Genomic DNA, 72,089 nt, shown 5'->3' with positions numbered 1-72,089 from the left:
AGGCTATGGTCTTTCCAATAGTCATGTATGGATGTGAGAGTTGGACTATAAAGAAAACTGAGCGCCGAAGAATTGATGCTTTTGAACTGTGGTGTTGGAGAAGACTCTTGAGAGTCTCTTGGACTGCAAGGAGATCCAACCAATCCATCATAAAGGAGATCAGTCCTGGGTATTCATTGGAAGGACTGATGTTGAAGCTGAAACTCCAATACTTTGGCCACCTAATGCAAAGAGCTGACCCATTTGAAAAGACCCTGATGCTGGGAAAGATTGAGGGCAGGAGGAGAAAGGGACGACAGAGGATGAGATGGTTGGATGGCATCACCAACTCAATGGACATGAGTTTGAGTAGACTCTGGGAGTTGGTGCTAGACAGGGAGGCCTGGCGTGCTGCGGTCCATGGGGTTGCAAAGAGTTGGACATGACTGAGTGACTGAACTGAACTGAACTGAATATAAAATTATTGTATGACTCCACAATTCCACTTCTGGATAAATATCCAAAAATTTGAAAGCAGGGTCTCATACAAATATTTGTACATCAATGTTCACAGAAACATTATTCATAATAGCTGAAGGAGCAAGTACCAAAATGTCAATGATGAATTATTGGATAAACAAAATATGATATACACATAACATGTAATATTATTCATTCCTAAAGAGTAATACATTCTGACACATGTTATAGCATTGGTAAATCTCGAGGATATTGCATTAAGTGGAATAAGCCAGACACAAATATACAAATTATATAATTCTAATTATATAAAGTACCTGGGGATAGTCAAATTCATAGAAATGGGGACTGATAGCATCAAAATGATGTCATGGGACATTTCCAACTTCAGTCCTCATCACAAGAAAATCAACTAGAAACTGCCCACCAATAGGACCCTGAAGTGAAAATCCTGGGAACCCAGGCATGAGGCTGGAATACCCCACTGTAAAACAGAGGCCAAGACAAAGCGAGTTAGATAAGTTAAAGGGATAGTCTACAGTCTGACTGAGTCACCAGCCTGGATATAGTAAAGAAGCTCCCATGGGCCAACAGTTTCTCCAGTGGAAAACAGAGTACGCAGTGTGGACATTCAGCATTGTAGGATGCTTCCCAGGAGTTCCATTTAGATTTCATCTCATGACAATTACTGGGAAAACTTATCAAGCTTGACCTCTGAGGATCATATAGAAATGTAGAAAGGGGCAGTGCTTATAGTAATGAATGCACTCAGATCTTGGCTTCTGCTTTCAATGACACCCAATTAGAGATCTCATCTGGTGGCCAGTGGCTTTATCTTGATATGGAACTTATTTCAGATTTCTGCCTGATTTGGATCCTCAGCCAGTGAGATGTACTGGCATGGAGCTTATTTCATGGTCTCATCCAGGTAGGGAGGCACATTTGTACTCCCACCCAATGCCTCATCATTGCCTCCTGTTGCACTATGGCAATGCACCATAAAACATAGCTACAGAGTCTCGGCAGCTGTAGAGCACATCCTAAGGCCTGCCTAGGCAGGGGAGCATATTTGCACTCCTACCCAACTGCTGAGTCTAGCCAGCAATCCTGCCCCTCCAGGATATCTGACAGCCACAGAGTCCATCCTACTGTCCACCTGTATAGAGGCAAGTTAGCAGCCCTACCCAAGTGCCCAACTGTTAAGCATACCCCCAGATCCTACATAATCAGGAAACTTAATGAGTGACTCTGAGCAGCATCAGATCTTAGTCTTTGGTACCATCGGGCATGGAGCCCAGCTCTTCTTGATTGCTCAACACAGCCTGTGTTCTTACCTACAAAATAGTTTGGGACTTTAATACTGTACTCTCAACAATGGAAGGCTCATCCAGACAGAGAATCAATAAAGAAATAGTCGATTTGACCAAGACTATGGGCTTCCCAAGTAATGCTAGTGGTGAAGAACCAACCTGCCAATGCAGGAGATGTAAGACATGCAAATTTGCTCTATGGGTCAGAACGATCTCCTGGAGAAGGAAATGGCAACTGGCTCCAGTATTCTTGCCTAGAAAATTCAATGGGCAGAGAAGCCTTGTGGGCTACAGTATACAGGGCTGCAGAGTCAGACACGATGGAGCAGATGCATGCACACGCGCGCACACACACACACACACAGATCACATGATCCTAAAAGACATACACTGAGCATTCCATCCAGCAACAAAGACACACACATTTTCCTCAAGCACACATGAAACATTTTCTAAACGTGGTCATACATTTGGTCACAAACCAAATCTCAACAAATTCAAGAAGATATAAATATCTTTTTCTGAACACATTGTCATGAAACTAGAAATCAATAAGAAGAGGAAAGCAAAAAAATTCACAAATATGTGGAAATTAACACATTTCTGAATATCCAATGGACCCAGAACAAAAGGAAAAGAATATATTAAAATATATATCTTGAGGGAGAGGGTGGGAAGATTGGGGAGAATGGCATTGAAACATGTAAAATATCATGTATGAAATGAGTTGCCAGTCCAGGTTCGATGCACGATACTGGATGCTTGGGGCTGGTGCACTGGGACGACCCAGAGGGATGGAATGGGGAGGGAGGAGGGAGGAGGGAGGAGGGTTCAGGATGGGGAACACATATATACCTGTGGCGGATTAATTTTGATATTTGGCAAATCTAATACAGTTATGTAAAGTTTAAAAATAAAATAAAATTAAAAAAAAATAAATAAAATAAAATAAAATATATATCTTGAGACATATGAAAATGAAACACACCACAAGTTGTGGTATAAAACAAAACCAGTTATAGAGGAAAGTTTAGAGTTGATAAATGTAAACACCAAGAAAAAAGAAAAATCTCGAGTAAGCAACTTAACTGTACACCTTAAGGAACTAGAAAAAGAACAAAGTATGAGCAAAGTTCAAAGAAGGAAGAGATAATGATTAGAGAAGAAATAAAATAGATGATAGAAAAACAATAGACAAGATTAATATACTAAAATTTGATTCTTTGTGAAAATAAACAAAAATGACCAATCTTAACTAGAATAACCAAGAAAAAAGAAAGGACTCAATAGGAAAAAATTATAAATGAAAATAGAAACATTATAATAGATAACAGAAATACAAAAGACCATAAAAGATTACTATAAGCAATTAAAAGATAGCAAATTAGACCTAGAAAAAAATGGATAAATTCCTAGAAACATATAGCCTACCAAGACTGAATCATGAAGAAAGAGAAAATCTGAACAGAACAATAATCAGTTAAGAGTATTGAATCAATAATCAAAAACTTTCCAAAAGTTCAGGACTGGATGGTTTCATTGGCAAATTGTACCAAAAATTTAAAGAAGAATCAATACCACCCCTCAAACTCTTCAAAAATTGAAGAGAAGGTAACACTCCTAAACTCATTTCATAAGGACATTATTTTAATACCAAAGCTAGATAAAGACATTATGAGAAAACTACAGGCCAATACTTCCAATGAATTTACATACAAAAATTCTCAACAAAATACAAGAATACCAAATTCAACACATTAAAAGGATCATATACTATGATCTTGTGGGATTCATCCTGTGATGAATAAATTATTCAATATACCCAAATCAATAAATGTAATATGTCACATTAGTAGAATAAAAAATAAAAATCATATGATGATATCAATATATACATAAAAAATTTAACAAATCCAATATCCTTTCTTGATTAAAAAAAAAAGCTCAACAAAGTTGGTATAAAAGGAATGTACCTTGACATAATAAGGTCATATTTGACAAGCCTAAAGCTGTCATCCTCAACAGTGAATGGTTGGAAACTTTCTCTTCAAAGTCAGGAACAAGACCAAGACCAGAGTGCTCACTCTCACTTCTTCTATTAAATATAGAACTGGTATAATACCTAACTAAAGAAATTAGGCAAGAAAAATAATTTAAAGGTGCTCAAATAAAAAAGGAAAAAGTAGAATTATCTGTTTGCAGATTAACATGAACTTATATATAGAAAACCCTAACAACTACATAAAAAAACTATTAAAAGTAATAAATTCAGTAAAGTTAAAACAAAATCAACATAAAAAAATCAATTGCATTCCTGTTGCTGTTGTTGTTCAGTCTCTAAGTCACATCTAAGTCTTTGCAGCCCCGTGAACTGCAACATGACCGGCTTCCCCATCCTTCACTATCTCCTGGAACTTTCTCAAACCCATGTTTGTTGAGTTGGTGATGCCATCCAACCATCTCATCCTCTGTCACCCTCTTCTCATCCTGCCCTCAATCTTTCCAGCACCAGGGTCGTTTCCAAGGAGTCGACTCCAGTACTTTGGTCACCTCACATCTGTTGGAAGGGTAATTATCAAAGAGAAGTAACAAGTCCAGGCAAAGATGTGGAAGAAACAGAGCCCTAGTGCACTGTAGTACTGTAAGGAATGTAAATTTCTATAGTCACTGTAGAAATTAGTGTGCTCTTTTCTAAAAAAGTTAATAGAACTACTATACAATACAGCAATTCCACTTCTGGGTGTATACATGAAGGAAATTAAATCACTATCTTGAAGAAATATCTGCACCCCCCTGTACTCTGCAGTATTATTTACAATAGTCAAGACATGAAAACAAGAATTCACCAATGGATAAATGATAAAGAAATCTTTAAAAGAAAAGTTACAGAAAGACCCACTCTTTAACATAGTCTTTGGCAAAGCAAAAGTTTTGAATTTTTATTAACTTCAATTTACCAAATTTTCTTTTATGGATTAGGCTTTCGGTATTAAGTTTAGGAATTCTTTGCCTACTATCACATCTTAGAGATTTTCTCCTGTTTCTTGAAAAAGTTTTAATAGTTTTACATCTAAGTCCTTCATACATTTTGAGTACATTTTTGCATAATGTGTGGAACATAGTTTATGGTGTTTTTTTTGTGTGGGGGGGGGAGAGGTCAATGGATATTTGATTATACAACATCTTTTTTTTTAATGTTCTCTTTTTTAATTTGAGTTGTTTTTACAAGATGTACTAAAATGTCAACCAGACATATTCATGTGAGTGTTTTCTGGATTCTCTATTCTATTCTATCCCTCTACCCAATCCCATAATATGATTAGAGTAACTATAAATAAGCCTGTATCTTAACCCTGTAGTCCTTTTTATCAAAGTCATTTGAGTTATTTTTATAGTTTGTCATTTTATATAAAATTTAAAGTAATCATGTCTATGTCTAATAATAAATGTAGCTGGAATTGTGACTGAAATTTTACTATGTCTGTAGATAATTTGGGGGAGATTGACTTCTTATTTATGTTGAGTCTGTATGGACAAAAGATGCTTCTCTATTTATTTGAGGTTTTGTTTTTGTTTTCTTTCTTTCAGCATGGTATAGCTTTCAGCATATAAGTTCTGTTTTGCTAGATTTACACCTTAGAATTTAAATTCCTAGCAATTATTATTGATATTTTAATTGTGGTATCAATGTATTCATTGTTAATATAGAAATACAATTGATTGTTTTATGCTTGTCTTATATCCTGTGATGTTGCTGAATTCAACTATTAGTTCTAGATATTTTTTTCTGGTCAATTCTTGTGACATTCTATACAGGTGAAAAAAAGTTTTGTTTTATTTTTTTCCTTCCTGATCTTTATGTCTTTTGTTTTCTTTTCTGGCTTTATTGCATGAGCTAAAACTCCAGTGCTATGTTGAATAGCAGATGTGAGAGAAGACATACTTATGAGAAAACATTATCTTTAACCATTAAACCTAATGTTATCCCTAGCTATTTTGTAGGTGCTCTTTATCAACTTGAAGAGGTTTTCCTCTATTCCTGTTTTTCTGATTGTTTTTTATCATGAATGGATGTTGAATTTTATTGAATACTTTTTCTGCATTGATTGACATAATCATATTCTTTTCTTTCTTTTAATATAGTGAATTACATTGACTAATTTTTGAATATTGAATTAGTTTCACATGTCTAATAAAAGCAGAAAGTTTCCGAGGAAGCAGAAGTTTTCAAAGCTCTTTGGGAGTAAATTTGAAAAACTATTTTTCTGGTAAAATAGTTTAAAATTAAAACTCACCCTAATTGAAATATTAAAACTTCCTTATGAGTTATCAAGGGGTAAAAATAGATGAAGTTCAAAATCTACCTCATTTTTTGTAAGGGAAAAACTATACTCTTCTGTGTTTCTCCTTTATTCTCACACTAATACCATACTTTTACCACTTCGGACACCCAGTGTGAGTTTTACCCATACTAAGCAATTCTGCCACACCAGCTGGTTATCTTACCATTTAACTCAGGTCTGAAACTATTTATCTTAAGATCGTATCAGAACCTACAGTTAAAAACTCAGACTCACAAGACTGTCCCCATCCCCCTTCAGACATCAATTGCAAGTAGTAAGTCCCAGCATTACCCATAACCCCTGTCTAATATGGCTACGAATTGAAGTTCCTGTGACCACCCCCTTTCCCTGGATTTGATTATTTGCTAGAAAAGCTCACAGGGCTCAGGAAAATACTTACAGTTACCAGATCATTATATAATAAAGGATATCATAATGGGTACAGTTGAACAGTCAGATAAAGAGGCACATACAGTGAGGTCTGAAAGAGTTCTGGGCATAGGAGTTTCTGTCCCTGTGGAGCTGAGATATGCCTTACTGGTACATGGATTTGTTCACAGTTTGGAAGCTCTCTCAACTCTAAGCTTTGAGATTTTTATGGAGGCTTCATTGCATTAGCATGATCAATCAGCTCAATCCCAGTCTTCATTCCCCATCTTAAAGGATGAGGGTGGGCTGCAAGTTCCACACTTCTAAATATGGCTTGATCTTTGGTGACCAGCTCCCAACCTGAAGTTATCTAGGACCCACTTAGAGTCACCTCCTTAGAACAAAAATACCCAAGAAATTCCAAGGAATTTAAGAACTCTGTCAGGAACTACAGTCAAAGACCAAATATTGGAACAAAAGACAGTCCTGGTACACTTATCATATAGTAAATTCTAACCATTTAGGGACCTCTGTGACAGGAACTGGAGACAGAGACCAATATATATATTTTTCTATCATTTCACACTCTTTGAGGGTGAAAGTCTCAGATATCTTCACAGGTAAATTTTTTCAAACTTCTAAGAAATAGTTAATGCTAACATTTAAATTTTTATGCTGAAAAATAAAACAGAGCATACAAATTTTATACAAATATGACTCACTTTCTAATATGATGCAGATAGAATAAAAAATAATATGGGAAAATTACAGACAAATTTCACTTATGCATGTCTATGTAAAAATATCAAGCAAAATATTCAAAATCAAAGATAATTGAATGAATACAATCACATTAACAGATCAAAGTTGTAAAATAATATGATGATTTTATTATATGCTCAAAAGGCACTGAACAAAATCCCACAGTATTTTGGAATAATAAACACACAAATAAACATTACTAGAAGAGTTCCCATAAGGCAAGAATGCAAATCCTCAGCATTATTTTACATTTTTCTGAACTAGTTTACTCTGGTAGATGAGAAATGGATGCAAGGGATAAAACTATTAAAAATGGAGGCAAAACAATCACTAATGGTAAATAATATGATTGTTTATCCAGAAACCCATAGGGGTCAACTAAAAAACAAAAAAATAGAATGCAGTAAATTGGTTGGATTCAATATAAAAATACCATTAACTTTCTTATATACAAATCAGAAGAAAATTAGGAATTGCAGTGGAATAAAATAGTTACTATACAATATCATTTACAAAAAGAATGAAGATTTTTTAAATCTCGTATGACTGAATTTATAGGTATTTGCAGGAAACAGTTGGCTCAAACTGCACCACTTTACTGGGAGCAGGGAGAGGGAGGAAGGAAGGAAGGAAGGACAGCCTCAGGTAAAAAGATGCATTTAAAAGAATTATTAACCTAATATAAAAACATTTATTTTCTCTAAGTTAATATAAAATTTGACAATTCTAACTTAATATACTTTTTAATTTAATACAATTATAAAAAATTCTCATAGGAAATTGCTCTTTCCCTGGATTCACAAACCATTTTAATATAGAATCTGCCAGCTGTTTACTCCACTATGTATTCTCCCCACTTTCCTTAGTAATAAAACCTATTTTATTCTGGGCAACAATGCACATTGGCAGATTAGGACATTTGCTAGCCCCTTTTGCAGCTTGGAATCCACAAGCGACACGTTCTGGAAAATGGCATCTCTCAAGTATTTTTTTTTAATTTTATTTTATTTTTTAACTTTACAATATTGTATTGATTTTGCCATATATCGAAACGAATCCGCCACAGGTATACATGTGTTCCCCATCCTGAACCCTCCTCCCTCCTCCCTCCCCTCTGGGTTGTCCCATTGCACCAGCTCCAAGCATCCAGTATCGTGCATCGAACCTGAACTGGTGACTCGTTTCATATATGATATTATTCATATTTCAATGCCATTCTCCCAAATCATCCCACCCTCTCCCTCTCCCAGAGTCCAAAAGACTGTTCTATACATCAGTGTCTCTTTTGCTGTCTCGTATACAGGGTTATTGTTACCATCTTTCTAAATTCCATATATATGCATTACTATACTGTATTGGTGTTTTTCTTTCTGGCTTACTTCACTCTGTATAATAGGCTCCAGTTTCATCCACCTCATTAGAACTGATTCAAATGTATTCTTTTTAATGGCTGAGTAATACTCCATTGTGTATATGTACCACAGCTTTCTTATCCATTCATCTGCTGATGGGCATCTAGGTTGCTTCCATGTCCTGGCTATTATAAAGAGTGCTGCGATGAACACTGGGGTACACGTGTCTCTTTCCCTTCTGGTTTCCTCAGTGTGTATGCCCAGCAGTGGGATTGCTGGATCATAAGGCAGTTCTATTTCCAGTTTTTTAAGGAATCTCCACACTGTTCTCCATAGTGGCTGTACTAGTTTGCATTCCCACCAACAGTGTAAGAGGGTTCCCTTTTCTCCACACCCTCTCCAGCATTTATTGCTTGTAGATCTCAAGTATTTTGTATGACTTTCTACCTTGGAAAACAGCCATCCCATGTACTTTCCCTTCTTTGTCCTGCATCCTGCTGACCTGAACACGTGTATACTGTTGGGAACACTAGAGGCCATGAAGATCTGGAAAACACTCTGGATGCCAGAATGCATAAGAGGAGTTCTGGGTCCCATATTATCAAAGAAAAAGCACTCAGCTTAGGATAGTCTTGCAGTTAAGGTTCATTTTATATGTGTACTTGAGAGAAACAAATTACTCTTTCTTTAAGTTACTGTATTTTGATGTTTCTGTTATACTCAGCCAAACCTAGTAATACTAACTGATACAGGATTCATGGAAATCAATAAGAAATTGGAAAGTGAAATCAAATAATTCAAATAACAAAATAGTTTATTCAATTGTGTCCTAGAAAAAGTGCAGTAAGATACATGCAAAAAGATATTCTTTGCAATATTATTTGTAAAATCAAACATAACATCTGGAAAGAATCAAAATATCCATCAACAGGAAACTGGATATACCATTGATAATTATATATGATAGAACATTGCATAGAAGCTGAAAAAAATAGATTATAAATATAGTGCTAATGTCAAGGGTTCCCTAAGATTTTTTTTTTTCAATAAAAAATCAAGCTTTCAAAGTTTTCATTGCTTTGGAGGCAAAATCACAGAACCCATCCACTTGAGCAAGTGCTAGATGATGTTAGATAAACTATTTTGAACTATCAATATTAAAATTGTATGAATGATGTAGAAGAAAAATAAAGGCGCTCTTTTGGAGTCAAGGAGCAAGAGGAAAGTGGAAATCTGTCACATAGATTTTCACTGGTGCTAGAACTAACAAGGGCTTTGCTAATTCCTGCTGACCCTGAGCTGAGGTCTTATTGGGCATTTTTACTGCATTTAGGGGATGGGGAAAACCTTGAGCTCTCACAGCCTGATTAGGAATGCTCACCAACCAAAGACTTCTTAAAAACCATTCCAGACTCAACATGAAATAAAACACCTTAAATAGAGAAATACTGTGGATATGTACTAGTCTTAGAGTAGGAGATGAAAGAACTAAAAAAAAAAAAAAGGATCTTATTTGAGAATTCTTAATGCAGTTGCACTTGTAAGTTTGGGGCTTCATACTATGCTGCTGCTGCTAAGTTGCTTCAGTCGTGTCTGACTCTGTGCGACCCCATAGACGGCAGCCCACCAGGCTCCCCTGTCCCTTGGATTCTCCAGGCAAGAACACTGAAGTGGATTGCCATTTCCTTCTCCAGTGCATGAAAGTGAAAAGTGAAAGTGAAGTCACTCAGTGGTGTCTGACTCTTCACGACCCCATGAACTGCAGCCTACCAGGCTCCTCCATCCATGGGATTTTCCAGGCAAGAGTACTGGAGTGGGGTGCCATTGCCTTCATACTATAGGCTTGCCTAATAAACCTAAAGCAAAAAATGAACTTACAGTGGTTGCCAGTTACTGGTATTCCAGGTGACTAGCAATACATTAAACCCCTCTGGCAGAAAGCAATTTTTTAAATTTAAACTTATTTATCTTAATTAGAGGCTAATTACTTTACAATACTGTATTGGTTTTGCCATACATCAACATGAATCTGCCACGGGTGTACACTTGTTCCCAGTCCTGAACCCCCCTCCCACCTCCTTCCCCATACCATCCCTCTGGGTCATCCCAATGACCCCAAGGTCTAAGGAATTTCTGTAGATGGAGTGCCACATAACACAGAATGAAATGAGAAGGGATTAAGCACACATATAAACAGGGATTCAAGAAGACGATTGAGCAGCAGCAACATTACAGAACCATATCAGCAAAGATTGCAGATATTGAAATGATTAGATATGGAATATCCCAGGAAAAATATCAACAACCTCAGATATGCAGATGATACCATCCTAAAGGAACTGAAGATCCTCTTAATGAAGGTGAAAGAGGAGAGGGAAAAAGCTGGCTTAAAACTCAGCATTCAGAAAAATGAAGGTCTTGACATCTGGTCCCATCATTTCATGGCCAATAGATGGGGAAAACATGAAAATAGTGACAGATTTAATTTTCCTGGGCTCGAAAATCACTACAGATGGTGACTGCAACAATGAAATTAAAAAACACTGGCTCCTTGGAAGAAAAGCTATGATGAACCTGGACGGCATATTAAAAAGCAGAGACATCACTTTGCTGACAAAGGTCCATATAGTTAAAGCTATGGTTTTTCCAGGAGCCATGTGTGGATGTGAGAGTTGGACCATAATTAAGACTGAGCACCAAAGAACTGATGCTTTCAAACTGGTGCTGGAGAAGACTCTTGAGAGTCCCTTGGACATCATAGAGATGAAAACAGTCAATCTTAAAGGACATCAACCCTGAATATTCATTGGAAGAACTGATGCTGAAGCAGAAACTCGAATACTTTGGCCACCTTATGTGAAAAGCTGACTCATTGGAAAAAAAAAAAAAAAACCTGATGCTTGGAAAGATTGAAGGCAGAAGGGGGCAACAGAGGATGAAATGATTGTATGGCATCACTAACTCCATGGACATGAATTTGAGCAAACTCAGGGTGATAGTAAAGAACAGGAGAGCCTGCCATGCTGCAGTTGATGGGGTCACAAAGAGTCAGACACGACTTAGCGACTGAACAACAATGACATTTTATATTTAGTGAATTAAAAGAACACATTGAAATCTTAATTTTAAAAAGACACCATCAAAATCAACCATGGGCTAAAACAACAGATTAGATGAAGCCAAATGAAGCCAGAAAAAGACTAAGTGAACTGAAGAAACCAATTTTTCAGGATGATAAGAATGCACAAAGGGGTGGAGAACAAAGAAAATAATAAACTTGAATAATCTAAACAAACACTGACTCTTTTAACAACAACTTCTAACTTATGTGGATTAAAAATTCATCATAAAAGATAATAAATAACAGTAGTTTATAAATCAAGGGGAAAGATAATGAGAGTTAAAGTTTCCAAGATTCTTACATTGTTTAGGGCGATGGTCAATATAATGGTTAACTTTAGAACTTAACAGAAAATTTCTAGGTAAATCACTGAAAAAAAATAAAAGCACTTTTATAGATTGCAAATCAGAAGAGGGAGAAAAAATAGAAAGAGAAGGAAAATGAAATCAATCTGAAAGGGGGGGAAAAAAGAAAGACTAGAAAAATAATGAGATAAATAGGCAAAATATAAATGAGTCTAAACATATAATCACAATAAATAAAAATAGAACAAACTTTTGAGAACAAATGGGAAAAGCACAGTGTGAGACTAGAGATCGCATTGTGATGAATAAGGCAAAGAACTCAGAAATAAATGAGTGAAGTTTGGAAAGGAAGAAATGTATTATTATCTGTGAATAATATGACTATTTAAATAGAAAATCTAACAGATTCTGTGGATAAATTATTCATATTGTTTTGTGAGTTTACAATGATTTCAAAACATAAAATTAATGTGCAGAAATAAATTTAATATATTTTAGCACAAACATTGGAGATGCAATGCTTGCAAAAATATCATTTACAGTAGAAAATCAATAAGTAGGAATAAATCTAGCAGAATATGAGCAGGACATTTTTAGAGAGAAGAAGAAATTGTTATCATTAAAGTATAAAGATAATTTAGCATGGCAAATGTAATAGAAAAACATCTGCTCCTGCTTTATTGAATATGCCAAAGCCTTTGACTGTGTAGATCACAACAAACTGGAAAATTCTTCAAGAGATGGGAATACCAGACCACCTGACCTTCCTCCTGAAAAATCTGTATATAGGTCAAGAATCAACAATTAGAACTGGACAAGGAACAGCAGACTGGTTCCAAAGTGGGAAAGGAGTACGTCAAGGCTGTATATCATCACCCTGCTTATTTAACTTCTATGCAGAGATATCATGTGAAAGGCCAGGCTGGATGAAGCACAAACTGTAATCAAGATTGCCGGGAGAAATATCAGTAACATCAGGTACGCAGATGACAGCACACTTGTGGCAGAAAGCGAAGAGGAAGTAAAGTGCCTCTTGATGAAAGTGAAAGAGGAGAGTAAAAAAGTTGGCTTAAAACTCAACATTCAGAAAACTAAGATCATGGCATCTGGTCCCATCACTTCATGGCAAATAAATGGGGAAACAATGGAAACAGTGAAAGAGTTTATTTTGGGGGCTCTGAAATCACTGCAGATGGTGGCTGCAACCATGAAATCAAAAGTCGCTTGCTCCTTGGAAGAAAAGCTATGATCAACCTAGACAGCATACTAAAAAGCAGAGCCATTACTTTGCCGACAAAGGTCCATCTAGTCAAAGCTATGGTTTTTCCAGTAGTCATGTATAGATGTGAGAGGTGAACTATAGAGAAAACTGAACACTGAAAAATTGATGCTTTTAAACTGTGGTGTTGGAGAAGACTCTTGAGAGTCTCTTGGACTGCAAGGAGATCCAACCAGTCTATCATAAAGGAGATCAGTCCTAAATATTCATTGGAAGGACTGATGCTGAAGCTGAAGGTTCAATACTTTGGCCACCTGATACAAAGAACTGAGTCATTAGGAAAAAACCCTGATGCTGGGAAAGACTGAGGGCCAGAGGAGAAGGAGATGACAGAAGATGAGATGCTTGAATGGCATCACAGACTCAATGGACATGAATTTAAGCAAGCTCTGGGAGTTGGTGATGGACAGGGAAGCCTGGCATGCTCCAGTCCACGCAGTCACAAACAGTCAGACATGACTGTGCAACTGAACTGAATATATGTGTTATATTTTATATTAAATTGTTATTTATATCACTAAATTATTATTATATCATGAAACATTTGTATCACTAAATTGTATAAACTAAAATACACATACGAGCGTGCTAAGTCTCTTCAGTTTGGTTCGGTTCAGTAGCTCAGTCATGTCCAACTCTTTGCGACCCCATGAATCACAGCACGCCAAGCCTCCCTGTCCATCACCAACTACCGGAGTTCACTCAGACTCACGTCCATCGAGTCAGTGATGTCATTCAAGCATCTCATCCTCTGTCGTCCCCGTCTTCTCCTGCCCCCAATCCCTCCCAGCATCAGAGTCTTTTCCAATGAGTCAACTCTTTGCATGAGGTGGCCAAAGTACTGGAGTTTCAGCTTTAGAATCATTCCTTCCAAAGAAATCCCAGGGCTGATTTCCTTCAGAATGGACTGGTTGGATCTCCCTGCAGTCCAAGGGACTCTCAAGAGTCTTCTCCAACACCACACTTCAAAAGCATCAATTCTTTGGCACTCAGCTTTCTTCACAGTCCAACTCTCGCCTCCATACATGACCACTGGAAAAACAATAGCCTTGACTAGATGGACCTTTGTTGGCAAAGTAATGGCTCTGCTTTTGAATATGCTATCTAGGTTGGTCATAACTTTCCTTCCAAGGAGTAAGCGTCTTTTAATTTCATGGCTGCAGTCACCATCTGCAGTGATTTTGGAGCCCAAAAAAATAAAGTCTGACACTGTTTCCACTGTTTCCCCATCTATTTCCCATGAAATGATGGCACTGGATGCCATGATCTTTGTTTTCTGAATGTTGAATTTTAAATCAACTTTTCACTGTCTTCTTTCACTTTCATCAAGAGGCTTTTTAGTTCTTCTTCACTTTCTGCCATAAGGGTGGTGTCATCTGCATATCTGAGGTTATTGATATTTCTCCCCACAATCTTGATTCTAGCTTGTGCTTCTTCCAGCCCAGCGTTTCTCATGATGTACTCTGCATAGATGTTACATAAGCAGGGTGACAGTATACAGCCTTGAGGTACTCCTTTTCCTATTTGGAACCAGTCTGTTGTTTCATGACCAGTTCTAACTGTTGCTTCCTGAGCTGCATATAGGTTTCTCAAGAGGCAGGTCAGGTGCTCTGGTATTCCCATCTCATTCAGAATTTTCCAGTTTATTGTGATCCACACAGTCAAAGGCTTTGGCATAGTCAAAAAAAAAAAAAAAAAATAGATGTTTTTCTGGAACTCTCTTGCTTTTTCAATGATCCAGTGGATGATGGCAATTTGATCTCTGGTTCCTCTGCCTTTTCTAAAACCAGCTTGAACATTTGGAAGTTCACAGTTCATGTATTGCTGAAGCCTGGCTTGGAGAATTTTGAGCATTACTGTACGAGTGTATGAGATGAGTGCAATTGTGAGGTAGTTTGAGCATTCTTTGGCATTGCCTTTCTTTGGGATTGGAGTGAAAACTGACCTTTTCTGGTCATTTGGCCACTGCTGAGTTTTCCAAATTTGCTGGCATATTGAGTACAATGCTTTCACAGCATCATCTTTCAAGATTTGAAATAGCTCAACTGGAATTCCATCACCTCCACTAGTTTTGTTCATAGTGATGCTTCCTAAGGCCTATTTGACTTCACATTCCAGGATGTCTGGCTGTAGGTCAATGACCACACCATCATGATTATCTGGGTCGTGAAGATATTTTTTGTACAGTTCTTCTGTGTATTCTTACCACCTCTTCTTAATATCTTCTGCTTCTGTTAGGTCCATACCATTTCTGTCCTTTATCCAGCCCATCTTTGCATGAAATGTTCCTTTGGTATCTCTGATTTTCTTGAAGAGATCTCTAGTCTTTCCCATTCTGTTGTTTTCCTCTATTTCTTTGCATTGATCACTGAGGAAGGCTTTCTTAAGTCTCTTCTGTCATGTCCAACTCTTTGCAACCCTATGGACTGTAACCCACCAGATTCCTCTGTCTATGGGAGTCTCCAGGCAAGAGTACTGGAATGGGTTGCCATGCGCTCCTTCAGGGATCTTGCCCACCAAGGGATCAAACACATGTCTCTTAAGTCTCCTGCACTGATAGGCAGGTTCTTTACCACTAGCATCACCTAGGAAGCCCAAAACAAAAATTTTTTAAAGATAGTAAAGAAAAAAAACCTATCGCTTCACTGAAAGATAGTAAAGAAAAGCTATATAATTAATCATTGTAGGAAAGGAATATTAGTTGGTGCAAATAATTGCAGTTTTTACATTGTTGAAATTTGCCATTTGATATTGGGATATATTCTTAAGTAAATGTGGTTATATTATACATCATTTTAAAGCACATTTCTCATTTTATATTTTTTTCTAATGACATTACTTGCTGCTTATTTTATTTTTATTTAAACTATGGAAATGATGTTAGATAAAAAGCAAATTCGAATGCTTTTCTTGAGTTCCAAATGGGTCATAAAGCAGCACAGACAACTCATAACATCAACAACACATTTGACTCAGGAACTGCTAATAAACATGCAATACAGTGATGGTTCAAGAAGTTTTGCAAAGTAGATGAGAGCCTTGAGGATGAAGAGAGTAGTGGCCGACATCAGAAGTTGACAATGGCCAACTGAGAGCCATCATCGAAGCTGATCCTCTTACAACTATACAAGAAATTGCAAATAACTCAATGTCGACCATTCTATAATCAGCATTTGAAGCAAACTGGAAAGGTGAAAAAGCTCAATAAGTGGGTGCCTCATGAGCTGACTGAAAATTTAAAAAAAAAATTGTCATTTTGAAGTATCATCTCTTATTCTAGACAACAACAACAAACCATTTCTTGATTGGATTGTGATGTCCAGTGAAAAGTGGATTTTATATGACAACCAGAGATGACCAGCTCAGTGGTTGGACTGAAAAGAAGTTCCAAAGCACTTCCAAAGCCAAACTTGTGCCAAGAAAAAAAGGTCATCATCACTATTTGGTGGTTGGCTGCCTGTCTGATCTACTACAACATTCTGAATCTCAGTGAAACCTTACATCTAAGAAGTAGGCTCAGCAAATTGATGAGTTGCACTGAAAACCACAAAGCCTGCAACCAGAATTGGTCAACAGAAAAGATTAATTCTTCTTCATGACAACACCCAATCTTGTGTCACACAACCAACACTTCAAAAGTTGAACCAATTGGGCTACAAAGTTTTGCCTCATCCTCCATATTTACCTGAACTCTCACCAACTACCGCTCTTCAAGCCTCTCAACAACTTTTGCAGAGAAAACGCTTCCACAACCAGCAGAATGCAGAAAAATGTTTCCTAAGAGTTCACAAAATCCTGATGCATGGATTTTTATGCTACAGGAATAAACAAACTTATTTCTCATTGGCAAAAATGTGTTGATTGTAAAGGTACTTATTTTGATTAATAAAAATGTGTGTGAGCCTAGTTATAATGATTTAAAATTTATGGTATGAAATCACAATTACATTTGCACCATGATACTTTACATGATACTTTGTTGACTTAAAACTCAACATTCAAAAAACTAAGATCATGGCAGCTGGTCCCATCACTTCATGGCAAATAGATGGGGGAACAATGGAAACAGTGGCTGACTTTTTTCTGGGCTCCAAAATCACAGTAGTTAGTGACTGCAGCCATGAAATTAAAAGACACTCCTTGGAAGAAAAGCTATGACCAACCTGCTATGCTAAGTTGCTTCAGTCGTGTCCGACTCTGTGCGACCCCATAGACAGCAGCCCACCAGGCTCCCCCGTCCCTGGGATTCTCCAGGCAAGAATACTGGAGTGGGTTGCCATTTCCTTCTCCAATGCATGAAAGAGAAAAGTGAAAGTGAAGTCACTCAGTCGTGTCCAACTCTTAGCGACTCCATGGACTGCAGCCTACCAGGCTCCTCTGTCCATGGATTTTCCAGGCAAGAGTACTGGAGTGGGGTGCCATTGCCTTCTCCGATGACCAACCTGACAGCATATTAAAAAGCAGAGACATTACTTTGCCAGCAAAGGTCCATCTAGTCAAAGCTATGGTTTTTCCATTAGTCATGTATGATGTGGGAGTTGAACTATAAAGAAAGCTGAACACCAAAGAATTGATGCTTTTGAAGACTCTTGAGAGTCCCTTGGACTTTAAGGAGATCAAACCAGTCAATTCTAAAGGAAATCAGTCCTGAATATTCATTGGAAGGACTGATGCTGAAGCTGAAGCTCCAATACTTTGGCCAACTGATGCAAAGAACTGACTCACTGGAAAAGACCCTGATGCTGTCAAAGATTGAAGGCAGGAGGAGAAGGAGATGACAGGATGAGTTTGGGAATTGGTGATGGACAGGGAAGCCTGGCATGCTGCAGTCCATGGGGTCGCAAAGAGTTGGACACAATTGAGCAAATGAACTGGACTGAATATATTTAAAACTAAAGCCAAAACTCTTCTCCTTCATACATCCATTCTTCATATCCCACACTATTCTTTAATAATTCACATTTCCCCTGACTCAGAACATCCTCCCTAGATTTTCTCAAATTAACCTTGATTCACTGTTAAAAGTATTTATCTGATTCTAGTAAGAAAGTGAAAGGATAAAAAATAAAAAGCCTATCTTCTTTATTGTCTGAGCCACCAGGGAAGCCCCACAAATCCAATGGGTTTTTACATGAAAATAAAATCATGCCCAGTTACTCAGTGTGTTACATTCACAAAGCAATTTCCATTTTTAAATTTTATTTTCTCATTTTATTAGATATAGCTGGCAGGTATATTATTCTTATTTCTATTTTATAGATAAGGGAGGAGAAGCTCTGAAAAATTAGATGACTTTCTAGGAAATCTAGGTGTAGGCAGTGGGAGAAGCAGGTCTTCAGACTGGCTGAACTTAATAACTGTTTGATCCCAGGAAAGTCATCATTTTTTAGATCTCAGTTTCCTGACTTGTTTCTATGACATTTATTGCTGCACACAGACAATAGAGTTAAGAATAGATGATCAAATCTCCTTCTATGATTCAATTGGCCTGAGTAGATGAAATAAGGTCTATTTTTGTGTCTGCTATCAACTGTGGAATAACCAAAACACCCAAATCTTCCTGGCTTAAGACAGTAGCACATGGTTTCTCATGAGTCTGTGGGTTTCCTGGCCTTTCTTCTAATGGTCCTGACTGGTCACTCATGTGGCTGCAGGTCACTGGAGCTCAGCTAGGGCTGCATTGGCTCAGAGGAGCCAGTGGGGACCTGGTTGGATGGCTAGACCTCTCTACCACATGCTCTTCATCCTTGTCTTCTTCACATGCTGCTAGGAATATTCTACGATATCTGAAGGATAATTGTGCAAGGCCATTTAAGTCCTACCTTGGGAGTCATCCATGGCCATTCCCATCAGATGCTGCTGGTTAAGGCAAGGGATAAGACTAGCTCAGAATTGAAAGTGGGAAAATAGATGCCAGTCCTCATAGGTGTGATGGCCAAGTCACCTAGGAAAGACATGTGAACACACGGAGGCAGGCATGATTCCCCCCAGAACTACCAGACAGTGATCTTCCATAGTTCTTTTCAGGCCTCAATAATTCACAGCCTATTGAGACTCCCAGAGTCTCATCTGACCCCAGCACCTGAGATCAAGCCCATGATCTGTGATCTGCATCAGGTCTGGGTGCAAATGAGATCATTCAGATGTAGTTCCCAGGGCACCGCTTTCCTTGGGCTAGAAGGCTGAGGAGTGCTGTGTAGCCTGGAGCAACCTGTTCAGACAGTAAAGCAGACACTTGCCCATTCTCAGCAACTTCAGTACCTGCAGCCTTCTCCAACATACATTGGCAATGTCTAAAGAGAGAGCAAATGACAAGGACTCTGATCTGAATCCTCTTTGGGTTAGAGCATGGCTGCAGCTGTGGTAGGCTATAGAAACTCACACAAAATAACCCAGATCAGATCAAAAGCACCTGTGTTGTACATGTTGCTCTGAGTGTCCCATGTCACAGGATCTGTGCCACCTTTCAATACACTGGAGATCTGCTTAACCATTCTTCTACACTATTGTCTGTGTATAGCAATAAAGCCCAGGTTTCCCAAATCTACTTAGGGAGATGTAGTAGTAGTAGAGTTAGTCGCTCAGTCCTGACAGACTCTTTGTGACCCCATGGACTGTAGCCTACTAGGCTCCTCTGTCCATGGGATTTCTCATGCAAAAATACTGGATTGGGTTGTCATTTTCTTCTCCAGGAGATCTTCCTGACCTGAGGATTGAACCTGGGTCAATGCAGGAGCATTGCAGGCAGATTCTTTACTGTCTGAGCCACCAGGGAAGTTCCTGCTATCTAATTTGGCAGGGGGTTTCTAAAAATAAGTTTACAGTCATGCTCAGTGTCTCAATGAGTGTGTCTTTGAAATAACACAACACCTCACCTTCAGCCCAAGCAGCAGGGCTTTCCCTGATTAATGATCAATATGATGAGTGCTCAGTCATGTCCAACTCTGAAACCCCGTGGACTGTAGCCTGCCAGGCTCTTCTGCCCATGGAAATTTCCAGGCAAGAATACTGGAGTGGGTTGCCATTCCCTTCTTCAGGGGATCTTCCCAACCCAGGGATCAAATCTGCATCTCTTGCATCTCCTACATTGACAGGGAGAATCTTTACCACTAGTGCCACCTGATCAATGGTCACCATTAAAATCTTCTCCTTGCTTTCTGACCCCAAAAGCTTAGGGCATGAATGGCATGTGAATTTTGCACAGACTAAGAATGATGAACACTTTTACAGCCATTGGCATCATTTTCAAAAAGAATTTTATCCTGTAAACAAGAAGCTGATGAGAAAATATGAATGAGCAAAGTAGTTTCCTATATTGGTGATATAAAAACACTTGTTCAGTTTCCAACCACTTTACCATGTGTAAAACTCTCAGTGCATCTGCATCAGAAAGACAATTCCTGGATTCATTCTACAAGTATACACCCTCAAATGCACACATACACATACATAATGATACACATACATGATACACATGTAATGAAGCACACATATACATATTGCTCTGGCTAAAATGCTCTGTTTCCTCCATAAGATGGCCCTAGTAACATTTAGTTGTCTTTAACTTCTTTCAAAACAATTTTGTTAGCTTGTATGGTGGCAGCTGTCATATCAGTATGCATTCAAAAATTATCAAAATTGTTGAATTTTTGTATAGCAACTTTAATATGGATGCTGAAAGAAAAAGGCAACATTGTCTGCATATTATGCTTTATTATTTCAAGAAAGGCAAAACTGTAACTGAAACCCAAAAAGTGATTTGTGCACTGTGTAGAGAATGTGCTGTGACTAAGTGAACATGTCAAAAGTGGTTTCTGAACTTTTGTACTGGAAATCTCTTGCTGGATGATGCTCCATGGTTGGGTAGGCCAGTTAAAGTTGATAAGAATCAAATCAAGATATTAATCAAGAATAATCAACATTGTACTATCTAGGAGAGAGCCAAAATACTCAAAATAGCCAATCAACTGTCAAAAATCATTTACTCCAGCTTGATTATGCTAATAGCTTTGATGTTTGGGGTCCACATCAGTTCAGTGAAAAAAACCTTTTTGACCATATTTCTGCACATAGTTCTCTACTGAAACAATGAAACGCTCCATTTTTAAAGTAAACTGTAATGGGTGATGGAAAGGGGAGTGTATACAATAATGTGAAATGGAAGAGATCATGAGGCAAGTGAAATGAACCACCAGCAACTATACCAAAGGCCAGCTTCATCCAAAGAAAGTGATGCTGTGTACAAGGTGGGATTGGAAGGGAGTCCTTTATTAGATATTCCTTCTGAAAAACCAAGGGCTTCCCTGATTGCTCAATTGGTAGAGAATCTGCCTGCAATGCAGGAGACCCTGGTTCAATCCCTGAGTTGGGAAGATCTGCTGGAGAAGGGATAGGCTACCCACTCCAATATTCTTGGGTTTCCTTTGTGTCTCAGCTGGTAAAGAATCTGCCTGCAATGCAGGAGACATGGGTTTGATCCCTGGGTTGGGAATTACATGGACTATATAGTCCATGGGGTCACAAAGAGTTGGACATGACTGAGCAACTTTCACTTTCACTTTCTAAAAAACCAAATGATTAATTCCAATAATCACTGCTCCCAATTAGACCAACCTAAAGAAGCACTCGACAAAAAGCATCTGGAATTAGTCAACAGAGAATGCATAATCTTCCACCGGGATACCACAAAACCCTATGTTTCATTGATGACCAAGCAAAAATCATTATATTTTGGGAGGGAAGTTCTAATTCACTGACTGTATTCACCAGAAATTGCATCTTTGTATTTCCATTTATTTTGGTCTTTCCAAAATTCTCTTAATGGAAATAATTTCAATTCCCTGGAAGACTGAAAAGGCACCTAGAACAGTTCTTTGCTCAAAAAGATAAAAAGTTTTTGGGAAGATGGAATTCTGAAGTTGCCTGGAAAATGGCAGAGGTAGTGGAACAAAATGCTGTATATGATGCTCAGTGAAGTGGTTGATGAAAATGAAAAGCATGTCTTTTATTTCTACTTTAAAACTGAAGAAACTTTTTGGCCAACCCAAGGCATAATAATACATACACACATATAATGATACACACATATACATATATAATAGTACATATACATACATAATGATTCACATACATACATAATGATGCACACACATATATAAATGCATAATGTTACACAATATATACATATATAATGATACACACAAACATAATGATATAAACACATATACATAATAATACACCCATATACATACATAATAGTATACATATTTAATGATTCACATACATATTCACACACATTTTGGCCTCCAGTATATTTCATTCTTACATAGTCACCATTTCTAGAGAAACCTACACATCCATATGAACATATCCTGATGACTGTACTAATTTTATTTTCAGGACCAAAGACAAACCACATTTCAGCTGGCCAGCTACACTATCTTTTCAGGAGGCTAATATCTCCTAAGTGAATGCTTGAAAAGATTGCAAGCATTTAAAAATTGCACTAGAAATAGAAACAGAGTCATCCTTGCAGTAAAACAAATATAGAGATGAATTCCATAGGCACCATGCAGACAGCAGGAAAATGTTGTTTCAGGAACAGTAACCAGCCTCCTTGGAGTTAGTTATTGCTTATCTCAGTTATCTGTTATCAGTTATTAGTTATCTCAGACTGTGGTCATCTAAGTCCTCCGTCACTGACACAGATTGTTGGCAGATCAGATCTACCATGCTAGTGGATTTCACCTGGTGGGTCAAGGCTCCTACCTCTACCTGTGGTATTGGCTCTTACCTGGTGGGACAGGGTAGGTTCTCACCTGGGGGGGTCAGAGCTCATGGGAATACTGAACCCTTCCCACTGTGCCACTTAATAGTCATCAACAGGAAAGATTTATTTTTACTAAAACTAAGCCTACACATTGCTTGACAAACTATTACACTGCAGATTTTGTGATATGTCTTATATGGTCGGTATAATGGAGAAAGCATCTTTTCTCTTGTATTTTTCAAGGGAACATCTGAAGAAAAAAATCTGTAGCCTGTGGGCCCTAGTCCATTGAATCAAAAAATATAGCTCCCTTCAAGAAATGGGTAGTAATAACCTGGAAAAAGTTACTGACTAATTTCTAGTCTTAAAGCTGATTTTCTTGAGTTTCTAGACAGATGATCATCTCAAAATCCAAGAATTGATTGGATTTTTTGTTTTGATGCTGTTAAGTATCATGAGCTGTTTGGAAATTTTGGAGGCTAATTCCTTGTTGGTCACATTATTTGCAAATTATTTTTTCCCTGCAATCCCACACCTGCGCACATATCTGGAGAAAAACATGATCCAACAGATACATGCACCCCAATCTTCATTGCAGCACTGATTACAATAGCCAAGATATGGAAGCAACCTGAATGTCCATCAACAGAGGGATGGATAAAGAAAATGTGGTACACATATACAGTGGAATATTACTCAGCTATTAAAGAGAATTAAATAATGCCATTTGCAGTAACATGGATGGACCTAGAGAGGGTCATACTGAGTGAAGTCAGACAGAGAAGGAGAAATATTGTATGATATTCCTTACATGTGAAATCTAAAAAGAAATGATACAAATAAACTTATTTACAAAATAGAAATAAACTCTCAGACTTAGAGAATAAACATACAGTTGCCGGGGGAAAGGAATAGTTAGGGAGTTTGGGATGGATATGTACACACTGCTATATTTAAAATGGATAACCAACAAGGACCTACTGTATAGCACAGGGAATTCTGCTCAATGTTATGTGGCAGCCTGGATGGGAAGGGGTTTTGTGGGAGAATGGATATACGTATTATGGCTGAGTCCTTTTGCTCTTCAACTGAAGCTATCACAATGTAGTTAATTGGCTATTTGTTGTTACTGTTGTTTAGTCACTAAGTCATGTTCAACTCTTTGCCACCCCATGGACTGTAACCCACCAGGATCCTCTGTCCTTGGAATTTCCCAGCAAGAATATTGGAGTGGGTTGCCATTTCCTTCTGCAGGGATTCTTCCTGACCCAGGGATCAAAACCACATCTCTTGCTTAGCAGGCAGATTCTTTACCACTGAGCAATCTGGGAAGACCCCTATTAAAAATAAAAAGTTTTTTTTTTTTTTAATCCAAGAATTGAGACAAAAAAGAGATTTCTAACTGTTAAAGTTATCTTTCATTTTGAAAGCATAGTTTGTAGGTCTGAGTTTAGAGCTTCTTATATGACTTTCTTCCTTGGGGAAAAAAGGACTCAGGATACAATGTAAGGGAGCCTTCATGTCGCAAGAAGTAAAATGGAAAAGCTCTGATTCAAGGAGGTAAAGAAAGGGATGTAGAGAAAGTGAGAAAGCCAAGGTGGAAAAAGCCAGATGGCTTTACAGATTTATGCAGGATCTTCGTGCAAGATGTTGAATATAGGAAAAATCCAATGCTGATGTATTTGGGCAGACAGGCTCCTCTGGGAACATTCACAATCCCCTTGACCATGTTCAGCTGCCCTGAGGGTGGTACAGCAATTGAGGAGGGGCTGCATTTGTATGACACAGGGAGTAGAGGATTTCAGGGTGGTGAGCAAGAGTAGGGCTTGGAGAGAGAGAGTTGCTTTCTCGGTGACTTTAGCAGACTCCCTCGTCTTCAGCAAATATAAATGCAAATTTAAAAAATGAAATGGGTTGTGGGAAGACAACACGGGAATCCTGAGCAATGCAGCAATCTGAGCAAGCCTCCATTATACCCACCCCAAGTGTTTAGGAAGTAGCTCAACACTAGGAGAATGCCAGCAGAGCCTGGAGGGAACCCAGGAGCCCTGAGTTCTCCTCTGTATGAAAGGGAGAGATTTGGGAAAGGCTTTATTCTCTCCTCTGTCGGGGGAGAGTTGGTGGGGGAGGGCATGATCATTTTTCTCCCCTGACCCAAGAAGGCTCTGACAGTAGGAGCCCGCCTGTCTGGCAGTGCCCTGTGGTCCTTCCTCCACCCCTGTATCCCCTTCCACAGTGCTGGCAGGAGAAGCCATGCTCCCTCCTCAGCAGAGAGGACTGCACTTTCATCCCCACTGAGTCTCCTCAGCAGAAGGTTCTGATCTGTCCACTGTTTCCAGTTTTGTCACTGCTTGAGAAAACCTAACTGCATTAAAAGCCACAGACAGGCAAAGTAAGAAATTAAGAAAAAAACATTGAGGAGAATCTAGGAGGGTTGGATAAGAACATTTATATTAACCCCAATCCTTCTCGGGGCCTATTCCTCTCTTTTTCCTCCTCCTCTCTTCCCTGAACCAATATTAAATTAACAACCTGGTAACCATCCTTTCATAATTTTCTCTTTATTATATGCTAACAAGTATATATAGATATATATGTATATATACAATATGTATATAATATTTGAAAAAAAGAAAACATGTAAAAATGAAAGAAATATATATCTCTGCAACTGTCTCTTTAGTCTAATAATACATTTTGGAAACATTCAGCTATTTATTGATTGTACCCCCAAACCTGTCTCCCTTGCAATTCATGTTTAGACTAGGAATGAAAGAGAGCATTACTTCTAACCACAAATAGCCATGCTGATCACTGTTTTAGGTGAAGTTCTGCCAATCTGAATGTCAGTGACCCATTATTGGTACTTGAATTTTGCCTGCTGGTTTTTGGTGGAGCTGAGCACCCTGCCAAGGTTAGCAGATCACCCAGCTTTTTTCTTCTGTGCCCACTGGTCCACTAGCCTGTCTCTCCATGCCGCCTTCTCTGAGCTTCAACCCCAGTGATCATTGTTTGGAGGGTTTTAAATAGAGGAGATGTGTGATCTGCTCTATATCTTTTAAAGATGTCCCCAGCTGATGTGAAAAGAAAGAACTATACGGGCAAGAGTAGAAACAAGGGCACCCATTCTGCAGGTTTGGTAGTTACACTTGCAGAAGGGAAGGTGGCTTGGACTAGTGTGAGGATTTTAATGTAAGTGTTAAACATTTCATGAAATCTAGCATTTGTCACTGGATTGTTTTCCTTGTTTTTCCTATAACTTTTACTAAAAATGATTGCCAAATTTTATCTTTCAGTGTCAACATGATCACATGGTTTTTATTTTTTAATTGGATGTCAAAAGTTGACTATTACTGAACTATCCTTGAAGTTATTTTGAGTTGCTTTTAAAAAACACTACAAGATTCTATTTTCCAACATTTTATTCATAATTGGGATTGAGATATTTATTTTTTAAATTGTATTATTGTAAAATAACTTATAACAATAGTTTCTCTGGTAAACTGAGTGACTTTACAACTTCTTTTCTCTTCTGTGGTCTAGAATACTTTAAAGATCACTGGAATAATCAAGTACTTAACGGTTAGGTAGAATTTAGTTGTGAAGTCATATGTCCATAGTGTCTTTTTAAAAAAGCAATGCGCTTCAATCATATTTTCAATTTTTATATGAAAAATATTATGTTTTCTTCTTCTAATTTACATTTTGATAGGAAATTGTAAGTTGTATTACCAAGAAGTTGTATGTAGTATTCTCTTGTAATTGGTTTGATCATCTGTATCTATGACAACACTCCCTTTTCTAACCTCGTGTGACATTTATACCTCAACCCTGTGTTTACTCATTAGGCTCATGAAAATTTTGTCTGTTTTTTCGGTCTTTTTAAAAAATTAACTTTCAATAAAAACAACCAAAAAAAAAAAAATGAAGGCATATCACCAGCATGTTGTATGGAAAGAAAAATACTAACTTTCAGAAGTATTGGTATCATTCATTGGGATATTCATTGGAAAGACTGATATTCTTTGGAAGGACTAATGCTGAAGCTGAAACTATAATACTTTGGCCACCTGATGCAAAGAACTGACTCATTGGAAAAGATCTTGATGCTGGAAAAGATTGAAGGCTAGAGGAGAAGGGGACAACAGAGGATGAGATGGTTGGATGGTATCACTGACTCGATGGTGATGGATTTGGTGACGGACAGGGAAGCCTAGCATGCTGCAGTCCATGAGGTTGGAAGGAGCTGGTCACACGACTGAGCAACTGAACTGACTTAATAAACCATAGAGGAAAATAATAGGAAAAAGAATATGTGTGTGTGTGTGTGTGTGTGTGTAATGAGTCACTATATAGCAGAAATTAAGATAACATTGAAACTCAACTATGTGTGCATGTCAAGTTGCCTCAATCATGTCCAACTCCCTGCAACTCCATGGACTACAGCCCTCTGTGCTCCTCTGTCTATGGGATTCTCCAGGCAAGAATACTAGAGTGGGTTTTTCCAGGAAATCTTCCCAAACCCAGGTATCGAACACGTATCTCTTAAGTCTCCTGCATTGGCAGACATGGTTTTTACCACTAGTGCCACTTGGAAAGCCTGAAAATCAACTATACCTCAATAAAACAAATTTTAAAAATAATAAAAATTCTGAGCCTCAAGGAGAGGCACATGCAGAGTTGATGCTCTGTCTTTGTTATGATTTTACTCTCTTACCTAACTGAAAAATTCTAACCTGACTTGATATATCAAAAAATAGGAAAAGAAATCAGTTCAGGGCTGCCCTGATGGCTCAGTGATAAAGAATCTGCCTGCCCATGCAAGAGACACGGGTTTGATCCCTGGTCTGGGAAGATTCCACATGCCGCAGAGCAACTAAGCTTGTGCATCACAACTACTGATCCTGTGCTTTACAGGCCAGGAGCTGCAACTATTGAACCCATGTGCCGCAGTTACTGAAGCCTGAGCGCCTAGAGCCTGTGCTCCACAAGAGAAGCCACTGCAATGAGAAGCTGGTGCACTCCAGCTAGAGAGTAGCCCCCACTCACCTCAACTAGAGAAAAAGCCCTTGCAGCAATGAAGACCCAGCACACTCATACATAAATAAATAAAAAGAAATTTCCAATTCACCAATCATTTTTGCTGAAATAACTAAGTTCAGGCTACCATTAACACAGTAATAACAGAACAAAAGAATGATAAATGACTGTTACTGTTGAGCTGTACTCTTTCAAAAGGACAGTCTCTACAAGTTTCTCAATGTTGCATGCAGGAAAGGTTTCTAAAGAACAAAAAAGTGCTACAGGACGCCAGCAGACATTTATTTAAATGTCACTTATGCACTGGGTAATGAGAATTGAAGGAGTTCCATTTGAGATAATAAACCAATTTTTGCAAGAGAAGATGAAATAATTAATTATTCAAGGGCAATGGCTTCTCCTTCAACTTCATTTTCACAGACCACATTTACCCTTAGCTGTTTAAATAAGAAAACAGGCTGCACTCTACATTAACAAGTACCTGCTTAAAGAAGAAACCAACCTTAGTTAATGCAGGAACCCTGTCTGTCTGTGATTTTTCCATAAACTTTGCTAGTCTCGAGCACTATATCCAGGCAAGGCAAGATCCCTTCTCTCCCATTGTTAGGATGATGGTAGCCAAATGGGCTGTAGTTCCAGAAAGGTCTGGGTAACAGATAAACAGAGTTGAACCCCTCAGATTCAGCAAAGGGAAGCTTCCCACCAGAGAGATTATAGGTTTGCTTTCAAATAGTCCCCTTAGGAAAATGTTGCTGAATGGGAGACTTCTGGGGCTTGAACTTGGTAAAAATTCATTTTGGCTCTTGCAACATCCTTCTAGGTTTTCTGGGAGCTAAGGGGAAACATTCATACACATATCTGGTGAAGCCCTATGTTATAATAAGGATACTGTCAAACTTTAAGGAGCAGATGATGTCAAGTATATTCTACTTTGCCATCTGGTCTTGCCATTTACCTCCTCTAGGTCTTAATGTTCCAAAGAGTTATACTAGGTGGTTTCTGTGTTCTCTTTCAGTTATAAATTTAGGAATTTGGGATGATGTAGAATAGATGACTTCCAGTTCAACATGACAGATTAGATGCATGTACTCTACCTGTGTGTATGTGTTTATTATAAGGAACTAGCTTATATGATTATGGAGGCTGACAAGTCTCAAGACATCCACTCAGCAAGTTGGAGACCCAGGAAAGCCAATGGTATACTTCTAGTCTGAAAGTTGGCAGGCTCGAAACCCATGAGGAATCTCTTTGTTTATTTGAGTCAAAAGGCAGGAAAAAGTCAGTGTCCAAGTTCAAAGATGCTCAGGCAGGAAAAATTCCCTCTTAGTCCGGGAATGGTTGATCTTTTTGTTTTAGGTCATCAATTGATGAAGGCCCATCTATTACTGGGTGGGACAAATCTGCTTTACTCAGTCTACCAATTTATGTGTTAATCTCATTTAAAAATATTCTCTCAGCAACATTTTTATTTGGTCAACAATGCCTGACCAAATATCTGGGCACCCTGTGGCTCAGTCAAGTTAAAAATTAAATTTAACTGTTACACCCGTCAAAGGAATCAAGAAATTGTAAGAAAGGATAGGGGTGTGAGGAGTTAGGTATGGAGGATCTAGGGCTGGTAGAATTTTGTAGGAGGAGACTGGAATAGAAGGAAGAGAAGGTTCTTTCTGTGGTGACCCCTAGGGTCAGGTGGCACGGACAATATGAATAGAGAGGAATAGCCTAAGCTAAAACAGTTAGTTTAAAAAACACTCTCTTTAGAAGGGTTGAAAGGATAGCTTCCTCCATATTGGGATGGAGTAGTGAGCTAAACCTAGAGATGAAAACAAATTAACAACCAATGCAGAAATGAAATTATTTTTATGGAAGGGAACTGGTGTCAGAGTTTGTGCTCCAGAGCAGCATCCTCCTGGACTCAGCACCTGGGGAGGAGCCCAGGTTGCTTCTGTGGTCCCTCCTGATACCCAATACAGTATAGCCTGGCAGTTAACTCTCCCTGCCCACAGCCATAGAGCTGGGGCCAGCTCCCTCATCCAAGAAGGAAGCTGAGGAAGGTGGAGGAAACCCACAGGAAATACTTTTATTGATCAACCAAAGCTTCCATTAATGAAAATGATATCTTTGTAGAAAAAAAAATCCAGTGGTCAACCTAGGGGCACTAGACACTGGAAGATGTGATACTCTGTTGTTTATGCCCTAATGAGGTATAGCACAGTCACTTAGGTGAGGCATAAACATGTCCACCTCTATCCAAGGTGGAAAGTTAACTCTCGACACTCCCATTAACTCAAGGGATAAGACCTGTAATAACACATTAGATTTGAGGGATTTCAGGCATTTGTATTAATACAAGGAGAGCTGCTCACTGAACTCTCATTATATTTTTTCCTGTAAACAACTTTATTTTTAAATTAATTTTTATTTCACTTTAATGGCACCCCACTCCAGTACTCTTGCCTGGAAAATCCCATGGACGGAGGAGCCTGGTAGGCTGCAGTCCACAGGGTCGCTAGGAGTTGGACATGACTGAGTGACTTCACTTTCATTTTTCACTTTCATGCATTGGAGAAGGAAATGGCAACCCACTCCAGTGTTCTTGCCTGGAGAATCCCAGGGACAGGGGAGCCTGGTGGGCTGCCGTCTGTGGGTTGCACAGAGTCGGACACAACTGAAGCGACTTAGCAGCAGCAATGATATTTCACTTATTTTTCTGTTTACTGTGAGAGGAGAGCAGAGAACCCTAGCACAAGGTCAGCCATCTCCTTTCCCTTTTAGTTCAGTTGAGCCACTTTTTCATCATCCCCTTTAACACAGAGGTTATTTTCATTCCTGCCATTAAGGCTTTTTACTCTAGTTTACCTTGTGATCAATCCACATCCTTCTCATTCCTCAGAGCACTTTTCCTAGGATGCCATATCTGACCATACCCATTCTGGTATACCCAACAGTCCTGGGCATCTCTGCATTGAACTATCTCAGATGTCCTTCTGTTCACCACAGAAAGTTCCCTATGCCTCCTGGACAACCAGATTCTCAAGGACAAGAGAAATGTTTCAGATTATTTTGTGTCCTTCCCAGATTGTCAACTTCAGCAGTCAATAGAAATTGATTAGAAGACAGACAAGAAATTCAGGCAAGGTTTTACTGGGGCCTCTGCTGCACCAGTGGGGAATGAGAACAAGGAACAAGGTCCCTTGCTTGCTTGTTCCCTGAGTGGGTACAAGCTGGCTTCTTATATAGAGTGAGGTTAAGTGTGGGTCCAGGGCTCAGACCAAAGGGATGGTCTAGGTGTTTTGCTCAACCTTTGGTGGTGTTGAGTACAGGGCTCATGTGCAGTATTTTGCTTTTACTCCCAGCTCTTCAGAAGTGGCAACTGAGCTTTTTTGGTCTTTTGGTGTCTTATCCAGAATTTGCCCCAACTGCACATGTACACAGTTATTTTAGGTCCTTGATAGTTCCTTTGTATTTTGTTGCTCAAGGAGACATTTTTCCAAATGCAAACCTTGAAACACTGCAGCAAAGTGTCCTAGGTTCCTGCCTATCTAGGGCTGTTCACAGTCATGGCCAGTACTTGGGAGGCCTTGATTCCACAGATAGAGTGAGAATGTGCCCTGTGCCCTTTCCTGTTCTCATATTCCTACCTGCTCAGGGATGACCACTCTCCTGAATTTGCCTAAAATTATCCTACTTCTCTCTATACTTGAACTATGTTAGTATCCCAAAATGATAGGATTCTTTCAACATTTTCAACATTCTATAATATCCTACCATTTATGTTCTTTTCAACTCCCTTTTCTCACATGCTAGTAAAGTAATGCTCAAAATTCTCCAAGCCAGGCTTCAGCAATATGTGAACCGTGAACTTCCTGATGTTCAAGCTGGATTTAGAAAAGGCAGAGGAACCAGAGATCAAATTGCCAATATCTGCTGGATCATCGAAAAAGCAAGAGAGTTCCAGAAAAACATCTATTTCTGCTTTATTGACTATGCCAAAGCCTTTGACTGTGTGCATCACAATAAACTGTGGAAAATTCTGAAAGAGATGGGAATACCAGAACACCTGAGTGCCTCTTGAGAAATTTGTATGCAGGTCAGGAAGCAACAGTTAGAATTGGACATGGAACAACAGACTGCTTCCAAATAGGAAAAGGAGTTTGTCAAGGCTGTATATTGTCACCCTGTTTATTTAACTTATATGCAGAGTACATCATGAGAAACGCTGGACTGGAAGAAACACAAGCCTGAATCAAGATTGCTGGGAGAAATATCAATAACCTCAGATATGCAGATGACACCACCCTTATGGCAGAAAGTGAAGAGGAACTAAAAAGTCTCTTGATGAAAGTGAAAGTGGACAGTGAAAAAGTTGGCTTAAAGCTCAACATTCAGAAAATTAAGATCATGGCATCCGGTCCCATCAGTTCATGGGAAATAGATGGGGAAACAGTGGAAACAGTGTCACACTTTATTTTTCGGGGCTCCAAAATCACTACAGATGATGACTGCAGCCATGAAATTAAAAGATGCTTACTCCTTGGAAGGAAAGTTATGACCAACTTAGATAGCATATTCAAAAGCAGAGACATTACTTTGCCAACAAAGGTTTGTCTAGTCAAGGCGATGGTTTTTCCTGTGGTCATGTATGGATGTGAGAGTTGGACTGTGAAGAAGGCTGAGCACCGAAGAATTGATGCTTTTGAACTGTGGTGTTGGAGAAGACTCTTGAGAGTCCCTTGGACTGCAAGGAGATCCAACCAGTCCATTCTGAAGAAGATCAGCCCTGGGATTTCTTTGGAAGGAATGATGCTGAAGCTGAAAGTCCAGTACTTTGGCCACCTCATGCGAAGAGTTGACTCATTGGAAAAGACTCTGATGCTGGGAGGGATTGGGGGCAGGAGGAGAAGGGAACGACAGAGGGTGAGATGGCTGGATGGCATCACTGACTCGATGGATGTGAGTCTGGGTGAACTCCAGGAGTTGGTGATGGACAGGGAGGCCTGGCGTGCTGCGATTCATGGCGTCGCAAGGAGTCGGACATGACTGAGTGACTGATCTGATCTGATCTGATTCTGCATTCCTTATTGGTTTGCACTTCCAATTAATATAAGGGATTGTTTCTGTCTGTGGTCTTGTTTCACCCGCTTCTCAGAAACTGGTGTAGACAGGAAAAAGTATATGCTACCTCCATCTTGGGTTTAAGACCCATTGTAGCTTTTAACATAAAGTAACATTTTCATTTTAAAATATATAAATTGTTGTGTTTTGTAGCTGATTGGTTTGTGCTGCAGAGCTAGGGAAACAGAAATAGGAAACCATGGCCTGAGCTTTTCAATGTTAGAAAAGTTTTAACTTTATTTATGGTTTATCAGAGGGCTTCCCAGGTGGATCAGTAGTAAAGAATCTGCCTGCCAATGCAAGGGGTGCAGAAGTTGGGGATTCAGTCCCTGAGTCAGAAAGATCCCCTGGAGGAGGAAATGGCAACCCACTCTAGCACTCTTGCCTGGGAAATCCCATTGACAGAGGAGCTTGGCAGGCTACAGTCCATGGGGTTACAAATAGTAAGACATGACTCAGTGAGCACTCATGCACGAGCAACCATGGTTTATCTAGGTGACTGATTCTTCTAAAGAGAAAAAATGAGACCAATAAATAAACAAAAATAGCTTATAGTTTACACAGGTGAATGTTTTACAATATGACTTTCTTTCCTTTTAAGCTCACACTTAAGAGAAGCAACTCGCCCACAACTAGGAGTAGTTTTAATAAGATAGTCATGAAATCAAAGAAATAGGTTCTATGTCCCTGTATTCCTAGAGTCTTCTAGAAACTTCTAGATCCTCTTGTTAATCTTCTCAAAACTTTACAAGGTTCTTGTTCTGCTTCTGAATCTTTTTTACCTATACCCATTTCCCAGGTCTCTTTACCTGCCTTGAAGTTCATATATGGCAAAGGATCAGAGAAATTGATGTTTTTGAATGCCAACGGTGGGGAGAGAACAAATTAGCCAAGATGTCATGGTCATGGTCAGGCTGTCTTGTCCCATGTTTGTAAATAGTGACTATGTAACAGCTGACTTCATTTATAACACTGTACATACATGTCACAAGATACTCACTTGGTCACAAGGTACTCACTTGGTCATGAGTTGCTTTGTGCAGTACACCTCCAAAAGCTTCACCACGAAAGCTCTGGCTGCTACGGCATTGGGGCTACATTGGAATGGCATCATGGTTATGTTATATGAGGTCATGTCATGGCTATGTTATTGTTATATTATGGTTACGTTGTGGGTGCTGCTATGATTGCTGTGTCAGCCAGGAGAGAGGCTGTGTTATGGCTGCCTTGCCAACCAGGAGAGAATAAACATGTCTGCAGTTCCTACAGCTCCTTGGATCTCCTTCTATCTTCTTAGCTCACGCCTTGCCTACCCTGGATTCAGTGAACAGTGTGGACAGTATAAACAGCCAGACAATTGGCACTATGAACAAGATGAAAAGTAGTACACCAACTGTACCAAAGTAAGATCAAATGGACTTTGAGGATGTTATAGTGCAATGATTAAGCTCTGTATCTTGCAAGCTGAGAAGATTTGGGCAATTACTTCATCTCACTGTCCTTGTTTTGCTCATCAGTAAAATGAGATGGCAATGGTAGCTTCCTCATATTGCCTTGGTGGAATTTAAATGAGGTAACAGATTCTTAGAACAATGTCTGGGCAGAGGATAAACTGGTAAGGATAGCTATTTCTCTTTCCATTCTTCTTGACTGCTGCCAAGAAAGAATTTCAAAAGCAGAAACAGTCAGCCTGCCTTCTGGGTGCCTCATTTTCTGACCAGGGTGCAATGTACTTATACAGAACAAAAAAGGCAGTTAGATGCCACTGAGGGGCATGGGAGGAAGGAGACCATAAGGGAGCCAGTTCCCTTCCTCCTGAACCCTTGTCATCTTTCTCAAATGAACACTTGCTGAAGGCATAAATACCATGTCCTGATTTTTGCACTCACTTATAAATAAGGCTCTCAAAACCACCTATAGAGAGGAGACATATTAGGACATCAAACACTTCAGAGCATAAAACATTAACTGCAGGGAACTGCCAAATTCTCACATTCATAGCTGAACCATATAAATTTAAAATATGAAAGAATCCAGTTTGGGGCCATCTTTCCAGGTCCTAACACTTCTCGCTGGTGTTATTAATCAACCACATTCTTCCTGTTAAAGGGATCAACCAACACACTATTACTGAGAATCATACAAATGGCTATTGAGTTTTGTAATTCATTTCCATCAATGTGGATTTTGAATGTTCTTCAGCTTTTAAAGAAATTTTTCTGTTTTTCAAAGCATTGTTGAAAAGGTTTGTCATTTTGGGCTATTAATACAACAGGGGCCCTTAACAAAACCATCAACAAAATTTTAAATGAAGAATAAAATGGTAGGGGGTGACATGGAGCAGGGCTTGTAGGGCGAGGTGGGAGATAAGGGCAGTGGTGTTGACGGTCAGCACAGACTGGCAGTGGCCGGGACTATAGGTGGGCAAAGTAAAGCCTGGCTCAAATAGTCAAAATATTTTGAGCTGGAGTGGGGGAAGTCCTGCCATACCAGCCAGATCTGTGTCCCAGCTTGCCTCCATCTTTGATTTTAAAGCAGTTGCAAAGATTACCATAATGGTTGCTTATCTACTGAGGTCAGTTTTCTTGTGACAAACAAGATGTTATTTACATTAATTTTAGCTCTTCGTTAGAAATTGCCGTGTAATTCCAAGGCAGCATTATTGGTTCAGATGACAATGTGATTGCTGTGTGCATTCTCTGTAAAGAAACATGAAGGAAAAGGGTATGTGTGTCATAGATCATTAACAATACGTGAGGCAAAAGCAATCTACTTTGCACGTTTGCACACAATCACTTACATGCCTTTGCAGCACTTTGTGTGCCTATCTGTGTATGTGTCCTCTTGAAATTGTGCTTCTCTACCAGAGATTTCCACATGTGTGTCCTTGCAAACCCTGCTCCAGCATAATGGTGTAGTGGCCTCAGGCAAAACATTTCCTCTGAGCTCAGTTTTCTCATTTGAGAAATAAGAACCAGAAGGATTCTAAAGGCCTTTCCAAATCCCAGAGTCCATGCTTTACTGGCTGCCCTGCCTGCCCACACAGCCATGTGAAAGCTGAAACTCGTGCCCCACAATCGTTAGGGAGAGCTGTCCAGTTATAAGCCTGTCTGCAATCTTAAAAGGTTTCATTCGCAAATTGTAGCTTTGGCAAACCATTCCACCCAAAATTTGACAGATGATTCTATCCCTGAGGTTTCAATAAGGAGAAAAATGAAGCAAAAGTAGCAGAGTCTAGAGCCTGAATCACAGAGCATCCAATGATTCAGATCCATAAATGGCAGTTTTTAAGGCAGGGCTTGGCACCTGCTCTTATCCTCAGTTTTGCCCCCTAGAAAAGGTGTAGGCACAGTCTTGGGACATCAGCCAGTCATCTGAATATATCTCTGCTCTGAAAGGGGACGTGACTTGGGACCACACATACTTAGTTCCTGGCAAGACATCAGTATAAGCCTTGCATCTCCTAATAAAAACCACCTATCCAATATATAACTTTTATGCCCACCAGGAGAGGCTAGTAGAATGTTGGCACGAGCCCTCCATGAGGAAATGTGAATTCAGGATAGAAAACAAAGTTTCTAATTAAGCCCTCTGTACCACAGCAGATTTCTTCAAGTCACCTCCTTGATTTCCTCCACTCTGACCTGGCAGTGGAAGCCTAGGCCCTCTGCACTGTCCTACCCCACAGAGGGAAATTCATGTCCTTATATCAGTAGTTATCTTGCCATTTTTTGTGCTGTCTCAAGTCTGACACACTGCATTTGGTGCACAAAGATGCAATGAGCTCTCCCACTTCCTCTTTACAGTCTTGCTTTGATGGCCACCTTGCCAGCTTCCTCGCTGCCCACCTGGCTTTCTTGAGCATCCCTAGTGCACAGCTGCTCTCAAGAGCGTCTCTCTTGACTCTCTTGGTTGACCATTGTGCTCTTAGCCTCCTGGGCTATAGACAGCTCACAGTTAGTTACTTTCATATTTAGTTTGAGCAATTTTTAAAGGGGAGGGGTTTATTTTTATCTTTTATCTTGATATTCTATTATATCTAGTTACATTTATTTACATGACAGATATGATTAGCCTTCTATCATTTTATAAGATTTTCATCTTAAAACTTCCATTTTCATGTCTTTGCACTTGATCTTTGCTTTATATATGAATGCTCACTTGTGTCTGACTTCTGCAAATTGGAAATTCGTATGTCTACTGTCTGTTCTTCTCTTGCTTAATTGACTGTCCTTATAAAATTGATAAAAGCCTCAGTTTATTGCATTTTAATTCACCATAGGTCTGAAATATCCTCTGACTTTATAAACAATGAGGAAATTTTCCAAGAACTCTGCTAATTTTCTCTCCCCATCACTTCTGCATGTTTACCAATTGTATGATGATTTTTCCACCCTTCTGTTTTGTAAAATTTACCCTTTATTCTGTAACCATAGCTCCCATACAGTTTAGCTTGAATTCTATCACCCTAGTCTTCTTACCACAATTTTCCAATTTATCTCTTGGTTTTCTGGAGTTCCCCATTCCTCTGCCATAAGGTCTTATGCTAGCTAATATTTTAATTTTGCTCAGTGAAAATGTTTGGCTTATGTCATTTTGTGTATGTGTGAGTTACTGACAGTATATCTAGGGGTAATAATCTATGTCTAATTTTATTGAACATTGTCCTAAAACTCTTCTATAAAGTTTCCATTTTCTACATGGAATGTGTTGTGGAGAAAGTCTACAGCAGCCAACCTAAATCCCTGCATTTCAGGGGGTTTTGCTTCTGCAGGGAGGAGCAGGACCAGATATTTATCAGATTAAATTCTTTATTTAAAAGACAATAAAAAGTTCATGTTCAGGGTTAGTTATTCTGTGTTTGCCTTTCCTAGGACATGTCATGTCTTTTAAATACATAATTAGCTTATTTGTTTTAGAGAAGTGTTTTTCATTGCATGTATGTTTGGTCATCTTTTTCTAGAAAGACCTTTTATATCTACATCAGTATTCCTTTCCTTATCTTCCATATTTATACACTTCTCTCCATATTGGGGGCATGGTTTCAGTGGCAAGAAAAGTAATACTCACAGAAAATGAGTAAATATAATAAGACACATGCCTGTGCCAAAGTATTACATTCACTGTTATGCCCTCTTTCCTCTTCTTCTGTCTTCTTTCAGGGACTGCCAAGAATGCACCTTGCTCTTTGTATCCCATTCGAGTGCAGAGTATACCTATGAATGGCAGAAGAAGGTAAATCCAGAGAGGAGATCTCAGGTGGACAGGGTCTGGTCCTGCATAGCAGACCTTCCATATCCAATTTTCCCCATATCCCCACTGTGTTCTCCAACTCATTGTAACTGAGGAGAGAGTGAAAGGGAGAACCTTCCTTTCCTCTCCCAGGGCATACCTGGGAGATTATTTCAACAATATCACAAATTCAAATGATTTAATCACTTGTGGTTTTTGAAGTACCCTTTCTGATAGGCAAGTAGCTAAAATCCCACCCTGTCTGCACGGCAGCTGTCGTTCTATCTCAGCAGGCAGGTGTATTACAGCCCCCATGAGGGACGCCCATAGAGAGCCTGACTCTGGTGACCACGGCAGGTGGGGGGGATTATGTTTCTGGGCCACATGGAACAACTCTTACACAAGACCACTCCTCAAAACTTAGAAAGGCAGCTGTTTTATCTACTACATATTGACAAACACACAGAGACAAGCAAAATGAGGAAACATAGGAATAAGTTTCAAAGCAAAGAACAAGGCAAATTCCCACCAAAAAGAACTTAATGAAATAAAGATAAGCAACCTAGCTGATGAAGAGTTAAAAGTAACAGTCATAAATATGCTTAGTGGTCTTGAAAGAATAAATGAATACAGTGAGAACTTCAATAAAGATAGAAAATACCAAATAGAGGTTATAGCTGAATTAGAAATACAGTGACAGTGAAAGTCGCTCAGTTGTGTCTGACTCTTTGTGACCCTGTGGTCTATATGGTCCATGGAATTCTCCAGGCCAGAATACTGGAGTGGATAGCCTTTCCCTTCTCCAGGGACCGAACCGGGGTCATCCTGCATTGCAGGTGGATTCTTTACCAATTGAGCTATCAGGGACACTCAGGGAAATTACAGTGGATGTGTTCAAAAGACTTTTTTTTTTTAATGAAAAGAAGTGAGGGCAACTTCAGTTATCTCTGAGACAATATTGACTAGAAGTAGATTCATATTATGGGAGTCCCAGAAGTAAACATAGAGAAGAGCCATAAAACTTACTTGAACAAATAATGGCTGAAAAATTCTCTTATCTGGGGAAGGAAACAGACAATCCAGGAGCATCAGAGAGTTCCAAATAAGATGAACCCAAAGAGAAACACACTAAGAAACATTAAACTTTAAAAGGTGAAGGTTAAAGAAAGAATCTTAAAAACAGCAAGAGAAAAATACAACACATATCCAAGTTTATTTATATACAAGGGAAATCCGATAAGTCTATCAGCAGATTTTGCAAGAGAAAGTTTACAGACCAACAGGCCAGACAGGAGTGGCATGATATTTAAAGAGTTGATAAATACCACATGATCATCTCAACTGACACAGAAAGGCATTTGACAAAATTCAACATCCATTCATGATAAAAACTCTCACCAACATAGATATAGAGGGAACTTGCTTCAACATAATAAAAGTCATTTATAACAAATGCACAGCCAACATTATACTCAATGATGAAAAGCTGAAAGCTTTTCCATTAAATCTAGGAACAGATATTCATATTTATTATTTTATTTTCCTTGCTAATTATATTATTTGTTCTGTTGTTGCCTTTAGTTACTTGAGTCAGTCAGTAGTTAACTGACAATGAAGACTTGATTCCACCTTTTAATATTATGTTGAAAATTCTGTAAAGCAATTATCCTTCAATTAAAAAAATAAATAAATTTTAAAAATATTATGTTGAAATAGATTTCCTGTTGTATTTCCTGCTATTTTTTGCTTTATTAATTCTGAAGCCATATTGTTTGGTGCATAATCATTTATAACACCAGGCATTTAAAAAGTTTGTCTTTGCTAAATACTGCTTTTGGTCTTCTTTAACAATTTTTTGACTTGAATACAAAATTGTTAAACAGAATTAACAAGATCTCAGGTCATTGTTGTTTTCTTCTCATTCATCTTCTTCCTCCTCTTTTTCCTCCTCCTCCTCCTCATTATCACAATCCTTTTATTTTTCCATGATTTTCTTTTTGTACCAATTGTCTAGAATTCTGTTTTTTACCTTCTTAATGATCAACCTCTTGGCGTGCCCCTCTTTCGGGAACAGGAGTGTACCAGAAGGTTGATCTATATATAGATAGATAGACAGACTGATCTGTATATATATAAGGGTTTCCCAGGTGGTGCAATTCATGGGGTCGCAAAGAGTCAGACACGACTGAGCAACTGAACTGAACTGAACTGACTGAGATAGACTGATCGGTATATATATAAGGGTTTCCCAGGTGGTGCTAGTGGTAAAGAATCTGCCTGCCAATGCAGGAGACATAAGAGATGCAGGTTTGATCCCTGGGTCAGGAAGATCCCTTGTAGTAGCAAGTGGCAACCCACTCCAGTATTCTTGCCTTGGAAATTCCTTGGAGAGAGGAGCCTGGCAGGCTATAGTCTATGGGACCTCAAAGAGTCAGATATAACTAAGTAACACAGCACAACACAGCACAACAAAAATATGGCTTATTTTTAAAATTGAAATATTTCTTTAATTGTGGTTTATTTAAATTATATTATTTTTATATTCTTTAATTGTAGTTTACCCCAGTAAATATTTTCTTTAGTAATGATATTTTGAGATATTTTCTTTGTTTATGATATTTTCTTTAATTGTAGATATTTTCTTTAACTGTGAATTGAGATATTTTATTTAATTGTGGTTTTAATTGTGGTTATGTTATTTTTATATCATTTTGGTTATTTTGATATGGCCTAATTCAATCAATTTATTTGATGGTATACTGAAACTCCATATTCATTTTTGATCAATAGGCTGTATATTGTCACCTTGTTTAACTTATATGCACAGTACATCATGAGAAACGCTGGGCTGGAAGAAACACAAACTGGAATCAAGATTGCCAGGAGAAATATCAATAACCTCAGATATGCAGATGACAACACACTTATGGCAGAAAGTGAAGAGGAACTCAAAAGCCTCTTGATGAAAGTGAAAGTGGACAGTGAAAAAGTTGGCTTAAAGCTCAACATTCAGAAAACGAAGATCATGGCATCCGGTCCCACCACTTCATGGGAAATAGATGGGGAAACAGTAGAAACAGTGTCAGACTTTATTTTTCTGGGCTCCAAAATCACTGCAGTTGGTGACTGCAGCCATGAAATTAAAAGACGCTTACTCCTTGGAAGGAAAGTTATGACCAACCTAGATAGCATATTCAAAAGCAGAGACATTACTTTGCCAACAAAGGTTCGTCTAGTCAAGGCTATGGTTTTTCCTGTGGTCATGTATGGATGTGAGAGTTGGACTGTGAAGAAGGCTGAGCGCCGAAGAATTGATGCTTTTGAACTGTGGTGTTGGAGAAGACTCTTGAGAGTCCCTTGGACTGCAAGGAGATCCAACCAGTCCATTCTGAAGGAGATCAGCCCTGGGATTTCTTTGGAGGGAATGATGTTAAAGCTGAAACTCCAGTACTTTGGCCACCTCATGCGAAGAGTTGACTCATTGGAAAAGACTCTGATGCTGGGAGGGATTGGGGGCAGGAGGAGAAGGGGACGACAGAGGATGAGATGGCTGTATGGCATCACTCACTCCATGGACATGAGTCTCAGTGAACTCCGGGAGTTGCTGATGGCCAGGGAGGCCTGGCATGCTGCAATTCATGGGGTCGCAAAGAGTCGGACATGAGTGAGCGACTGATCTGATCTGATCTGATCTGATGTGTGTATATGCTGATATATAAATATGTTGTACTGTGCCTTCTGTGAAGTTAGAGGTTTGTATCCTGATTTCTTTTATTTCCTACTAATTATTTTTACAATTCTAATTAGTATAAAAAATGTGTGTGTCTTTAGTAAAATTTGAGGCTGCTGACTCTCTAGGAAAGATGAAGACGCTAGCACAATTATACTTTTTTTTAATCCTGTACTTTGCTATTTTAATTTGACTATTATTATTTTTGTCTCTGGTATTTTGTCTCATGAAAGGTAACTACCTTTCATGCATTGGAGAAGGACATGGCAACCCACTCCAGTGTTCTTGCCTTGAGAATCCCAGGGACGGGGGAGCCTGGTGGGCTGCCATCTATGAGGTTGCACAGAGTCGGACACGACTGAAGCAACTTAGCAGCAGCAGCAGCAGTTACCTTTAGAATACTGAATAAGATACCTAATTTTCTTCTGCTTTCACTTTCTATTAACATGGATGAGTAAAAGGATATATTGATAATAGATGATATCATCCTTCACCACCTCGGGGCTTGTGTTTATACTGACAGTTATTTAATACTTTTAAAGCATATTCTTTGTACCTTTTTAGTTTTTTCATGTAAGTAAGTGACGTGAACTGAAGTCGCTCAGTCGTGTCTCACTCTTTGCTACCCCATGGACTATAGCCTACCAGGCTCCTCCATCCCTGGGATTCTCCAGGCAGGAATACTGGAGTGGGTTGCCATTTCCTTCTCCAAGAGATCTTCCCAACCCAGTGATCAAACCCAGGTCTCCCATATTGCAGGCAGAAGCTTTACCATCTGAACCACCTTCTCTTGATCTGCTCACATTTGTGCTTATCTGAGGAATAAGGCACTGATTGCAGGTTATCTTGAATTGTGTTTCTACGAAAACTTGTATAGCAAACAGCCTTGGAGGATAAAGACTGGCTTGGGACATTAGGACCCAAGAACCAACACAATGGTAATTTCCAAGGGTTTTTTTCTCAGCCTTTTATGTCCCAGACTAGATGCTAAAGAAACCAGCAGCCAGAAACACCAACAAACAAAAGCCTCCGAACAATCTTGCTGTCTCTCTAGTCAAATGATCAGAAACATGGGCACCAAGCAAGCCAGAAAGTTTTCAGATAATCACTGTACTCCACCCAGACACCTCAGAAAACTGTGAACTCCCACACATAAGCTCATCAGCAAAGTCTAGTAGGAAGCCTAGATGTGTACTCTCACCTGCGGTAATGAAAAGTATCTCTTCTCCCCAACAACGTTTCCTTCTGAGTGGTGTCAGAGGGGGCCAAGCACAGAGCCTAGACTTCCATCCCTACCCAGTAGGAATGAGGCATTTCTCTCCGCAATGTAAATAAAGGATACATCTGCAGCAGCAGCAAGGCAACCTAGTTCTCTCAGGAAGAGTGGTATCTTCAGAGGCCTGTGGCAGGGCCTGAACACCCACCTCCATCCAGCAGAAATGAGGCACCCCTGCACTCTTGGGGTACCAATGGAGGCCAGCAGGGAACAAATAAATGAAAATTAAATTTAAAAAATAAATGAAATAATTTTTAAAAAATGGAAAGCCTCTCCACAGAGATGAAAATATGAAGATAAGCCAAAAAGAATTTTTAATCACTCTCACTTTTAGTGCTATAATAATGGTGTTAGGAGAAAGGTCATGGTAAAGAAGGGTCATGGAAACCAAGGATAATTTTTTTCATAGAAAATAGTCAATAATATCTAAAAGATATTATCAGTAAGTACATGAACTCTAATTCCTGGATATAGAGCTAAGCCACTTGGGTAGGATAACATATTTCTTAAAGATGGATATCACAAATATATATAATTGATATGGTCCATTTCACCAGCTTGAGATACAAATGTAAGCATTTCTCACTTATTTATGCAATCCTTATCTTAATACCATATGTTTCTATTAACAAGAAATTCAGTAGCTCTCTTTGGGGCCTTTCTCTGGTGCCCATTCCACTAGTCCAACAAATCTAAGGTTAATTTGGGTTTAGACCTACTCAGTTCAAAAGGGATAGAGACCAACTTCAAATTCCAAATTTACAGGGAGAACTGAGAAGTTCAATCAACCCACTAGCACTGCAGCTTCTGTTACTGAAAAAAACTTGACTGTCAGAGACCCACAACACTTGTTTACTGCTGTGGAGTCCTCACTGGCCCATACCCCTGTGGGGTCCCCTGCTTAGACTTCAAAGTTATAACTCTTCTAATTCTTATCCATGTGGTCAGTATCCTATCAAAGCTTGCTAGAACATCAGAGTGGCTAGTGTTAAAAGCATACACATGATTGGTGGAAGCCTGCCTCTCAGAGTCTCATGCCTGCCCTCATTCCTAAAATTTCTTTCCCTCCTAGAGTTGCACCTGGGGCATAGGAAGTGTTTCAAAAGCTTTGTATCTCCTGGTGGTATAAGTTAAAGTCTTAGACTTGTTATTACGTATTGTATGTTGTCGGGAGCCGTGTTAGGCATTACTGAAAAAATGGAGGCACGGTCCCCAGCCCCCTGTCCTCATTCCGCAGGCACAGATCCCAGGATGAAGGAGTTAGGCCTTGTAATTCTGACTTGTCTTTTTCTCTCCTAGACTGAGTTGACTGAAAAGGAATATTAAGGTGCTTATTGGTCTTGAGAGGAGTATGAGAAGGCACAAAGCCTTCTGCAGCATTGCTAAGAAAATAATTCATAAAGTTAATCATTGACATTTGTTCAATGACTTTTACAAAAGAGTGTTACAGGATGAGCACATAAGCCGTAGCTTGAGGCCATGGGAGGGATTGATATCTGAAGCCTATTTGTGAGGAGAATGTTTATGGCAAAGGAGTTTACTGAATTTAGGGCTTAGAAATAATTAAAATAGTTAGAAGTTAAAGATTTAAGGAATGTTGTAAAGTTAGCATATTTTACTATAGCTTATAGAAGTTAGGAATTTTTAGAGACACTATAGCTAGAAGCCTTTTTAAGAGATAGTGAGCTCAGGATGTTAGGGGCAAACAGGATTTAGGAAGATAAGTAGTAAACTGAGGGATTGTAGCATGATTTACAATGTAATCACAAGTTAACTATAGGACACATTAGAGGAGGTAGATAATAGATGATAAGGCTGATTCCGAGAGAATCACTGAAGCAGGGACTCTGTTTGAAGAGCAACAGTGATCTATGGAGATAATAAATCTGGGCGAGGGGGAACTGAAAATGTCAAACCTCTGGCCTAATGTTTTTGTAAAAGTATAAAAAAGAATCTTAAACTTGGAATAAACAGGCAGTCCATAGAAAAATGAGAGGCTGTCTCATCGCCGACACCGTCCATCTCTTCAGGTTGAATCCCTGGTTGCTGGAGTTGGACTCCGGCAGTATGTGATAGGCAGAATAATGGCCACCCAAAGATGGCTGCCACACAGGCATCCTAGTCCCTGGAAACTGTGAATATGTTGTGCTATATAGCAAAGGATAGTTAAGTTTGCTAATCAGCCGATCTTAAAATAGAGAGATCATACTGAAATAGCTAGGTGAGCCCAATGTAATCACAAATATCCTTAAAAATAAAAAAGAGAAACAGGAAAGTTGGTGTGACTTTATGTGAAAAATATTTATCCAATCATTTCTGGAAGAAGGGGTCATGATCCAAGAAATAGAGGTAGCCCACAGAAGCTGGAGAGAGCAAGGAAATGGATTATTCCCTAGAAACTCCAGGAAGGAATGCAGTTCTGCTGACTCCTTGATTTTAGCCTCATGAGTCTCATGTCAGACTCTGATCTACAGAGCTGTAATATAATATATGTGTGCCTTTTAAGGCCACTAAGTTTGTGGTAAATTGTTGTAGCAGTAGTATAAAACTTAACACACCTTATCTTTGCACAATGAAGAAGTCACAGAGGGCCTCTTTGAAGAACAGAGTGCTCCCAAAGCGCCTCACCACCTCTGCTCATAGAGAAGCAGCTGGCAGATAATCTAGACTAACAAGGGGCCCCGTTGTCTACAACTGGAAGTAAAGTGGCCATTCTTACCCATGAGCATAGCTTCTGGTCTTCATACATGTACATATGTTGCAAGAAAGGGGAACACTTCCAGGGTCGAAACTGGGCTCTTGTCTAACACTCAGAAATGAATTGTCCGAGGAGACACATGTGCTGACAAAGCAAGAGATTTTATTGGGAAAGGGCACCTGGGTGGAGAGCAGTAGGGTAATGGAACCCAAGAGAACAGCTCTGTCACATGGCTTGCAGTCTCAGGATTTATGGTGATGGGATTAGTTTCCAGGTTGTCTTTAGCCAATCATTCTGACTCAGGGTCCTTCCTGGTGATACATGCCTTGTTCAGCCAAGATGGATGCCAGAGAGAAGGATGCTGGGAGGTGTTCAGACATGTGGTGTCTCCTTTTGACCTTTCCCGAACTGTTCCAGTTGGTGGAGGCTTATTAGTTCCGTGTTCCTTACCAGAAGCTCCTGTCATAAAACTCATGCAAATGGTTACAATGGTGTCTGGCCAGGGTGGGCAGTTTCAATCAGTGTGCTTCCCCTAACTCACACATGCTTATGTTGAGGTGGTTGTAGACGCTCTTTTTTCCCCCCAGTAAGCATTGAACAAATACTAAAAGAAAGAAAACTTTAGCATTGAAATCCCAAGTTTACAAAGTTTATCTTCCTGCCAAACTCTAAAATTGAATTTTACTTAAAAGGATCCCATGCTATTGTTGGGCCTGCTTTCTCTGTGACACCTGCTAAACCACTTAAGGAGGAGTTAACATTTTACCCTAAAAACTTCTTTGTAAGAAGGCTTCAGAATTCACCAAGACAGTCTGCTCTTACACATTGTGCAACCTTGGTTTTCAAATCATTTCAGTAGGCAGATAGGAAGTATTTACTCAGCTAAAATGGAAAAATTTGCATAGTAAAGGGATAGAAGCTATGCTATTACCATAATAATACAGAATTGTTCTGCAAATATAAGCGGGGTTGTGAATATAGGAGTCTTCTTAGTCTGAAAGGGTAAGTTTATATACCCAATTAATATAGGAATTCATCAGACTTCTAGGGGAAAAGGGGGGAAGTTGTTTCTTACAAGAAATGTATTTTACCAGAGAAATTAAGGACCTGTTTTTCAAAAGTTTTGAATACAAAGACATAATTAATATTGATGAGCCCATGCCTTTGTTAGAAGGCAAAATGTAAGAAACATCAGGAAAAACTGGTGGCTATTAAACTGTTAGGTGGCATTTTGGGGGCTCCAGGAGGCTCTGGTCCTTTATGTCTCAGGGCAGAAAGAGTTCAGTGAGAGGCAAAATGATAGTTATGCAAATAGGATGTGATTTATTCAATTTATTTATTTATTCAAACACTGATTTATTTGAATTGGATGCTTGCGAGGCTTACAAGTGAGTAGGTGAGAACTTAGATCTTAGTGGGCTACAGTTTTGTAATCAAAAGAAAAGTGAAGAGGAGAAGACCACCTTCTTTCTCATTCTTTATTCGGGTGAAGGAGTTTGCTAGTCTCTACATGGTCAAGCTAAGACAGTCATGGCACAATGAAAATGAACAAAACCTGGTAACATATGCTAAAAATGATAAGTCATCTCAAGTTTTAGTATGAAGTGAAGTGAAGTCACTCAGTCATGTCCAACTCTTTGCGACCCCATGGACTGTAGCCCACCAGGCTCCTCCATCCATGGAATTTTCCAGACAAGAGTACTGGAGTGCGTTGCCATTTCCTTCTCCAGGGGATCTTCCTGACCCAGAGATCGAAGCCGGGTCTCCCGCATTGCAGGCAGATGCTTTTACCATCTGCGCCACCAGGTTTTAGTATAATGTCCCCTTTTTCTTACATTTTTGTTTTTAGTGTACTGAGAGGAGGGTGTCCTAGGAATAATTAACTTAGTGAAGTCACTGGGCAGGATATGGGTCTCATGCCACCGTTGTTTTATTGTTTGAGGTCATGTCTCATGATTCTGCTGCATGGTTTTGTTGCTAACCAAACCTGCTTGGTTTTGTGGTTAAGCAAACCTGTATTCTTGTTATTGTTCAGTCGGTCAGTCATCTAATTCTTTGTGACCCCATGGACTGCAGCATGCCAGGTGTCCGTGTCTTTCACTGTCTCCTGGAGTTTGCTCAGACTCATGTCCATTGAATCGATGATGCTATCTAACAATTTCATCTGCCACCCCATCCTCCTTTTGCCTTCAGTCTTTCCCAGCATCAGGGTCTTATCAATGAATAAGCTTTTTGCATCAGGTAGCCAAAGTATTCTTGAGTGATCATTAACTTACAGGGGTCTCCACACTTTTTTCTCTACTTACAGTCCCCTAGTGGGATTAGCTATTTAATTACCTACTTTGTGCCTTTCTTGTTGTTGTTTAGCTGCTAAGTCATGTCTGACTCTTTTTGACCCCATGAACTGTACCCTGCCAGGCTCCTCTGTCCATGAGATTTCCAAAGCAAGAATACTGAGTGGGTTGCTATTTCCTTCTGCAGAGGATCTTCCCAATCCAGGAATCAAACCCACATCTCCTGCATTGGCAGACAGGTTCTTTACCACTGAGCTTACTTTGCCCATTTACTCTGTCCCTATCAACTATGGGCATCACTAGAAGATCTGTGTGTTTTTTTAATTTATTGGAATAATTATGAGATACTTTTAAATTAGCATGAGTTGAGTAAAGAATGACCAGACAGAAGGTCTGAAGATTTCTCAGGGCTTCTATTTAAGGCATGTCCTCACCAGTCATTTCAGTGAATGACCTAGAGGGGGAAAGTATAGAGAAGGAAGGGGGTATAGGAAGGGTATTATAGACAACAATTTTCAGAGAGATTTAATTTCAGAAAGAAAGAATAAGGAGACAGAAAGGCAATGTTGAGTCAGAGAAAAGGAGAAAGAAATTGAAAGAAAAAAATAAGACAAATGCACAAAGTGAGAAAGAAACTGGCACTCCTGGCTGGTGCTGCTCAGGGTGATGATGTCCTGTCCAAGCCTGGCCTCTTGTCCAGCATGGGTGTGAAGGACAGTCCATCAAAGCTTGTCATAATACTGCCTTGTCAGCCACATGAGGAACTGTTTGAAAAATGCTTAGAGAAGACTCAGTATGATGGGGATAGCGGCATAGGTCTCTTTCTTAATGGGAAATTCATGTCTCACCTTCCCTTACCAGTGAAATTTTCAGAGAGAAGAGACATCGCAGCCAGCACTCCTTTGGCCTCTGAGAGAGAGAGAGAGAGAGAGAGAGAGTTTTTCATACTTCATTCTTGGTTTACCTCTATGTGAGGCTGGGGTGTCCCAGACTACTCATTATTTCACCAGCACTTGTATGTTCTTATTGATGCAAATAACCAGTAAACAATCTATAGTAAAAATACATGGGCATTTTATTCCAACCAAATGTAGCCTAAGAAGCATCCTCTCAGTATCTCTGAGGGGACTGCTTTGAAAAGTAGGGGACAAGTAAATACTTATGAAATTTCTTTTGGCTGGGGAAATATATGTAGTCAAGTAAACATCCTGGTAAAACATTACTGCTAATCATGAAGAACAGATATCTCATGTTAATTAATTTAATGCCTTTCTTTTTTTAAATTAAACTTTTTATTTTGTATTGGCATACAGTCGATTAACGATGTTGTGACAGTTTCAGGTGGACAGCAAAGAGATTCAACATATACATGTATCCTTTCTTTTCCAAACCCTGCTCCCATCCAGGCTGCCACATAACATTGAGCAGAGTTCCATGTGCTATATAGTAGGTTCTTATTGGTTATCCATTTTAAATATAGCAGTGTGTACCCATCCATTCCAAACTCCCTAACTATCCCTTCCTCCTATCCTTCCCCCTGGCAACCATAAATTCATTCTCTAAGTCTGTTTCATAAAGAAGTACATTTGTATAATTTTTTTTAAGATTCTTCATATAAGGGATATCATACAATTATTTTGCTTCTCTGTCTGACTTACCTCACTCAGTGTGACAATCTCTAGGTCTCTTCGTGTTGCCGAAAATGGCATTATTTCATTCTTTTTGAGTAACCTTGCATATATGTACCACATATTATTCCTTCATTCTTTGTCTGATGGACATTTAGGTTGTGTCCATGTCTTGGCTATTGTAAACAGTGCTGCAATGAACATTGGGGTGCATGTATCATTTTGGATTATGTTTTTCTACAGACGCATACCCCTGAGTGGGAATGCAGGGTCATATGGTAGCTCTAATTTTTGTTTTTTAAGGAACCTCCATATGGTTCTCCTTAGTGACTCTACCAATTTACATGTGTAGGAAGGGACCCTTCTCTCCACACCATCACCGGCATCTACTGTTTGTGGAATTTTTTTTGATGATAGCCATTTTGACTATTGTGAAGTGATATCTCACTGTAGTTTTGATTTGCATTTCTCTAATAATTAGTGATGCTGAACATCTTTTCATGTGCCTCTTGGTCATTCGTATGTCTTCTTTGGAGAAATGTCTATTTAAGCCTTCTGCCCATTTTTTGACAGGGTTTTTTATTTTAATGATGTTGAGCTTCAAGAAATGTTTGTAAATTTTGGAGACTAATCCCCTGTCATTTGCTAATCCCTTGTCACAGTAAAAAAAAATCCCTTATTTTCTTCCAGTTTATGGGTTGTCTTCTTGTTTTGTTTACTGCTTCTTTCACTGTGCAAAAGCTTTTGAGTTTAAGTAGGTCCAATTTGTTTATTTTTGCTTTTATTTTCACTATTCTGGAAGATGGATCAAAAATATATTGCTGCAATTTATGTCAGAGAATGTTTTGCCTATGTTTTCCTCTCAGAGTTCTACATTGTTCGGCTTCACATTTTAGGTCTTTAATCCATTTTGAGCTTATTTTTGTGTATGGTGTTAAAGAATGATCTAATTTCACTTTTTTACTTGTAGTTGTCCAATTTTCCTAGCACTGTTTGTTGAAGAGACATTTGACCACAGGTGTGTGGGTTTATTTCTGGCCTGGCTATCCTGTCCCATTGAGCTACAATTCTATTTTTGTGCCAGTACCATACTATTTTGATCACTATAGCTTTGTAGTATAGTCTGCAGTCAGGGAAACTGATTCCTCCATATCCAATTTTCTTTCTCAAGGTTGTTTTCACTATTCAAGGTCTTTTGTGTCTCATACAAATTTTAAGACATTTTGTTCTAGTTCTGTGAAAAATGTCATTGGTAATTTGATAAGGATTGCATTGAATCTATAGATTGCCTTCAAGGGTAGAGTCATTTTGACAATATTTATTCTTCCAATCCAATAACTTGGTATATCTTTCCATCTGTTTATGTACTGTCATCAGTGTCTTATGGTTTTCAGAGTAAAGATCTGTTGTCTCCTTAGTTAGGTTTATCCCTAGGTATTTTATTCTTTCTTAATGTGATGGTAAATGGAATTGTTTCTTAAGTTTCTCTTTCTGTTTTTTTGTTGTTAGTGTATAGAAATGCAATAGATTTTGGTGTGTTGGTTTTGTAACCTGCAGCTTTAAAAAATTCATTGATGAGTTCTAGTGATTTTACCAGTTTTCTGGTAGTGTCTTTAGGATCTTCTACGAACAGTATCAAGTCATCTGCAAACAGTGACATTTAACTTCTGATTTTCCTATTTGAATTACTTTTATTTCTTTTTCTTCCCTGATTGCTATAGCAAGGACTCCCACAACTATGTTGAATAAAATTGGTGACCGTAGACATCATTCAGAGAAGGCAATGGCTCCCCACTCCAGTACTCTTGCCTTGAAAATCCCATGGACGGAGGAGCCTAGTAGGCTGCAGTCCATGGGGTCACACAGAGTCAGACATGACTGAGCGACTTCGCTTTCACTTTTCACTTTCATGCATTGGAGAAGGAAATGGCAACCCACTCCAGTGTTTTTGCCTGGAGAATCCCAGGGACGGGGCAGCCTGGTGGGCTGCCGTCTATGGGGTTGCACAGAGTCAGACATGACTGAAGCGACTTAGCAGCAGCAGCAGCAGCAGTAGACATCATTGTCTTGTTCCTGATTTTAGAGGAAATGCATTCAGCTGTGCACCATTGAGTGTGATATTAACTGTAAGTTTGTTGTAAATGGCTTTTATTATGTTGAGGTATGTTTTCTTTATGCCCACTTTCTGGAGAGTTTTTATCATAAATGGGTGCTGAATTTTGTCAAAACCTTTTTCTGCATCTATTGAGATGATCATATGATTTTTACTCTTCAATTTGTTGATGTGGGGTGCCACACTGATTAACTTGAGGATACTGAAAAATCCTTGCATTATTAGGATAAATCCCATTTGATTGTGATGTATGATCCTTTTAATACATTGTTGGGTTTGGATTGCTAGTATTTTGTTGAAGATTTTAATATCTATGTTCATCAATGATATTGGCCTCTAATTTTCTTTTTCTGTGGTATCTTTGTATGGCTTTAGTATTAGGGTGATGATGGCCTCATAAAATGAGTTTAGAAGTATTCCTTCCTCTGCAATATTTTGAAAGTGTTTCAGAAGGATAGATGTTAGCTCTTCTCTAAACACTTGGTAGAATTTGCCTGTAAAGCAATCAGGTCCTGGACTTTTGTTTGTTGGGAGTTTTTAAATCACAATTTCAATTTCAGTGCTTGTGACTGATCTGCTCGTATTTTCTATTTCTTCTCAATTCAGTCTTGGGAGACTATACCTTTCTAAGGATCTGTCCCTTTCTTCCAGGTTGTCCATTTTATTTGCATACAGTTGCTTGTAGTAATATCTTTTGATCCTTTGTATTTTTGTGGTGTCAGTTGTAATTTCTTTTTCACTTCTAATTTTATTGACTTGAGTCCTCTCCACCTTTTCCTTGATGTGTCTGGCTAAAGGCTTATTAATTTTGTTTATCTTTTCAAAGAAGCAGCTTTTGTGTTCTTTTTCTCTATTTCTCTTATTTCTGCTCTGATATTTATGATTTCTTTACTCCTACTCATTTTAGGTTTTATTTGTTCTTTTTTCTCATTGTTTTAAGTGTAAATTTAATTTGTTTATTTGAGATTTTGCTTGTTTCTTGCTATAAACTTCCCTCTTACAACTGCTATCACTGCATTCCATAGGTTTTGGATCATTGTGCTTTCATTTTCATTTGTCTCTAGATATTTTTTCAGTTCCCTATTTAATTTCTTCAGTGATCCATTGGTTAGCAGTATATTGTTAAGCCTCCACATGTAACCTGTTTATAGTTTTTTCTTGTAGTTTATTTCAAAACTTATAGCATTGTGTGGAAAAGATGCTTGATATTATTTCAATTTTCCTAAATTTACCAAGGCTCACCATGTGGCCCAGCATGTGTTCAATCCTGGTGAATGTTCTGTTTGCACTTAAGAATGTGTGGTCTGCGGCTTTGGAGTAAGTCCTTCTGGTCTGATGTGTCATTAAAGCCTTGTGTTTCCTTATTAATTTTCTGTTTGGATGATCTGTCCATTGGTGAAACTGGGGTGTCAAAAGTCCCCCACTATATTGTGTTACTGTTAATTTCTCCATTTATGGTTGTTAACATTTCCCATGTATTGAGGTACTCCTATATTGGGTACACGTTGTATTGTCACCCTGCTTATTTAACTTATATGCAGAGTGCATCATGAGAAACGCTGGGCTGTAAGAAGCACAAGCTGGAATCAAGATTGCCAGCAGAAATATCAATAACCTCAGATATGCAGATGATACCACCCTTATGGCAGAAAGTGAAGAGGAACTAAAAGCCTCTTGATGAAGGTGAAAGAGGAGAATGAAAAAGTTGGCTTAAAACTCAACATTCAGAAAACAAAGATCATGGCATCTGGTCCCATCACTTCATGGCAAATAGATGGGGAAACAGTGGAAACAGTGTCAGACTTTATTTTGGGGGGCTCCAAAGTCACTGCAGTTGGTGACTGCAGCCATGAATTTAAAAGACGCTTACTCCTTGCAAGGAAAGTTATGACCAACCTAGATAGCATATTCAAAAGCAGAGACATTATTTTGCCAACAAAGGTCCGTCTAGTCAAGGCTATGGTTTTTCCTGTGGTCATGTATCGATGTGAGAGTTGGACTGTGAAGAAAGCTGAGTGCCAAAGAATTGATGCTTTTGAACTGTGGTGTTGGAAAAGACTCTTGAGAGTCCCTTGGACTGCAAGGAGATCCAGCCAGTCCATTCTGAAGGAGATCAGCACTGGGATTTCTTTGGAAGAAATGATACTATCATTCCAGTACTTTGGCCACCTCATGCGAAGAGTTGACTCATTGGAAAAGACTCTGATGCTGAGCGGGATTGGGGGCAGGAGGAGAAGGGGACGACAGAGGATGAGATGGCTGGATGGCATCACTGACTCGATGGACGTGAGTCTCAGTGAACTCCGGTAGTTGGTGATGGATAGGGAGGCCTTGCGTGCTGCGATTCATGGGGTCGCAAAGAGTCGGACATGACTGAGCCACTGAACTGAACTGAACTGATATTTACAACTGTTATATATTCTTAGATTGATAGCTTGATCATTATGTAGTGTCCTTTGTCTCTTGTAACAGTCTTTGTTTTAAAATCTATTTTGTCTAATATTAATATTGTTACTCCAGCTTTCTTTTGATTTCTGTTTTTGTGGAATAACTTCTACTATCCCCTCACTTTCAATCTGTGTGTGTTCCTAGGTCAGAATTGGGTCCCTTATAGATAGCACACGTGGGAGTCTTGCTTTTGTATCCACTCAGCCAGTCTATGTCTTCTGGTTAGGTCATTTAATCTGTTTACATTTAAGGTAATTATTGATATGTATGTTCCTATTGTCATTTTCTTAAATTTTTTTTTTTTGGGGGGGTAGCCTTTTTTGTTCTCTTGTGCTTCCTGTCTAGAGAAGTTCCTTTAGCATTTGTTGTAGGCTGGTTTAGTGTGGAATTCTCTTATTATTTGCTTGTATGTAAAGCTTTTGATATCTCCATCAATCTGAATGAAAGCCTCACTGCATAGAGTATTCTTGGTTCTAGGTTCTTCCCTTTCATCACTTTAAATATATCATGCCAGATCCTTCTGGCTTGCAGAGTTTCTGTGGAGAAATCAGCTATTAACCTTATGAAAGTTCCCTTATATATTATTTTTCTTTTTTCCCTTGTTGTTTTTAGCATTTTTTCTTTGTGTTTAATTTTTGTCAATTTGATATCTATGTGTCTTAGCATGTTCCTCCTTGGATTTATGCTGCTTGAGACTCTCTGTGCTCCCTGACTTTCTTGATGGTTTCCTTTCTCACGTTAGGAAAAATTTCAAATTTCAGCTATTATCTATTTAAATATTTTCTCAGGTACTTTCTCTCTCTCTTCTCCTTCTGGGATCCCTATAATGGAAATATTGGTGCATTTAATGTTGTCCGAGAGGTGTTTTAAGCTGTCTTCATTATTTTAATTCTTTTCTCTTTATTCTATTCTGTGGTAGTGATTTCCACCATACTTTCTTTTGGGTCACTTTTCTATTCTTCTGCCTCAGTTATTCTACTATTGATTCCTTCTAATATATTTTTCATTTCAATTATTGTGCTGTTCATCTCTGTTTGTTCTGTAGTTCTTCCAAGTCTTTGTTAAACATTCCTTACATCTTCTCAATTTTTGCCTCCATTGCTTCCATTCTTTTTCTGAGATCCCAGATCATCTTCACCATCATTATTCTGAATTCTTTTTATGGTAAGCTGCCTATCTCCACTTCATTTAGTTATTTTTCTGGTGTTTTACTTGTTTCTTCATCTGGGACATAATCGTCTGCATTTTCATTTCGATTAACTTTCTGTGATTGTGTTTTTCATTCTGGAGGCTGCAGGAAGGTAGTTTTTCTTACTTCTGCTGTCTGTGTTCTATCAATAAGGCTATCTAAGAGGTCTGTGTAAGCTTCCTAATGGGAAAAACTGTTGGTGGGTAGAACTAGGTCTTATTCTGGTGCACAAGGGCACTGGCAGCGGCACTTCTAAAAAATACCCATTGGCATAAACCCTCATGGAAGTTATTACCATTAGCCTTACCATAGAACCTGTAGCTCCAGGGCTGGGTTGCCACAGGTCAAACAACTAACAGGGAAGGAGTGCAGCTCCATCCATCAGCAAACAAGTAGATTAAAGCTTTACTGACCACAGTTCAGTTCAGTCACTCAGTTGTGTCTGACTCTTTGCGACCCTATGAATTGCAGCACGCCTGGCCTCCCTGTCCATCACCAACTCCCGGAGTTCACCCAGACTCACATCCATCGAGTCAGTGATGCCATCCAGCCATCTCATCCTGTCGTCCCCTTCTCCTCCTGCCCCCAGTCCCTCCCAGCATCAGAGTCTTTTCCAATGAGTCAACTCTTCTCATGAGGTTTCTCAAGAGGCAGGTCAGGTACTCTGCATATAAGTTAAATAAACAGGGTGACAATATACAGCCTTGACGTACTCCTTTTCCTATTTGGAAACAGTCTGTTGTTCCATGTCCAGTTCTAACTGTTGCTTCCTGACCTGGATACAGGGTTCTCAAGAGGCAGGTCAGGTGGTCTGGTATTCCCATCTCTTTCAGAATTTTCCACAGTTTATTGTGATCCACACAGTCAAAGGCTTTGGCAGTCAATAAAGCAGAAATAGATGTTTTTCTGGAACTCTCTTGCTTTTTCCATGATCCAGCGGATGTTGGCAATTTGATCTCTGGTTCCTCTGCCTTTTCTAAAGCCAGCTTGAACATCTGGAAGTTCACGGTTCATGTATTGCTGAAGCCTGGCTTGGAGAATTTTGAGCATTACTTTATTAGTGTGTGAGATGAGTGCAATTGTGCGGTAGTTTGAGCATTCTTTGGCATTGCTTTTCTTTGGGATTGGAATGAAAACTGACCTTTTCCAGTCCTGTGGCCACTGCTGAGATTTCCAAATTTGCTGGCATATTGAGTGCAGCACTTTCACAGCATGATCTTTCAGGATTTGAAATAGCTCAACTGGAATTCCATCACCTCCACTAGTTTTGTTCATAGTGATGCTTCCTAAGGCCTACTTGACTTCACATTCCAGGATGTCTGGCTGTAGGTCAATGATCACACCATCGTGATTATCTGGGTCATGAAGATCTTTTTTGTACAGTTCTTCTGTGTATTCTTGCCACCTCTTCTTAATATCTTCTGCTTCTGTTAGGTCCATACCATTTCTGTCCTTTATCAAGCCCATCTTTGCATGAAATGTTCCCTTGGTATCTCTAATTTTCTTGAAGAGATCTCTAGTCTTTCCCATTCTGTTGTTTTCCTCTATTTCTTTGCATTGATCGCTGAGGAAGGCTTTCTTATCTCTCCTTGCTATTCTTTGGAACTCTGAATTCAGATGTTTATATCTTTTTTTTTTTTTTTCTCCTTTGCTTTTCACTTCTCTTCTTCTCACAGCTATTTGTAAGGCCTCCTCAGACAGCCATTTTGCTTTTTTGCATTTCTTTTCCATGGGGATGGTCTTGATTCCTGTCTCCTGTACAATGTCACAAACCTCCATCCATAGTTCATCAGGCACTCTATCAGATCTGGTCCCTTAAATCTATTTCTCACTTCCACTGTATAATCATAAGGGATTTGATTTAGATGATACCTGAATGGTCTAGTGGTTTTAGTGACCACAGCCCTGTTCAATCCCTGGGTTGGGAAGATCCTCTGAAGGAGGGCATGGCAACCCACTCCAGTATTCTTGCCTGGAGATTCCACATGGACAGAGGAGCCTGGTGGGCTATAGTCCATGGGGTTGCAAAGAGCTGGACACGACTGAGTGACTAAGCATAGCACAGTACAGCACATAGGCATAATACACAGAAGAACTGTACAAGAAAGGCATTAATGACTAAGCACAGCAGTTTTGGTCTTTACACTTCCCATCATGGAGCCAGTGGAATGTAAAGCATCAGGACTCCACCTACAGTAGGTCATATGTAAGCCCCAGGCCCGCTTTTTGCTTGTGTGCTATCTACCAAGATTCTAAAACCTTAAATTTCAGTTCTTCCTCCATGAAATAGGAGTCATGGTGGTTTACAGGATTAAATAAAAGAACATATATAAACCACTCAAGACCAAATAGTGTATAACCTATGGACAAAACACCCGGAAAACTTAGTGGTGGTGCTGTATAAGTTTCCTACTGTTGCTGTAACAAGCTTTCAACAATTTGAAACAATACAAAAATTATCATCATACGGTTCTGAAAATCAGAGGTCTGAAACAGGTCTCACTGGGCTAAAATCAAGGTGTTGACAGAGTTGTGCTCTTTCTGGAGCCTCTAAGGAAGAATCTTTTTCCTTGTCTTTCTGGCTCCTTAGTACCAATGACCCTGGCTCCCTCCTATTCTGACCTCTGTCTCCATCACATCTTCTCTAATCTGACCTTCCAGCCCCTCTCCTTCCTTTGTGAGGACACTTATGCTGACATTGAGCCTACCAGGATAATCCTCCTAATTTAAGATTTCCTTAACTTAATCCCTGGAGAAGGCAATGGCACCCCACCTCAGTACTCTTGCCTGGAAAATCCCATGGATGGAGGAGCCTTGGTAGGCTGCAGTCCATAGGGTCGCTGAGGGTTGGACACGACTGAGCGACTTCACTTTCACTTTTCACTTTCATGCATTGGAGAAGGAAATGGCAACCCACTCCAGTGTTCTTGCCTGGAGAATCCCAGGGATGGGGGAGCCTGGTGGGCTGCCGTCTATGGGGTCGCACAGAGTCGGTCACGACTGAATCGACTTAGCAGCAGCAGCATCTTAGGTATTTCCAGGTTTTGAAAAATTGGTGTGGGCGTTGTTGGGCGCCATTGTTCCAACTACCTCAAGTACTAGAACACAATGCAAGTGCTATGAGTCTCAATCAAGCTAAAGCAAAGATGTGGTTGGAGAGACCTGAGAGGGAGCAGTAAGAGTGCAATCCTCTTGTCCTATGTGGGAGGGGGTGTGTGTCCAGAGATAGATCTAAATGGACCAAATAAGAGTCTGAATGCTACTTAAATATACTAGAAAGCTAATAGATAAATTGGAATAATTCTTGTCAAAAATTAGAAGGTTGTGAGGACAAGTAAATAACAGGTTAGAAGTGAGATAAAATATATAGTCATTTTGTGAAATCTAAAGGTATAATATGAACTTAAGAAATAGGGCACGTAAAGCAATGGAAATAACCAGTGGCAGAATTTAAATTATTCTTTTTTGTGTTACAATATCCATATTCTTTCTCTCAATTCCTCTCCTCTCTCTCTCTGTCTGTCTTTAGTTTGCCTCTTTTTAGTTTTCTTTTGCTTGAGTGAAACATCTGGAGAGACAAAGCATCTTTTGAGGCCTGTGCTTATTGAAAATTCCCTTTGTTTGGCTCTCACAGAGCAAAGTTACATCTTCTGGAAATAGAAGCTCTGGTCTGCTGGCATTGCTCATCCAGTGTTCTTTGCTATAATATGCTGTCCTTTTTCTTCAAATCCTGGTAGATGGACTCTCAAGTGGGTGGAGGGTTAAGCACATGTGCTCAGCCAACTGCATTCAACCAGACATTCTGGAGCTGTATCTGGGCAGGCCTATAATGCCTTCCCGAAACCAAGGGCATGAACTTTACAAAGAGCAGCTGGGTGAATCATTGCCCTTGACACCTTCATGCCATGTACCCTGGAAACATACCACAGCACCAGCTAAAGGAGGCAATCCCTGAGTGTGTGTATAAAAAACTGCTATTTTTTTTACACTGATTTGATTTTTAAAAACTATGAGGCACAGATGTTTTGCTGGAGAAAGAACTGTGTAAAAGACATCAGTAAAGATGTTACTAGAAAGGGGTCAAGCATGAGTAAGAAAAAGAAGAACTTGGGAACCCTCTTTTATCTTTGGTTTTGGTTCTGTCATTGGAAAGTATAAAACAAAAGGTAGCAGAAAAGTAGTTACAGGTTGGGGATCTGACACAAGGAGTCTGGGTTTGTGAAGTCCTGTAGGCACCACTCACACATTGTAATTCATGTAAGCAAAGCACTGATAATCATGCCTGGCACATAGGAAACAGTCAATTAAGCTATTAGAAGGACCCTCAGTTCATAGAATCAATTGATTAACCATTAGCATAAATAGAGTGCCCTCCTTCAGGCAGAAAAGCAGTCATCAAAGAGAGTCTGCCTTTCAGCTTTAAATCCAAGCAGAAGAGATTCTTCCTCACATAGACTGTAAACTGGGCCTAGTCCCAGGAAGGTGGGCACAGATATGAGAACAGGGACAATGTGTATGGAGCAAGGCCACAGTCATTTGTGTTAGATGCGGACACTCAGACCCCTTACTGTCCTTCCCCCAGAAGCAAACCTGGAGATAGAGCCCCAGTTTATCCAGCAAGGATTAAGGGAGGAGTTTATCCAGCAAGTGTGGCAGGCAGTGCTGTGAGAAGGGGGACAGGAGAGAGGAAGGGAAAAGGACAAGAAGGTAATCATTAAGGGGCCATGATCAGGTTAGCATCATTGCAAGCCATGGAGCTCCACCCAACCAGGAAACTGTGGAACCACATCTTAGAGGGGTGAGGAAGGTGGGCATTTATACACCAACCTGTCAATCATGGTGGAGGCACTGTCAGGATTACTAATTCCCAGCACTGAGACCATTTGGACATGGGCAGAGAGGATCCTGGGGTTTAGGAGATGCTCTCAGGTCATGAAGAGATGCAGACAGGAGCGGGGGCAGAATCCACAAGCCAGACAAGTGTGTTGGTGATATATACCAACAGCTTCTGCAACATTTACATTTAAGGAGAAGGTTCTGGAACCCGCCAGAGATAGATCTAGGTAGAGATCATCCCATCCAGAAAGCAGCTTGGATATGCCAATCCTCACAAGAACTTGTTGTTCCTGATGTTGAGGGCAAGAATGGTGGGCGAGAAGAACACAGGTTTGGAAGACACACTGTCTGGAACAGAAGCTCTGCTCTGCTACCTGCTAGCTCTGGGCTCTTGAGCAAGTCACTTACTGTCTCTGTGCCTCACTTTCCCCCTCTGCCAAATGGGAATGATAATCAAAACTTCCTTGATAGAGTTGCTGCTTGATAGAGTTTTAATTGGAAGATAATTGCTTTATAATGTTGTGTTAGTTTCTACTGACAACAACGTGAACAAGCTATAAGTATACAAATATCCTTTCCCTCTTGAGCCTCCCTCCCACCCTGTCCCATACCACCCTTCTAGCTCATCACAGAGCAGTGAGCTGAGCTCCTTGTGTTATACAGCAGTTGCTGTGAGAGTTTAATGTGTTCGTATAGATAAAGCATTTAAAAAGTGTCCACAGTAAGTGCTCAAACATTTGTTATTGTATTATCCTTTGTGAATTGCTTATAAGTGCTTTGAAATAACAGGTGCTCAAAGATTTTAGCAATCATTTATCCACTATAATGCACCAAGAATTGATGGAGTAATTGCTGTGAAGAGAAGGCGTCCATTCTATATAAGCTAGTCTCCAGAGAATAAGGGAAAAGTAGGTGGCCAATGAGCTGGCTGTAGAGGTCACTTAGACAGAGTAGCTTGTTACCTAACGAGCCCTTGCGAGTTTATGATGATAGTCTGACCTTCCGTTCAGAATGCTAGTAGCTTAAATATCTAAAAGGAAGTAATCTAGAAAATAAAGTTCTAAGGTTGTGACATGTGCAAATTCTTTCCAATTCCAGTTTAGTAGTGTCCGACTCTTTGCGACCCCATGAATCGCAGCACGCCAGGCCTCCCTGTCCATCACCAATTCCTGGAGTTTACCCAAACTCATGTCCATTGAGTCGGTGATGCCATCCAGCCATCTCATCCTCTGTCGTTCCCTTCTCCTCCTGCCCCCAATCCCTCCCAGCATAAGGGTCTTTTCCAATGAATCAACTCTTCGCATGAGGTGGCCAAATTCTTTAAATAGGTAATTTTCAAAACATCTGACCATATCTAATGCTCGGCAGCAGCGGACCCTGTGCTCTGTCATTTAGTGTCACGATCCGTTCCAGCAAAAGTGAGATGGCTTCTGTTAAAGATACAATAATAAAGTTTATACATAGAGATGAAAGAAAGCACAAAACCTTTATCACTTTTCTTTCATGCAAGGAATAAAAAGAAAATTCAATTTTTTTAATGCTTATCTGGTGCCTTCCAAAGAACAATGTTCAAATTGTGCCTCCTAATGAGGTAGGATTTCATCTGAATCTGTTGCTATGCGCTCCTCAACGTCCTCTCCAGGTAGATTCAGTGCTTTCCAGCTGAGACTGGTTTCTGTTAGAAGTGGTTAGTTTTTCACAATCCCACCCAATGGAAGGCAAGGGCACTGGCCTGGGACTACAGCGCCCTCTGCTGGACGACAGAGGCCAAGTCAGACAGGGAAATTCTCAAAAGTGTCATTCTTCATTTTAAATAAATCTTATATACATTATGCAGGAGGGTCGCACTGGAAGCAAATTTGAGGCTGTTACAGTTGCAAAGCCTCCCACTCTTCAGAGGTAAACTTAGGTGGTCAGTGGTGTATTTGGAAACCAAAGGGCTGTAAGTGTTTCAAGGACAGCTGGATCTCAGCTCTGGTGGTCCCAGCTGTGCCATCTATAGCAAAATTGGTCAATCCCTCTAAGTCTGTTTTCTCATCTGTGGAATGGGATAATTGATAAGGATATCCAAAAATTAAAGAAGAAAGTATATACAAAATCATTCCTTAGCAGAATGACACATATTATTTCAATGAAAGTTGATTATCATCAACCTCCTCCTTTAAGATGGAGAAATTCGCAGGTCTTGACTGAGGTTTCCAAGGTTATGTGTCTGCTTAGGTATGGAGAAAGGGCATTTCTAGACTAGAACCTTCCACCTTCCCCCAGGTGTCCTGGACTCCAGTGAGCTCCTTTTGATTCACCCGACCTAGGTGCTGCTTCAGCGGACACTTGGACTTGACCCTTGCCTGACCAATCACATCACCCCACAGAAGGAATAAAATGTTGAAATGTTGCTTTCTCCCCCAGCAGAGAAGGTCACTGGTAGGCACTACAGGCTCTGCTCTGCAGAGAGCAATGTGAAGTGAGCACAATTCCCAAAGTGGAGGGAAAGTTCCCAATGACATGAGCAACTGGATTGGAGCAGCAGGATCCAAGACCAGAGACAATCAACTGACTGACCTTACTGAACTATCCGAATGTTCATTCATTAATTTTGTATTTATTCATTTGCAAGTATTTACTAGCACCACTTGCAAGCAAGCCTTCTCAGAACTCACAGAGCAAAAAGAAAAACAGAGTATGAAAATGGGGCTCGAGATGGGTTCTGAAACACCCTTGAGCACCTGGTTGGGCGGACTGGTTCCCCTTTTGTGTGGTTTGTCACACTCCCAAGACTGCGACTGAAACCCCTACCACGGTATTTCCATAAGATTCTGCAGAGTGAACAGTCCCTCCAGTAAACAAGTTTGAGAAGATGAAGGTTCACATAGCCTTAAAACACTGTGCTACCAAAATAACATATGTGCTAACCAGGGCAATCAACACTATGGTTGTTCTTTTAGGAGATCCCGGTAAAGAATCCGCTTGCAATGCAAGAGACCTGGGTTCGATCCCTGGTTTGGAGGAGAGCACTCCAGTATTCTTATCTGGAGAATCCCCATGGATAGAGGAGCCCGGGGTCACAAAGAATCAGACACTACTGAGCAATTAAGCACAGCACAGCACACAGGCACGATACGCAGAATAACTGTACAAGAAAGGCATTAGTGACCCAGATAATCATGATGGTGTGATCACTCACCTAGAGCCAGACATTCTGGAGTGTGAAGTCAAGTGGGCCTAGGAAGCACACTATGAACAAAGCTACTGGAGGTGGCGAAATTCAAGCCAAACTATTTCAAATCCTAAAAGATCCAAAAGATGCTGTTAAAGTGCCACACTCAATATGCCAGGAAATTTGGAAAACCCAGCAGTGGCCATAGGAATGGAAAGGATCAGTTTTCATTCAAATCCCAAAGAAGGGCAATGCTAAAGAACGTTCAAACTATCCCACAAGTGCACTCATTTCACACACTAGCAAAGTAATGTTCAAAATGCTTCAAGCCAGGCTTCAACAGTACATGAACCAAGAACTTCCAGATGTACAAGCTGGATTTAGAAAAGGCAGAGGAACCAGAGATCAAAATGCTAACATCCATTGGGTCATAGAAAAAGCAAGGGGATTCCAGAAAAAAAACATCTACTTCTGCTTCATTGACTACGCTAAAGACTTTGACTGTGTGGGTCACAACAAACTGTGGAAAGTTCTTAAAGAGATGGGAATACCAGACCACTTTGCATGCCTCCTGAGAATCCTGTATGCAGGTCAAGAAACAACAGTTAGAACCAGACATGGAACAATGGGCTGGTTCAAAACTGGGAAAAAAAAGTATGTCAAGGCTGTATATTGTAACCCTGCTTATTTAACTTATATGCAGAGTACATCATACAAAATGCCAGGTGAGATGAATCTCAAGCTGGAATCAAGCTTGCTTGGAGAAACATCAATAACCTCAGATATGCAGATGATGCCACTCTAATGGCATAACGTGAAGAGGAACTAAAGAGCCTCTTGATGAAGATGAAAGAGGACAGTAAAAAAGCTAGCTTAAAACTCAACATTCAATAAACTAAGATTATGGCACCCAGTTCCATTACTTCATGGCAAATAGATGGGGAAACAATGGAAACGTTGACAGACTTTATTTTCTTGGGCTTTGAAATCACCGTGGATGGTGACTGCAGCCATGAGATTATAAGATGCTTGCTCCTTTGTAGAAAAGCTATGAGAAACCTAGACAGCATATTAAAAAGAAGAGACATCACTTTGCTGACAAGGGCCCGTATAGTCAAAGCTATGGTTTTTCCAGTCATGTATGCATGTGAGAATTGGACCGTAAAGAAAGCTGAGCACCAAAGAATTGAAGCTTTTGAACTGTGGTGTTTGAGAGTCCATTGGACTGCAAGGAGATCAAATCAGTCGATCCTAAAGAAAACCAACCTTGAATATTCATTGGAAGGACTGATGCTAAAGCTGAAGTTCCAATACTTTGGCCACCTGATGTGAAGCCCCTACTCACTGGAAAAGATCTTGATGCTGGGAAAGATTGAGGACAGGAGGAGAAGGGGGTGACAAAGGATGAGATGGTTGGATGGCATCATTGACTCTGTGGACATGAGTTTGAACAACTATGAGAGATAGTGAAGGACATGGAAGCCTGGCGTGCTGCAGTCCATGGGGTCACAAAGAGTTGGACACGACTGAATGACTGAACAACAACAGGCATAGTTGAGCATCAGGCCCTCCGAGTCATTACACAAGGACAGATCTAAATCATTACTGCTAATGGGTTTGAATTGAAATTCCGCAAAAAAACCCAGCTGGGTCACATTAAATAGAATATTCAATCTTCCCTGTCTTCAAATTCTTATTGGGTCATAGGAATGACCACATTAATCTTGAAAAAACGTGGAAAAATTAGAGAAAGTTAATGTCAAGCTCCTAGTTTCCTAAATAGTATGGACGTGAAGTAAATGGTTATTATTTTAGCCTTAGTAAACATATTTATCCTTTGTAGTATCGAGAGTATCGTTCTTTCCTCTTTTCTAATATAGACTAAATATTTTACATACAGAAACAGGAATCAGCATGCATGTTTTTACATGCACCTATATGCACATGTAAGCTTACATATACACACTTCACATGTGTACTTTGTTTAGGTGTGAAATAATAACAGGGGCTATGTATACCCATTTTTGTATGTAAAATATTTATTCTACATTGGAAAAGAGGAAAGAATAATACTCTTGATACTATAAGGGGTAAATATGCTTACTCAGCCAAATGAAAAATAAAAAGGACACTGCTTTGGGTAATAAAGATAGTCATTTTCTCATCCTTTGAGGCAATGAAAAGACATATTTTAAGGAAAGCTGTGGAGATAGCCATTAAATTAAAATGTGATTTAAAATTTTGGGGAGTATGAAATAAGTGTTCGTACTCATTTGTTTTCTTAAGTATTTTGAAGAAATGAAAGAGGAATTATGTCTATGTAAGTATGTACTTTAGGTTGATTTACTTACATCTGTGTAACGCAAGAAGTCATAACCATGCTGTAGAAATGCCCTGCTACTATCACATTAAGCAGTCATCACCTTTCCATCCCTGAAGAAGGTACTGTTCACTAGCCTCTGCTACTTTTGTATGAGCCAGTGAAAGCAGAAGGGAGTTACAATGACAGGGACCCCACACACGAGGTTATAGGAGCCGATCTTCAAGCAGGAATCCCAGAGAATCCCAAACAAGATGAACCCAAAGAGACACACACCAAGACATATTTAAAATGGTAAAAGTTAAAGAGATGATTTTAAAGACAGCAAGAGAAAAACAAAGAGCCACATACAAGGTAACCCTTATAAGGTTGTAAGCTGATTTCACTGCAGAAATTTTAGAGGCCAGAAGGGAGTGGCATGATATATTCAAAGTGCTAAAGGGGGAAAAACCTACAACCTAGGTTAATCTATTCAGCAAGATTATCATTCAGAAGTGAAGGATAGATAAAGAATTTCTAGGACAAGCAAAAACCAAGAGTTCATTAATACTAAAATGACCATATAAGAAGTGTTAAAGGGCCTTTTCTAAGTGGAAAAGAAAAGGCTATGACATAAAGAATTTATAGGAAAGAAAAAGCCCACTAGTAAAATGTAAATATTTAAGGAAGGTTGTGTATCAACCAATTAAACAAACAACTATAAAGACTAAAAGATAAAAATTGTAAAATTAACTATAACTACAATAAACATTAAGGGATGGACATAAGAAAGAGAGAAGTCACTCAGTAACTCTGTAACCCCATGGACTGTAGCCTACACAGGCTCCTCCATCCATGGGAATTTCCAGGCAAGAGTACTGGAGTGGGTTGCCATTTCCTTCTCTAGGGGATCTTCCTGACCCAGGGATGGAACTCAGGTCTCCTGCATTGCAGGCAGACGCTTTACTGTCTGAGCCACCAGGGAAGATAAAGATATACAATATAACATTAAAAACACAAAACATGGAGGAAGGGAGTAAAAAATGCAAAACTTTTAAAATATGTTTGAACTTAAATGACTAGCAGTATAAAAAACAAGTAGATATAGTTATAGGTCAACAAATATGAACCCCATGGTAATCACAAATCAAAACTCTTCAAATATATACATAAAAACCAAAGAGAAAGGAACACAAGCATACCACTAAAGAAAATCATCAAATCACAAGGGAAGAAACTAAAAAGAATAAAAGAACATAGAAGAACTATTTTAAAAAATCAGAAAATAAGTAACAAAATGGTAATAAGTATATAATTATCCAAGATCACTTTAAATGCTAAAGACTTAATGTTTCTGTCAACAGACATAGGGTGTTGGACTCCATAGAATGAGTTTAGAAGCATTTCTTCTGCAATTCTTTGGGCTAAGTTTGAGAAGGATAGATTTTAACTCTTCTCTAACATCTGTGTTTGGTAGAATTTACCTGTGAAGCCGTATGATTCTGAGCTTTTGTGTGTTGGGTTTATTATTATTACTGATTAAATTTCTTTACTGGTTATTGACCTGTATTTTCTATTTCTTCCTGGTTCAGTCATGGGGGATTGTACATTTCTAATAACTTGTCCACTTCTTCTAGGCTGTCCACTTTATTGGCATGTAGTTGTTGACAGCAGTTTCTTATGATCTTTTGTACATCTACAATGTCAGTTGTAACTTCCATTTTTCATTTCTGATATTATTAATTTGGGGCCTCTCTTTTTTTTTTCTTAATGAAAAAAAGTTTATCAATTTTGTTGATCCTTTCAAATAAGCAGCTCTTAGTCTCATTGAACTTGCAATTTTTTTTCCTTAGTCTCTATTTCATTGATTCATGCATGAACATAAGGGCAAAATTCTTCAACAAAATACATCAAACCAAATGCAACAATACAGTAAAAGCATCATACATCATGATCAGTGGGAATTTATTCCAGGAATATGAGGATTTTTAAATATCTACAAATCAATCAATGTGATATATCACATTAACAAACTGAGTTTTAAAATCATATGAACATCTCCATAGATGCAGAAAAAAGTTTTTGACAAAATTCAACATTCATTTATGATTTTAAGAAACTCCAGAAAGCAAGTATAGAGAGAACATACCTTACCATAACAAAGGTCATATATGACAAACCCATAGATAATATCATACTCAACAGTGAAAACCTGAAAGCATTTGCTCTAAGATCAGGAAAAGACAAGGATGTTCATTTCAATCACTTTTATGCAAAATAGAATTGGAAGTCCTAGCCACAGCAATTAGAAAAGGAAAAGAAATAAAAGGAATCTAAATTGGAAAGGAAGAAGTAAAACTATCACTGTTTGAGGATGACATGAACCTATACATAGAAAATTCTAAAGATGACACCAGAAAACAGAGCTCACCAATAAATTTGATAAAATTGCAAGATACAAATCTAATATACAGAAATCTATTGCATTTCTATATACTAATAATGAACTATCAGAAAGAGAAATTAAGGAAACAATCCTATTTACCATACCATCAAAAAGAATAAAATATCTAGACATAAACCTACTTATGGAAGTAAAGTACCAGTACTTGGAAAACTATGAGACACTGATATAACAAATCGAAGATGACACAAACTGGTGGAAAAGTATACTGTGTTCATGGATTGGAAGAATTAATATTGTTAAGATGACCATACTACCTAAGGCAATCTACAGATTTAATGTAATCTCTTCACTGTGCTGTCCTTAGTCACTTCAATCATGTCTGACTCTTTGCACACTATGGACTGGAGCACACCAGTCTCTTCTGTCCATGGAATTTTCTAGAGACAATCCACTGGAGTGGGTTGTCATGCCCTCCTCCAGGTCATCTTCAAAACCCAGGGGTTGAACCTGCATCTCTTATGTCTCTTGTATTGGAAGGTGGGTTCATTACCACTAGCGCCACCTGGGAAGCTCAGTGTCATCCCTCAGTTCAGTTCAGTTCAGCCACTCAGCTGTGTCTGACTCTTTGCCACCCCATGGACTGCAGCACACCAGGCTTCCCTGTCCATTACCAACTCCTGGAGCTTGCTCAAATTCATGTCCATTGAGTTGGTGATGTCATCTAACCATCTCATCCTCTGTCATACCCTTCTCCTCCTGCCTTCAATCTTTCTCAGCATTAGGGTCTTTTCCAACGAGTCAGTTCTTTGCAGAGAGGGAAATGGCAACCCACTCCAGTACTCTTGCCTGGAAAATCCCATGGACGGAAGAGCCTGGTGGGCTACAGTCCATGGGGTCTTGAAGAGTCGGACACGACTGAGCGACTTCACTTTCATTTTCACTTTCTTGCATTGGAGAAGGAAATGGCAACTCACTTCAGTGTTCTTGCCTGGAGAATCCCAGAGATGGAGGAGCCTGGTGGGCTGTTGTCTATGGGGTCACACAGAGTTGGACACGACTGAAGCGACTTAGCAGCAACAGCAGCAGTTCTTTGCATCAGGTAGTCAAAGTAAATTGGTGTTTCAGCCTCAGCATCAGTCCTTCCATTGAATATTCAGGACTGATTTCCTTTAGGGTTGACTGATTTGATCTTCTTTCAGTCCAAGGGACTCTCAAGAGTCTTATCCAATGCCACAGTTCAAAACCATCAATTTTTTGGCACTCAGCTTTCTTCATAGTTCAACTCTCACATCTATACATGACTACTGGAAAAACCATAGCTCTGACTAGATGAACCTTTGTAGGCAAAATAATATCTCTGCTTTTTAATATGCTGCCTAGGTTGGTCATAGCGTGTCTTCCAAGGAGCAAGTGTCTTTTAATTTCATGGCTGCAGTCACCATCTGCAGTGATTTTGGAGCCCCCAAAAATAAAGTCTCTCACTGTTTCCATTGTTTCCCCATCTATTTGCCATGAAGTGATGGAACTGGATGCCATGATCTTTGCTTTTTGAATGTTGAGCTTTAAGCCAACTTTTTCACTCTCCTCTTTCACTTTCATCAAGAGGCTCTATAGTTCTTCTTTGCTTTCTGCCTTAAGGGCAGTGTCATCTGCATATCTGAGCTTATTGGTATTTCTCCTGGCAATCTTGATTCCAGCTTGTGCTTCATCCAGCCTGACATTTCACATGATGTACTCTGCATATAAGTTAAATAAGCAGGGTGACAATATACAGCCTTGACATACTACTTTCCCAATTTGGAGCCAGTCTGTTGTTCTATGTCCTGTCCTAACTGTTACTTCTTGGCCTTCATACAGCTTTCTCAGGAGGCAGGTAAGATGGTCTGGTATTCCCATCTTTTTAAGAATTTTCCACAGTTTGTTGTGATCCACACAGTCAAAGGCTTTGGCATAATCAATAAAGCAGAAGTAGATGTTTTCCTGTTATTCTCTTGTTTTTTTGATGATCCAATGGATGCTGCCAATTGATTTCTGGTTCCTCTCCCTTTTCTAAATCCATCTTGAACATCTGGAAGTTCATGGTTCACGTACTGTTGAAGCCTGGATTGGAGAATTTTGAGCATTACTTTGCTAGCATGTGTGATGAATGCAATTGTGCAGTAATTAGAACATTCTTTGACATTGCCTTTCTTTGGGATTGGAATGAAAACTGACCTTTTCCAGTCCTGAGGCCACTGCTGAGTTTTCCAAATTTGCTGGAATATTGAGTGCAGCACTTTCACAGCATGATCTTTCAGGATTTGAAATAGTTCAACTGGAATTCCATCACCTCCACTAGCTTTGTTCATAGTGATGCTTCCTGAGGCCCACTTGACTTCACATTCCAGGATGTCTGGCTCTGGGTGAGTGATCTCACCATCGTGGTTATCTGGATCATGAAGATCTTTTATGTAATCCCTATCAAAATGCAAAAGAAATTGTTCACAAAATAAGAATAAATAATTTTAAAATTTGTATGGAACCAAAATTACAATCTTGAGAAAGAACAGAGCTAGAGGAATCACACTCCCTGACTTCAGACTATGCAATTAAAATAGTATGATCAGATCAGATCAGTCGCTCAGTCGTGTCCGACTCCTTGCGACCCCATAAATCGCAGCACGCCAGGCTGGCATAAAAACATAGATCAATGGAATAGGATAGAAAATCCAAAGCTAAACCCATGCACTTATCGTCAACTAATACACAACAAAGGAGGCAAGAACATAAAGTAGAGAAAAGGTCATCAGTAAGTGGTCCTGGGAAAACTGGACAGTTAAAAGTAGAAGAATGAAATTAGAACATTATCTAACACCATAGTATTAGTATTAGTCACTCAGTCGTGTCCGACTTTTTGCAACCCCATGGACTGTAGCCCACCAGGCTCCTCTGTCCATGGGATTCTCTAGGCAAACATACTGGAGTGGGTTGCCATTTCCTCCTCCAGGGGACCTTCCCAACTGTACATAAAGGAGACTTCATTAATGTGCATTAGAGGATACCCCCAGGTTAACTGTCATAGAAAACTGTCTCTTGAGCCTTTAAATTCTATACCAAGTACACCTCTGGTTGGCCAACTGTTTGTTTCTTTACTTAGGTTTTAAGGTGAATGATCTGGGGCTATTTGTTTCCATCAACCTGACTGTGAATCTAAAGGCACAGTTGAAATGTCTGTTTTTCTTGCCATCCTCAGAAGAGATTGCAGCAGATCTACTCTATGATTCTCATTCTTTTCCGCTTACAATACAAATAGTTTATTATTTTTTGCAACCTATGTTTTATAATAAAGCAGTGCTTAAAAATTAAATAGAAGAATGTTCAGTTGCCATATAGGCTACAAAAATGATTTGCTGGTGGTGATTTTTAAGCTTGATTCTAAATAGATTTATGAAGAATGGCACTTGGAAGACGTGGTTCAATTTTTTTACTTAAGGTATCTTGAAATTATAGGCTCACTCTCCCTAAAATTTCAAAAAGTGTAGAGCTGAGGCTCTTAAGGGTATAGCAGTGATAAAAGCT

This window comes from Bubalus kerabau, chromosome 4, assembly GCF_029407905.1.
Source record: "Bubalus kerabau isolate K-KA32 ecotype Philippines breed swamp buffalo chromosome 4, PCC_UOA_SB_1v2, whole genome shotgun sequence".
Classification (NCBI taxonomy): domain Eukaryota; kingdom Metazoa; phylum Chordata; class Mammalia; order Artiodactyla; family Bovidae; genus Bubalus; species Bubalus kerabau.
Note: the sequence above shows the minus strand (reverse complement) of the source record.